Genomic DNA, 72,089 nt, shown 5'->3' with positions numbered 1-72,089 from the left:
CTGTTATCATTGTCCCCAGAGTTTGCATTCCTTCACAGCTCCGGCAAGACCCTTTTGAATTTTGAGGGTATTTATTATTTACTTTGAGGTATAAATTTTATTAGTTTCATGCACACAACATAATGGTTAGCTGTTTGTATATCCAGCAGAATAATTGACACTCTCATGCTTGGTAACATCCATCTGAGGCATCATCCCTGTGTTTTTTGTTTTTTGTTTCTTTCTTCTTCTAAAGGAAAACATGCTTGAGTGAAACCCTAGAGCAGTGCTGAGAAACACAGAGGGCAGGAATCTGCCTGAGGCTGATGGAAAGACAGTGGCAGTACAACTCCAGGAGTAAACTGAACCAGAGATATGGAAGATGTGGTAGGAAGATGCTATTGAAAATGGGGCTGTGAGGGACCTCAGTGAAGGAGATGCAATGAAAACATGCAGGTCATCAGCTGAAGGTCAAGTCCAGCTCCAGGGGGAGGAAGGGCAAGTCAAGACAGGGACACAGGACACAGCTCCTAGCTCAGCAGGGACGGCACTGAGACTCTCAGGGTGACAGGAGCCCAGGGCTGCTGAGTCCTGGTGCTGAGAGCAGTGGGCAGCACACACACTAGCCTTTCCTAGTGCAGCTATAGGAGGGGACATGGGACACTTCGCAGAATGAACAACAGAGTAAATTAGGACTTAATTGCAAGTTATTTAGTCATTATAAGCAAGATTTGCTTTAATTGGCTGGTTTTCTACTTACAAATCCAAATCAGAAAATATAAAATTTAACAAGACTGAGCAATGTAAATGAAAAGCCTAGCCTGAATGAGAACCAGCTTAAAGTCTTCAGCAAAAGAGGCAAAGCCCTGGGACCATCCCCTGTAACAGAGTCCCAATACCACATCCCCAGCCAAGCTCCAGCATCAGCAGACAGTGACAGCCCTTCCCACTCACCTGCGCCTGGCCAGGGAAGCAGGGCTGAGAGCAGGAGGGTGCTGAAGCCCACGCACCAGGGATGCATCTCAGCTCAGGGCTCCTCTCAGTGTGCAGGGTCAGGTGCTCACAGGCCTGGGGGCTTCTCACTCCCTCCACACTCTTCCTGGAGCTCTGGGACCAGGAGTCCTGAGGAGAAAGCTGCCTGGTCAGGACCAGAGTCAGGACTCCCTCTGTGGGTGAGCAGTTATCAAACATGGTGCATCCAACTAGAGTCCACACATCAAATAACAAGATGGATTTTCACACACAGCTATTTGGATAAATTTCACTGGGATTGTACTGCGTGAGGAGTCTGAGGCTCCCGTAACCGAAAATGCCATCAGACAGAAACAATGACTGTACTAATATTGTTTACTCTATGATATACTCACTTAATACTTAAAAAAAAAAACTTGATTTATTGCAGAGATTAAGGCAGACTTGAGACGGAAAGGTGTGACAGAAAAGGGAAAAAGACACCTGCCATACTGCCTCCACATTCACAAAGCTTTCCCACTGCAGGTAAGGACAGGGGACCCAAACTCAGGACCTTACACATTGTAACACTTGCGCTCAACCAGGTACACCAACACTCCACAGTGCACACAGTACTTTAAAGACCAAAATTCGATAAAAGATAAGTGTTTGATATCCGTTAGATGGTAACATCATTTTATGTGTTCAGTAAGGTGAATAGTAACATACAATGATAGAGCAAGGGATATTCTACACATTGGGTATTTCCTGAGTAAATAATGCATTGTAATTGGTGAGTTACTGGAAGGTGAGTGGGATGAGCCTGTGCATCAAAAACTCTCCAGTGAACTTGCTTAATAGACCCACAGAGGGGGTTAGGCGGTGGTACATCTGGTTAAGCGCACACACTACAGTGCACAAGGACCTGACCTAAATCCCCTCATCCCTGCCTGCAGAAGAAAAATTCACAAGTTTTGAAGAATTTTCACTATCTCTATTCCTCTCCCATTTTTCTCTATTTCTCAAATATTAAAATTAAGATAAATTTTTTTTTGTAAAAATGTAGAACATACAGACATCACAGAATCCAATTCCTACAGATTCTCAGTGGAGATAGGGAAATCTCTTCAAATTCTCAAAGACTAAGAAGGGGAGCTGGAAAGTGGTTACTCTGAAGTATCCTTTCTGAAAGGTTTAGAGCCAAGATAAATACTTAGCAAAGCATAACAAAAGGGGTCTACCAACCCCTGAGTGACCTGAAGGAGGGAGGTGGCTCTCTGTCATTAGTACAGTCCCCTGAGCAGTAACTTGTGTCTTTGCACAGTCAGTGACATTACTTACTCCATGTCAGGTCCTGTAGAGGAAGGCAAATGAGTGTCTCATAGGCAGCAGAGCACAGGCACAGAAGCAGGAAGGAGAGGTCCAGCAGGAGGGTCTCTCTGGAGAGCAGAGGCTCAGAGCAGGGCTGTGGGCTCAGCTCAGCTGCAGGGGGCAGAGGCCTGGGTCCCAGCAGGGCTGGCAGCTCTGGTCTCAGCCACTGGCTCAGGGGCTGCAGAGGCAGAAGGCAGGAGTCAGAGAGCATAGAGCTCTGCTGAGCCTCAGATGCCAACCTGAGACCTGGGGCCTGAGAGCCAGTGCAGCCTCTGCCCCTTGCAGAGCAGCGGGGTGTGGACTGGTGCTCGGATAGTGACAGTCTTACATTGGTCACCACCCCAAGCTTCCATATGCTGGGAAAAATTCCAGGGTCCAACAGAATTTAGAAGTTGTAGATAACCACCTGCTGGGTGGGGGGCATGGATACAGAAGGCCCTAATCACTTTGAGCACTCACCACAGGCTCCTTTTTTGCGGTCTTCTTCTATCTTCCGTTCCATGTTCTCAGAAAGAGAGATAATCCCAATGGAGAAGTTTATGCCCTGTGCTCCAACTCAACCCAATTCCTGCCCAACTGCCTCAGCTCAGTACAGGGCATGGGGACAGCAGAGGCTGCACCAGTGCTCACACCAACTTCCCCTTCAGGAGGGGCAACGTTTCGCACAGCTGTGAGTGAGGAGAGGCAGGGAGCCAGGAGCTGATTGTGGGGTGAGCAAGGAGGTCTGAGAGTCCCAGATATTCCAGATTCTCCCAGCTCCTTCTCCCAGTCCATCAAAAGGCAGGGCTTGTGGGATCTGGGGTTGGGAAAGCTGTTACTGTCCTCTAACTACCCTTTCCCCTGCCTCAGGGCCGCAGCAGGTAGTCCAAGACCAGGGATGCTATGGTCATTTCATTTTTTTTTTTTTGTAATTTCCAGTCTTCTAGCACCTCAAGAGTATTTTTTAAAAACCTACAACATTCAGATGCACATATTTTAACTAACTACAGATTATTTCCATAAGATCTGAGAAATTGCACCTTGATTTCACAGCAAATTTGCCTTTTCATTTTAATATAATGTACTAATTCGTTATTCATTATTTTTATTTATTTTGGTTTGTATTACCTTTACTTATTGGATAGAGACAGCCAAAAATTGAGAGTAAGGGGGAATTAGATAGGAAGAGAGACTAAGAAACACCTGCAGCTCTGCTTTATCACTTGTGAAACTTTCACCCTGGAGGCCGGGTACCAGGGGCTTAAACCTGGGTCATTGTGCTTTGTCACCTGTGTTCATAATCAGATGTGCCACCACCTGAGCACAGCATTCATTATTTATTATCAAAATAACCAGAGAATCACTCAGTCACAGTTGACACTGTGGGTGGATTGAACTTCTCACCTCATGCTTTCAAGTCCAGCACTCCAGCCAGTATGTCACCCCACCTGGTTGCTGATTTATTTGTTTTTTCATAAGAGGTAAAGGAAAAATATCAGCTCCTTACACCCTAATTCCTCAGGGACAAAATAGTTCAATGTCTCATTTTATCTTGTTAATTTGAAATACACAATTGACAGAGAAATTGAGAAAACTTACACCCATATTAAAGTCTGAATTCTTACTTTATTAATAACTATCATTGAGGGGCTGGGAGTTGGATGACTACACAGTACACACTATTATACCATACAGCAAAATAAGTTTTAAGTTCCAAGCCACCACTTGATGACACCATGCAAAGAGGAAACTTCACTAGTATTGGAACATTGCTGTGGTGTCTCTCCTCTCTCTGTCTCTAATTTTTATAGGGGAAAAAAGGGAAAAAATAAAAATCAGTTCACTTAGTAGCTGTTTCCAAAAAGGGAGACCCCAAGCCTCATCCACAATATTATTACCTTCATGTTCCTGAGTATATAAAAAAAAATTGCTCTACTTTATATCTTAATGCTTTTTCAGCCACCAAATTGTAGATGCTACCATGACACCAATCTGACTTGCCTGGGTAGATGACTTCACCAATGTGTCCTGGAGCACCGCTAGGGAAATATATAAACAGGTAGGAGTATGGATCCACCTGTTAACGCCCATGTCTAGTAGAGAAGCAATTACAGAAGTCACACTTTCTACCTTCTGCACCCCATAATGATCCTGACTCCATACACCCAGAGGTATAATGAGTAGGATAGCTTCCATTGAAGGGGATGGGATACAGAACTCTGGTGATGTGAATTGTGTGAAATTAACCACTATTATCAGATGGTCTTATTGATCAGTGTTAACAACAAACAAACAAAACAGTTTAACAAGAGCAGTAGAATCATAGTCTTAAGGCCCCAGCATAGGCTTATTTTTAAAAGCCCTTTCTCATTTTTATCTCAGCATATTTCAACTACTCTGACTGTTTTTCTATTCTGAAAGCTATATTTTTGCTTCTTAAAGATGCATTACAATTTTTGTGTTGTATGTTAATATAAGCCAAATAGTAAAAACAGTACAGTTTTCAAATACGTTTGCAGTGCCCAGTCATTCAAAGTTGTAACTGGCATCTGTGTGAAAGAGCATAACACACTGTGTGTGCAGGTCTCCAGTCAGGGCACAGCCACTGGGCAACCTGCTGGCTCCTCATGGTGCCCACTCCTGGTGTAAGTCACACTCATGTGAAGGGCTCTTAGTTCTTTTTTTATTTTATTTAAGAAAGGATTAATTATTTTTTATTTTTTTTTAATTTTTTATTTAAGAAAGGATTAGTGAACAAAAACATAAGGTAGGAGGGGTACAACTCCACACAATTCCCACCACCCAATCCCCATAACCTCCCCCCTCCCATGGTAGCTTTCCCATTCTCTAGCCCTCTGGGAGCATGGACCCAGGGTCATTGAGGGTTGCAGAAGGTAGAAGTTCTGGCTTCTGTAATTGCTTCCCTCTGAACATGGGTGTTGACTGGTCGGTCCATAATCCCAGTCTGCCTCTCTCTTTCCCTAGTAGGGTGTGTCTCTGGGGAAGCTGAGCTCCAGGACATTGGTTGGGTCTTCAATCCGGAGAAGCCTGGCCAGCATCCTGATGGCATCTGTAACCTGGTGACTGAAAAGACAGTTAACATACGAAGCCAAACAGTTTGTTGAGCAATCATGGACCCAAAGCTTAGAATAGTGGAGAGGAAGTGTTAGGGAGGTACTCACTGCAAACTCTAGTGTACTTCTGCTTTCAGGTATATATTTTCCAGTAGTTTATGGATACGTGTGAACACATGCCCTCTCTCACAGAAACTGGTGTATATCTAGGCTTTGGAACTTTGTTAGAAAGTGAACCACCTGAGATGAAATTAGAGTATTCTATGCAAGGAAAGGTCTCACCCGAGTAATGAAGCTGAAGGGTTGTCATTCCATGCGTGAAGTCTCTGGACACACTCTGAAGTAAAGCATGTTGAGGTGGCATATGGAAGGGCATATGCTTCTAGGAATTGTTCCATTTCTTCCAGATTCTCTAGCTCGGTGGCATATAATTCTTTATAGAAGTTTTGCAGGATTCTCTGGATTTCTGTGGTGTCAGTTGTGATATCTCCTCTATCGTTTAAAATTTTATTAATTTGAGTCTTCTCTCTTTTTTGTTTGGTGAGTCTGGCTAGGGATTTGTCAATTTTGTTTAATCTTTCAAAGAACCAACATTTGGCTTCATTGATCTTTTGTATGGTTCTTTTATTTTCGATGTTGTTTATTTCTGCTCTAACTTTCGTGATTTCTGTCCTTCTGGTTGCTTTAGGGTTCCTTTGTTCCTCTTCCTCTAAGTCCTTGAGGTGTGAAGTAAGGTCGTTCACTTGAGCTTCTTCTTGGTGTTTAATATGTGATTGTATGGCTATAAGTTTCCCTCTCAGTACTGCTTTAACTGTGTCCCAAATATTTTGATAGGTTGTGTCTTCATTTTCATTTGTTTCCAAGAACATTTGAATTTCCTGCTTGACTGATTCTCTGACCCAGTGGTTCTTAAGGAGTATGTTGTTTAGTTTCCAAATTCTGTGTCTTTTAATAATTTTCTGTTTGTTGTTAAATGTTAGTTTTACTCCACTGTGGTCTGAGAAGATACTTTGGATGATTTCGATGTTCTTGAATTTATTGATGTTGTCTTTGTGGCCTAACATGTGGTCTATCCTTGAGTATGTGTTATGTGGATTTGAAAAGAAGGTGTATTCCAGTTTTTGAGGGTGAAGGACTCTGAAAATGTCCAAGAGGTCAAGTCTCTCAATCTCTTCATTCAATTCTCTTATATCTTTGTTGGTTCTCTGCTTTGTTGATCTGTCTAAGTGTGAGAGTGGGGTATTGAAGTCTCCCACTATTATTGTATTACTATTTATGTATTTTTGAAATTCTTTCAGTAAGTGCTTGACATATTTAGATGGCCCCTCATTGGGTGAATAGATGTTAATGATTGTTAAGTCTTCTTGGCTGATTGATCGTCTATTCATTATGTAATGTCCTTGCCTATCTTTTATTACTTTATTTATTTTAAAATCTATCGTGTCTGAGATGAGAATGGCTGTCCCTGCCCTTTTTTGTGGTCTGTTAGCCTGTATGATAGTTTTCCATCCTTTCACTTTAAGTCTGTGTTTATCTTGTTGTGACAGATGGGATTCTTGCAAGCAGCATATGGTTGGATTATGTTTTCTGATCCATCCCCCAATTCTGTGCCTTTTGATGGTTGAGTTTAAGCCATTGATATTATGGATTTAATGTATTGTAGTGCCATTGTTCAAAAAAAAATTTTTTTGTTTGCTCTGATATATTGCCAGTATTATAGTAATGTTCTTGTTTATAAGACGTCTTTTCGAACCTTTTTCAGGGCCGGTTTGGTGATGGTTGACTCCTTTAACTGTTGTTTGTCTAAGAAGGTTTTGATCCCTCCATCTAGTTTGAATGAAAGTCTACCAGGGTATATTATCCTTGGTTGAAACCCTTTTTCATTTAGAGCTCCATAGATATCTTGCTATTGGTATGCTTCTAAAAACCCCTTCTGTTTCATTAGTTTAATCCCCCCTGCTTAACACTATTCTATTTACATAACCACTTCATTCTATTTACATAACCTCTGTTAACAAGCACTACCTTCCCTCCAGGGCATTGGTGGTTTAGTGTTAGAAAATAACATCTTGCCATTCTCTTCTGGCTTTTAGAGTTTGAGTGGAGAAGTCTGCAGATAATCTTATGGGTTTTCCCTTGTATGTGACTTTTTGTTTCTCTCTTACAGACTTTAGGATCCTTTCTTTATCCTTACTTCTTCTCATTGTGACTATGATGTGTCTTGGTGTCTTCAGGTCTGGGTTGATTCTGTTTGGTACTCTCTGGGCCTCTTGAATCTTGATGTCCTTTCTGTTATTCAGGTCTGGGAAGTTTTCTTCTATTATTTCCTCTAGAATGTTTGCTTCCCTTTCCTCTCTTTCTTCCTCTGGCAGGCCAATTATACGAATGTTACTTCTTTTGAGATCATCCCATATGTCTCTATTGTTGTTTTCAGTGTCTCTCAATCTCTTTTTAAGCTCTTTGACCTCTTTCTTCGTTTTCTCTAACTCATCCTCTGTCTGACTAATTCTGTTATCTGCTTCTGTTAGTCTGCTTTCCCTTGCCTCAGCTTCTTTCTTCATTATAGCTATTTCAGCTTTTAGCTCTCTAATTGCCTCAAGATAATCAGTATTTTCCTTGGGGGTCTCAACTGTTGTTTCCCTAATACTTCCATTCCTTTCCTCCAATGTTGTTTTCATTTCTGTGATTAATAAGTTTATTATTGCTTGCATACTTTTCTTATCTATGGTTACTTCTGGCTGATTTGTAGTTTCTTCTGGGCTCCTGTCTTCATTCATTGGAGTAGCAGTTTTATTTGTTTTTGATCTACCCATTTTTTTGATTTATGTGTTTCTTTCTTTTATTCTCTGTTGTTCCTCAGCTGTTGTGTCTTGATTAATAGCAACACTGTACTAAATACCTTTATGACAATTGCACCCACCAACCTCAGGTATTACAGTATCAACTGAAGCTAGTATTGAAGCAGTTTAATCGTTACCAGTTAGCCAGTTTCTCCAGTCCATGAAAAAATAGTAACCAAATCCCAGTGAAGAAGAAAGAGAAAAGAAATAAAGGTTAGCAAGAATAGACAGTTATGCAAATCTACTTTCCACTGTATATTCTAGGGTTAACAAGAGGGGAAATGGAACTAGAGCAGAGATACACACATAGACAGTCCAATCTGAGTCATATTTCTTCCTCAAAATAATTCACAAATTCAGAAAAGTAAAGAAGAAGGAGGGAAGAAGTGTATGACAAGATAAAAAAAGAAAAAGAAGAAAGAGACAAGTGAGAGAAAAGGGAAAATATAAGAAAAAGAGCTGTAATTAAAGAGCAGTGAAAGGAAAGTTTTTTTTGATTACTTTATTTTAAATTTAATTTAATTTAATTTTTTTAATTAGCTAGGAGGTGGGGAAAGTCTGTAGAGGAGGTAGGTGTAAGGAGATAGTTTCCTCCAACAATAAATAAGATGCTCACTACCCTAGCAATGAACGATACCCTAAGAGTTAATTATGATCAACCTAAAGGGGGGGAGATATATGCCTTTATATAATATTAATAATAAAATACATCAGAGTAAAAAAAATGAATAAACCTGTCCCAGATTACCTCAAACCTCACGATCAGAGGCAGCTGATTGTTAAGTATGAGAAAAAAAAATCTCAGGACTAGACAAGATAGCTGAAATAGACAGTTATGCAAATCTACTATCCACTGTATATTCTAGGGGTGGCTAAAGGAGGAAAGGAAGTTGAGCAGAGACACTCACAGTGGGAGTCCACACTGAGTCAGAATTCTTCCCCAAAATAATCCCCAAATGTGTATCAGTGAATTCAAAAAAGCACACTGTTTGGTTGTGTGGGGGCTGGGGCCTGTGGCTTTGGAAGCTGTAGGATTAAGGAAGAAAGGATGACAAGAATGAGAAAAAGAATAAAGAGAGAGAGAAAAAAGAAAAAGATAAGAAAAAGAACAGTCATAAAAGAGTGGTGCAAGGAAAGAGTTTTATTTACTTATTTATTTTTAATAATTTAATTAGCTATCCAGGGTGAGGTGGGGGGTGGCTACTTAGAAAGAAAAAAGTACAGAGGTTTCAGAATGGTATAGACTTAAAATGAATGATACTTCCTGGTGGGACAGGAGTTTGGTAAAGACAGAAGCTCAGCAGGGAAGCCTGATAGGAGCTGGTCCCCAGGGACTGGTTATGGGGGAGGGAAGGGGGAGGCGGTGTGCTTAATAATTGAAAGGAAAAAAATTTCCCTTTTTTTCTACTCTATTTCTTAACCCAAATTAAGTTATAGTCACCTCCTTGGTGTCACCACTAGGACCCCTTATTGACTGGCCTACTAAAGGCAGAAAATCCTACCATTTCCAGAAGATGTGGTCAGAGCTCAAGCCACTAGCAGCTTCTCAGTCCGCCATCTTCCGGGAACTCCTGGACTACACTATCTTAAGGAATTTTCAATTTCCATTTTTGTAGTGCTTTGCCTGTGAATGGATGTTAGATTTTGTCAAAGGCTTTCTCTCCCTCTATTGAGATATCATCTTTTTTTTTCTTTGATATGGTGAATTACATTCACTGACTTATGTATATTATATGATTACTTTGATTACTTTCTTGGGATGAATCTCACTTTGTTGTGATGAATAAGCTTTTTAATGTTCTTCTGTATCCAGTTGGGTAGGATTTTGTTTAGTATTTTGGCATCTATGTTCATCAGAGATATTGGTCTGTATTTTTTTTTTTATATTGTTGTGTTCCTATCTGGTTTTGGTATCAGGTGATGTTGGCTTCATAGAAGGTGGAAGGGGGTATTATTATATACTCAATCTTGGAGACTTCTGAAGGTGGGGTTACGGAGCATTAGTTGCTGTGTTTCTCCCCTCTTCTTTCCTGAGTCAACTAGGAATACCAAAGGAGATCATCTGGAACCACAAAAAAGAAGGACTAGAACAACTTCAGGAACCCACTAAATCACTGGTGAGTGCAAATACATGCAGCTCATGGACATAGAGGAGCCTAGGGAGAGATTAAGTGGCTGGTAACAATCTGGCAGTTTACCAATTGAGGCACCACCTCCAGTCTGTTTTACCAACAAAAAGATGACTGAATGGAGGAGAGGACTCCCCAAATACTTGCCAAATGCAACTGTGAGTCTCCATTACTACTGCCCTCAGAGGCTGGAGCAGCGGGGGGGGGGGGGGGGGGCTGTGCTGACACCAGGGAACAAAGAACTGACCAGGAAACTCAGGAGAAGATTTAAACCTTGGTGGCCTAGAGATGCGGTGTGTGGTGGGAGCCTTTCCACGTTGTTCTCCTGATGAGAACATAGTGAATCATTGCCTCAGAACCTACAGACTATAAAGAGAATTTCCTTAGAAACTCACATGGCCCAGCAGTACTGCCCAGATAGGCAGAGAAGCTGAATTGAACCTGGAGCTTTGGATCCATGGGGTGTGAGAGTCTCTTTTCATAACCACTGTGCTATCTTTCTTCCACCCTACTTTATCTATTAAGAGTGAGGGATCAAGCTAAGAAGCCTACTTATAGTTTAAAAGCCCTCAGGCTCCCAGAGCCTACATGAAAGAAAAATAACTAAAGAGGCTTTTAACAGCCTCTGTGCTCCGAGGGATTGAAATAGTATTGAAACAACTGTTAATTTCCACAACTGTGAACCCTTTAAGTACCTTACTTAGACACAAGTCAATCCAGGCAAGAGTGATCAGTAATTTGAAAAGTACTGAGAGAGGGACCTCATAACATACTATATGGAATGATTAAACCAACAAGAAGAAATATTGGAGAAATGAGCTAGGACAAGAGTCCAACAACCCACCCCCCAAAGGTTGATGCACAAAAGAATGAGGTAAATATTCAAATACTAGTTAAGAAAATAATCTTAGGAGTGAGTAAAGAGTTTGAAAGAATTGTCATCAAAAATGCAGAAACAACAAATGAGACTCTGGAAGAAAGCACTAACTATCTCAAGGTTATTAGAGAGCTGAAGTCTGAAATAGCTGAACTAAGAACACAACTAGCTGAACAAGATAAAACAGTATCAGAACAGGGTAACAAAATAGATTAATTCCAGAAAATAGTAGAGGGCAGAGAAAATAGATTCAATGAGGCTGAAGACAGAATTAACAAGATCAAGGACAAATTAGAGATAACTAAAAAAGAAGTAAGATTAAGAGATACTGAAAACAATAACAGAGACTTATGGAATGACTTCAAATGAAACAATATTTAGTTTCATGACTGTTTGTATAGTTCTCTTATTTTTATGTCATTTATTTCTACCCTAATTTTAGTTATTTCAGTCCTTCTGGTTTCTTTAGGGTTACTTTGTTCCTCTTCTAAGTTATTGGCTTACCAGAGGAAGAAAGAGAGGAAGGGAAAGAAAGTATTCTTCAGGATATAGTAGCTGAGAACATCTCTAGTTTAGACAACATCAAAGACATAAAGGTTCAAGAAGTCAAGAGGGTCCCAAACAGAATTAACTCATACTTAGACACCAAGGCCCATCATATTTAGAGTAGAAAGGAATGAGGATAATTAAAGGATCCTGAAGGCAGCAAGAGAAAGAACAAAGACTCACAGAGGAAAACCCATAAGATTAGCTGACTTTTCCACACAAACACTACAGGCCAGATGAGAATGAAAAGGAATCTATCGACTGTTCAATGAGAAAGGCTTTCAACCAAAATTACTGTATCCTTCTAGACCGTCATTCAGAGTAGAGGGAGGCAAAAAAAAAAAATCTCAGACAAGTAACAGTTGAAATAATCAACTATCACCAAGCCTGCCCTGAAAGAAGTTCTGAAAGGTCTCCTAAACAGTCAGATGACCATAAATAGGCCATAGGTCAGAACACTCTAAAAATCTACAAGAATGGAGTTAAAAATATATTCAATCATTGATATCAATAAATGTCAATGGCCTGAATTCACCTATTAAAAGGCACAGAGTAGGAATATGCATCAGAAATACTATATACTTAATATTTAGGAGAGCTTTAAAAGTAGAGGTATTAACTGTTTCCTGAAGATTTTGTAGAATTCATTTTTAAAAAAAATTTCTTTTTTCCTTTAGGGTTATTGCTGGGGCTCTGTGCCTGCACTATGTATCCACTGCTCCTGGAGGCCATTTTTCCCTTTTGTTGCCCTGGTTGCTTATCATTCTAGTTGTTAGATAGGACAGAGAGAAATGGAGAGAGGAGGGGAAGACAGAGAGGGAGAGAGAAAGATAGACACCTGCAGACCTGCTTCACCACACATGAAACGACCTGCCTGTAGGTAGGAAACCAGGGGCTTGAACAAGGATCCTTATGCTGGTCCTTGTACTTCATGCCATATGCGCTTGACTCCTTGCACTATTGCCTGGTTCCCAGAATTCATTTTTAGAGTCATCTCGTCATGACTTTATTGTTAGGAATGTTCCTATAAATGTTTCAATTTTTTTCAGCTATGATTAAACTGTATATATTTTCTAGTTACTCTTTGTTTAATATTGCTTTATTTGTATCTAGGAACTAGTCTATTTCTTTCACATTCTTTAGCATGGTGGAATATAGTTGTCCATAGAATCCTCACATTACACTTTGGATTTCTGTGATGTCTACTGTGATATCTCCCCTAACATTTACAATTATATTTATCTGAGTCTTCTCCATTTTTCTTTTTACTGAGTCTGGCTAAGGGTTTTTCAATTTTGTTTACTTTTTTAGAGAACCAATATTTAGTTTCATGACTGTTTGTATAGTTCTCTTATTTTTATGTCATTTATTTCTACCCTAATTTTAGTTATTTCAGTCCTTCTGGTTTCTTTAGGATTTCTTTGTTCCTCTTCTAAGTATTTAAGGCAAGCAGTTAAGCTTTTTAATTTAGATTTTTCCTGTATATAATTTGTGCTTGTTTGTCTATGAATTTCCCTTTAAGTACTGCTTTACCAGTTTTGCAAATATTTTGATAGCATTTGTCTTCATTTTCTTATTTTTTTAAATTTATTTGGGGATTAATGGTTTTCAGTCAACAGTAATATACAATAGTTTGTACATGCATAATATTTTCAAATATTATATTGTTATTATAATACAAATATTTATTATTTGTATAATAACAATACAACCCCCACTGGGTCCTCCTCTGCCATCATATTACAGGACCTGAATCTGACTCCAGAGTCTTTTACTTTGATGAAATACACCACCTCCAGTCCATGTTCTGATTAGAGTTTCCCTTCTGACATTGTTTTTCAACTTCTGTCTATTAGTGAAATCATCCCATATTCATCCTATTGTTTCTGACTTTACATGATTTCTTCAAGCTCCATCCAAGTTGGGATAAAGAAGGTGAATTAACAATGAGCCTGAAACTTTGAAGCCTCAGGAATAAGAGTCTCTTTGCATAACCATTATACCATTTGCCCCTTTTCACATTTCTCAGTTTTCCACATAACAATTCAACCCCCCTATAGATCCTCTTCTGTAGTTATGTTCCAGGACCTGAAGCCTCTTCCCCTATCCTAGAATCCACTACTTTGGTGCAATACACCAGACCTAGTCCAAATTCTGCTCTGTGTTTATTATTCATTTTTTTGTAATTAGATTTGTTTAATTGAAGATGGCTTTAAAATTTAAATGGAAAAGAGTTCTGCCAATATTTTCCTCTAAGTATTAGATAGTTCCTGGTATAACATCCAAGGGGTGTTTAAATCCCCTACTATCACTGTGTTGCTGTTAGTACATTGCTGTAGCTCTTTCAGTTGATGTTTGGTGTATTTAGATACATCAATTTGTGCTTAGATGTTAATAATCAATGAGACCTACTGATTGACTGATCCTCTGAGCATTATGTAATGTCCATCACTATCTTTTAAAAATTTATTTATTTTAAGATCTTCTGTGTTAGATTGAGCATAGCTGTTCCTGCCCTATTTTGTGGTCCATTGGCTTGTATGGTAATTTTCCATCCTTCAGTTTTGAGTCTGTATTTGTCTTGTTGAGTAAGGTGGGATTCCTGGAGTCAAGATGTGGTTGGGTTGGGTTTCATTATCCATCTTCCTACTATATGCCTTTTAATAGGTGAATTTAGGATATTGACATTTATTGAGATCATAGAGTGAAGATATTCTAATGCCATTATTGTAGATTTTTAGAGTGTCCTGATAGATGGCATGTTTATTGTGATCTGATTGTGTATAGGAACTTCTTTCAGGGCAGGCTTGGTAATAGTTGATTCCTTAAACTGTTGCTTGCTGAGAAGGTTTTTATACCTCCATCTAGTTTGAATGACAGTCTAGCAGGATACAGTAGTCTTTATTGAAAGCCTTTCTCATTGAAAGCTTGATATATATCTTTCCATTCTCTCCTGGTCTTTAGTATTTATGTGGATAAACCTACTGCTTATGGGTTTTCCTCAATTGGTGACTTTTTGTTTTTCTCTTGCAGCCTTCAGAATCCTTTCATCATCCATATTCCTTTTCATTCTAGATATAATGTGTCTGGGTGTCGTTAAGTCTGGGTTAATTCTGTTTGGGACCTTCTGAGAGTCTTTATACTTTCTGTCTTTTATCTTGTTTAGTGTAGGGAAGTTTTCAGCTATTATGTCCTATAGAATGCTTTATTTCCCTCCTATAGCTTTGTTGATCTCACTATCTCTTAATCTCTTCTTGAGATCTTTGAATTTCTTAGTTTTCTTTAATTTATCCTCGATCTTTCTGATTGTGTTTTCTGCCTCACTTATTCTATTTTCTCTTCCCTCTGTTGTTTTCTGTAGGTCAGCTGTTTGATAGTGTATTAGCTTTTTGTTGATGTTATTCATGTTTATAGGAGGCCTTTTAAAACCTCTTTCAGGGCAGACTTAGTGATAGTTGCCTCCATTAACTGTTATTTGTCTGAGAAGACTTTTATTCCTCCACCTAGTCTGAATGACAGCCTAGTAGGATATATTATTCTTGGTTGATACCCTTTTTCATTGAGAGCTTGATAGATATCTTGTTATTCTCTTCTGGCTTTTAGGGTTTGTGTGGAGAAGTATGCTGGTAGTCTTATGGGATTTCCTCTGTATGTGACTTTTTATTTTTCTCTTACTGCCATCAGGATACTTTATTTCTCCTTTCTTCTTCTTCTTTCCATTGTAATTATGATGTGTTTTGATATTTTAGGTCTGGGTTGAATCTGTTTTGGACTCTCTGGGATTCTTAAATCTTTATGTTTCTTCTGTTGTTTAGGGTGGGGAATTTTTAAAATATTATTTCCTCTAGGATACCTTCTTCCCTGTCCTTTCTTTCGTCCTCTGCTATGCCAGTAGTAGGTCGTCACATATGTCCCTGTTGCTGTTTTTCAGTGTCTCTCAATCTCTCTCTCTCTCTCTCTCTTTGCATCCAGGGTTATTTATGGGGCTTGGTCCAGCACTGTGAATAGATTGTTATTGGAGGTCAACATTTCCATTTTTTAAAAAATAGGATAGGGCTGAGAGAAATTGATAGAACAAGGGAAGATAGAGATGGGGAGAGAAAGATAGACACCTACACTGCTTGTGAGGTAATCCTCCCAGCTGGTGGAAATCTGGGGCTCAAGTCAGGATCCTATGTGTGTCCTTGCACTTTATAGTATGTGTGTTTGACCTGTTGTGCTACTAGTTGGTCCCCTCTCAATCTCTTTATTAGCTCTTTCTTTCTTAATTTTTCCCAATTCATCCTTGGTCTAAATCTATTTTCTGCTTCTGTTATTCTACTCTCTCTTTCCTCACTTTCATTCGTTAGTTCAGCTCTTTTTTTTATTAAGCCTTATTCAGTTACAGTATTAGCTTATTCTGTTCTCTGACCTTTTAGGTCAACTATTTCAGCTCTCATTTCTCTGATTACCTCGAGATAGTTTGTGTTTTCTTTCAGGATCTCATTTTTTATTTCCCTATTTCTGATAGTATTTCCCTCAAAAGCTTTCTCACTCCTGTGATCAATGCATCAACTAATGCTTGGATACTTTCCTCATTCTTATTTGCTTCTGGCATGCTTAGAATTTTTTCTGGACTCCTGTCCTGGTTCATTGTTGTAGTAGATCTTTTTGACTTGACTATAATTTTTGGTGTTTTTTGTAGTTTGTGTTCTGCTATTGCTGTTTGGGTCTGGTGTGGGGTGACCTCTAGTCTGTATGTTCATAGAAAAATGAATCCAGTCACCTTGTGCTTTGAGTTAGGAGCTGTTCTTCTTCTTCTTCTCCTTCTTCTCCTTATCCTTCTCTTCCTCCTCCTCCTCCTTCTTCTTTATAATAACAGATTAGCTTTATCTAAAATAGCCTAAATCAAAATGTAATCAAAATGTAAACAAAAATAGACAAATGAATTGATATATATTTAATTATCTAAAAAGAAAAACTTGACCAAATTAAGACAGATTGATTTTAATGTCTGGTAAGTGAAAGATACTAGACACAATAGATATATACAGCCAGAATTGTCATCATGATGTGTAGTTGGGGGAGGAGGGACTAAAATGCTATTGAAGAGGTGTCACTATGAGTGAAGTAGGTTCAATATAGGACATCTTATAACAACAAAATAAATAAATAAATAAATGGAAGCTTGTAAGTGGAAGAACCATATATTGAACATATATTAAACTATATATTGTGCAGAATTATATGCACACAGAGACACACATAGTCTGAAAGAGCAGGCTAACTGGAAAGGACAATGAAGGAGTCACTGGGGATATACAGACATGTAAAATGATTGATTTTCACTCACATTACTATATTTTATTATGCATACCATATACTATTATGCCACTTTTTTTGGAGGGTCTGAAATAAACAGTAATTGAAAACAAAGGAAATGAGTAGAATACACATTCATCATCCACCTTTACTTTTGAAAACCCAGCCCAAATAAGGAAAATAACTAATTTTCTTTCTCTTAGGGACAAAGACCCCAATCACAATGCTTAAAACAATGCCTACACACACAATCAAAATTCTTTTTTTTTTCAAAATTCTTAAATTGTTCTCATCGGATGCCATTTTGCTAATGAGCCAGGTTTCTCACTAATCTAAGTGCCTATCAAACAAATGTCCACTGGCCAATAAGTAAGGTTGCAGTAATTGTCTTTCTTATGGGTAATACCTGGAGCTGTTGTTTTAATGTAATACCCCTGGATAATGTGATGAAGTGTCTTTTTGGAAAATGTGATGAAGTGTTTCTTATGCTCAAATAGAAGTGGGAAAGATACGACTAAAACTGTTAACCCCTCAACAAAAAAGAAAAGAAAAAAGAAATCAATACCAAGCCAAACCAAACTCTTTCCACAAAAGCAAACACAGTTAATAACCAGCATCCAACAAACAACAACAAAATCAAATTTTGATAAATCCAGAAAGAAAGGGGGAAAAGAGGGGAGAGGTGGTGGTGCACAAATGTTACAGTGCACAAGGACCCATGTTTGAGACCCCAGTGCCCACATGCAGGGGGAATGCTTTACAAGTGGTGAAGCAGTGTTGCAGGTGTTTCTCTGTTGCTTCTTCTCTATCACCTCCTTCCCTCTCAATTTTTGCCTGTCTCTATCCAGTAAATAAAATAAAAAATATAATAAAAATTTTTAATAAAAGAAAGGGGAAAAAGAAAAAAGGCCCTAACAAAAAGCTTGTCATTCAAATCCAACAAGCAACGACCCCCCAAAAAAATTTAAAAAAACTAAAAGCAATTACATTAATCAACTATCAAACATAAATTAAGGAGATGAGGGGGGAGGAGAAAGAAAGAAAAAGACAAAGAAAGAAAGATCACACCAAATCAAATTCCCCCCACATAATCATAAATACAAGTGAAGACAACAACAACAACAACATAAGCAATGATTATTCAAGCCAGAGAGGAAGAAAGACAAAAAAAAAATTCTCCCACAAGAAAAAATACAACCAGTCACCAGTCAGTACAACAACAGCTACAAAAACAAATCTTAATCAAACCAGAGAGAAGGGAAAACAAACAAACAAAAATCCCTAATAGCCTGCACATCAAACTATACCAAACCAACTACACAAAAACTCCCCCTGTTGAAACAAATCAAAAAGAAAAAGAAACTATACACTCAAGAGATAGAGGGAAGAAAAAAAATGAATGAAGTAAAATAATAAAGCAAAAGCACACCAAACTCCCACTATACAAGAAATAACATACAACCATCAGCGTATACAATAAAGACAAAAAGCAGTGTAAGTGCATGTGCGTGTGCATATGCGTGTGTGTGTGTGTGTGTGTGTGTGTGTGTGTTTTGGATGGAGATAAAGAGAAATTAAGAGAGGAATGGGGGATAGAAAGAGATAAAGAGATAGACCTGCAGTACTGCATCATCAATTTGAAGCTCCTTTCTACCTGTGGTACTGGAGCCCTGAATCTTGGTCCTTGCACGTGTAAAGAATCACTCAACTAGTTTAGCCACTACCTGGACCCTATTTGCACTTTGAAGAAACTAGTTAATTAGTTTTAGACTGTTAACTGACACCTAGGAAAGAATTTTTTTTCGTAGATGTTTGCATTTTTCCTAAAGCCAAAAAAGCAAAGTAAAGCACATTCTGGGAGAATAGGTTGGAAATGTGGGCAGCACAGAATGGTGGTGCAAGGGGTCAGTCACTCTGAGTTTCCCCAAAGGTTGGAGGAGTCTGGTCCTGAAGCAGATCCTGGCTCCCCTGACTTCAGTCTCCTGAGTGGGGTGTCTGATGCTCTCAAGGTCCATGAGGACACCCCTGTGGTGTCTCAGCTGTGTCCCCGCAATGATGAAAGGATTTGTCACTGACACCTGGGGAGGTGGAGATCCCTCGTATTTCCCTGAGTAAAAGGTCCAGGGTAGAAATAAGGCTTCAGGGGTTTGGTGAAGGTGCTTTTGAAAGTATAAAGAAGGCTATAATCTGTCACATTGTAGAAAGAGATGATTCCTTTCTTAAACTGCAGGAAAATACCCACAGTTTGAGGTCGATTTGGGACAATGAGAATGGAATGGGGAGTGGAAAGAGCCTTGTACTCATCATTCTCCAGGGAAAGTGCCCAGAACCCATTTTCAGGAGAAACAAAGATGTCTCCTTTCCGATTAACTGAGCTTACACACAGTCCTATTGTCCACCTGTCCTTCCCTACTACTTCCACTTCCCAGTAGTGGTCACCAGCAGAGAAGGAGTTCACCCCCAGAACAGCCATGTGAGTATCAAATCGCTTAGGACTGTAAGGAACAGTTTGTTTTTCCATTAGAGATTTCACAGATTTTCTGTTCTCTGACACCTTAAGGTAAGGGTGAGCAGTGTCCTCATCCAGGATTATGTCAGCTGCAGAAGAAAGAGTAGATCAATTAATTTTAAAACTAAAAATAGTCCTATCATAGGCTTCAGAGGCTTTAGATAAAGATCTTAGTAACCTATATGACATCTTGTTTAGGAATAGGATGAAACAGAGGTGAGAAACACATCAGGGATGAGAGAGAGAGAGAGAGAGAGAGAGAGAGAGAGAGAGAGCAAACTCACTGGGTAGGGTAATTCCTTGACAGGCACTTGGCCCAGGTCCCACCCTCAACCCCACTGGGGAGGTGCTATGTCACCAAGAAAATAAAAAAAGCAGAAAACTGAGGGGGCTTCCCCATCTCACCTTTGAGTGTCTACTTAAATTACAAACAAGAAATAAGTGGCCAGAAATCTTGCATGTCTGAGACTGTCGCAGAAAAAAAAAAAAAAAAGACTGATGGAAATTTGAATGCTCCTGGAGACTTCTCAAAAACTCAGAGATCAAAGCAAGTCTCATTCCACATCATTGCCCACAAACCATTTGATCTCCAAATATGAAAAGAGTTTTGGAGAAATCAGTAAACCATCTCATCTGTGAAAGGGACACATTACATCAGAGGGTCTAGAGGGAATACTGATAATGGTAGAATGACATGTCACCACCAGCTCCTGAAAGGTCTCAACCAATGTCCAAATCTTGGAACCTCTCTCTCTCTCTCTCTCTCTCTCTCTCTCTCTCTCTCTCCCTCTCAGCACAAGTATTGTTGGAAATCAGTGACTGTTATTGTTAGAAATCAGTGCTTGTGCTATGAATTCACCATTGCAATAAAACTTTTTTTTTTAATTTATAGAGACATAAATTGAAAGGGAAACGGAGGGAAGTAAAAGAAACACCTGAAGCACTGCTTCTCCCTGCAGTTGTGGGGTGGAGGCTTGAACCCAAGTTTTTGCACATGGTAACCCATGCACTCAACCACATGCTCCACAGAGAGATTCATCTAAGTTGTGTCCTTCCCCCAAATAAAGTAATCTAAAAAAAAGAATACAGTAATGGCTTACTTCCCACTCGTCTACAATTATATTTTAAGAAAAACTCTTGATTTTTTTCTTTGAAATGATTTTGCATTCATTTAGAGAAGTTTTTATAATGAAACAAGACTTTTATATTTAGTGCCTTGGTTCTTATGCCATTCAAAGAACATTTCTTTAGAATCAAAGAACTTTCAGAGGTCACATATCTGGATAAAGACTTTTCTGTGAAAGACATCCAGAAAGTTTAACTGGTAATCCTGAATTACACTTAATACACATTATAAAATGAATACTTACCCACAAATTTATGAATGACATTAAGTCCTACAAAAACACAAGAACATTCAAGGTTAGCTGAGTCGATATCAGGGCAGGAAGTGTGGTAGGTAATGACATGGAAAAAATTCTCAAAGTGGAGAATTCAGACTTCACTCACCCTCTTGTCCTAGTGCTTTACTTTGAGCTGCAATGAGAGAGACAGACAGAGAGAGAGAGAGAGAGAGAGAGATATCAGTGTTTTAAGGGGACTGTCTGTGATTTCAATTTAGTGTGAGGCAAGGAGAGACAGGACTTACCAAGTTCCCTACTGAGTGAAGCTGAAAAAAAAAGCCAAATATTAATATTTCCATTCTAAGAAACTGGATGCCGGGTTTTGGCTCTTCATAAACTCAACTTTATCAATGATTATCTGTGTCAGACTCTGTCATGTGAGGCTCACAGGTTGACAGGACCACGTGGCCCAGACACTGAGCTGGTCCAGCAGCAGCCTGTGCAGACACACTGCAGGGCTGTCAGGGACAGGCTGCTGCTTCCTGTTCTCACAGCAGCTCTCTGCCTGCTTTTCAGCAACTGCTGTCTTGCATCAGTCTCCAAGGACAATCTGATTCTCCTTTGATCCCCAATTAGTCAGGAGATAAATAAAAGAGATAAAAAAAATTCTGGCATGGGAGATAAAGACATGCAAAGTAAAGAGTGACAGAATATTAGAAAATCACTTATAATAAACATTGTTGAGCAGTAAGAGTCATAATCAAAACCAAAATTAAAGACAGAGAATAGATGAATACATTCACTCTGTGCAGAGGAAACTATATGTATAGTGAATTTCAAGTGCTAAACCTGTAGGGATAATCAAAACTCTTGAGACTGCCTGTGTGGAGGTCCAGTTAGATAGCTCAGCAGGCTGAGCCTGTGACCTCATATGTGAGATGTCTTGCTTCCACCTAGAGCAAAGGATGGAACACTGGGGGCTCCTTGGATAGAGGAAGTTGCTGGGTACCTTTTCTCTGTCTGTCTCCCCAGAGTCTTCTCTGCCCCATCTCGTATAATAAATGAGAATTTGATCCACTAAGCATGTTTAGAGAAGTTCTGCACATGTATAATGCCCCCAAATGCATGAAGAAGACAAGCCGTTGCGGTGGCCATGTTTAATTAGCTCTTCACCATGCAAAGTGCCATTAATATTAATATTTATTATCACCTAATATAACAGCAATGGAGAAAATGATATAAAGTCTAAATGTATGTGCTGATTTGTATCTTAAAGACATATTTAGAAATCATGTACAAATATTCAAATATTTTAAATAATGTTATGATTTTTAAAATGTCTATAAGAAAATGCTTAGTAACTTTGTAAGGGTTTTTTTTAACATACCAGACACACTTAAAAATTCCCAGGCAATTTATAATTCAAAATACTACAGTTTGTAACATTTCTGCTTTTTTGTTAAATATTTACATGCAAAAATCAAGATGATTATCCCACTGCATAATGACTGGTTAGAATACTTTAATCAAGTGCATATTTCTTTGCTACTTGCACTTCTACAGGGTACATAAATAATACTCACAAATATCTTCATTAAATATCCCTGTAACAAAATGACAAACAATGAGTACAAAGCCACTATCATCAGTGTTTATCTGATTTATAAAGATTATTGGGCATTTAGCTTCTGGATTATCCAGTTTCTCTTCCTTTAGGGTCAAAGCTATGTTTATAAGCTTGTAGAAGTTTTAGAGAAATGACCCTACAAAATGCAGGGAGACTATCCCAAGACAGGTCCAGAGAGGAAATTGACAGTAACAGCAGAATAGAAAAGCAGCTGGATTGAACTTTGCGTATTTATGCAGACATTCTCATTATTTGGTGATAGGGTTAACTTTGGAAAGTCCCTTTGATAGGGTTTGGGGTATAGTACCCAGCATCTTGTATATAGCTGTGCTATCGGTTGCTTCTGTTCTCCCTGGTCTAGGCTTTTGGGAGAGAACATATCAAAGACAACCTATGTATTAAAAAGACTCAGTCTGTGTTTTAAGAAGTTCTAGACATATCATCAGTTTTTCGCCTCTCATATTGATTAAATAGTGGTTTATATAATGTTTACACTTTAGTAGGATTGTACATAAACACCATTCCCATCACCAAAAGACTGTGTCCCATCCCCACCACCCCCCACTCCCCCACCCTCCATTGTGCCGGGAAGCCCAATGGCCACCCTCCCCTTCACCACAGTTTTTTACATTGGTGCCCTTCTCTCGATTTAATCAGATCCTGCTTTTAGTTTCCCTTTCTGTTCTTCTTTCTCAACTTCTGTTGATGAGTGGGGACATCCCATACTCATCTTTATCTTTCTGACTTAGCTGACTTAACATAATTCTTTCTAGCTCTGTCCAAGATGGGTCAGATAAGGTGGGCTCATTGTTCTTAATAGCTGCATAGTATTCCATTGTGTATATGTACCACAGCTTTCTCAGCCACTCATCTGCTGTTGGGCACCTGGGTTCCTTCCAGGTTTTAGGTATTATGAATTGTGCTGCTATGAACATAGATGTACACACCTCTTTTTGGTTGGGCATTATGGAATCCTTGGGGTATATCCCCAGGAGAGGAATTACTGGGTCATATGGAAGGTCTATGTCTAGCCTTGTGAGAATTCTCCAGACTGCTGTCCAGAGAGGCTGGATCAATTCTCAATTATGAAAGTTCTACTTTAAATTTCTATTTTAATTATCTGGGGAGGCAAAGAAGTGACCTTACACATTATTTTCCTGTAAGATCTAGTGAGATTTTTCCAGTATAGATTTTCAGAGAAAATATAAAGTAAAAACACAGGGGTAAAATCCATGAAATAGAATGAACAAGGTCAGTCAAGTAGAGTAAGATCTTTGAACACAGTGTCCATAGCAATAAGAGAAGAAAAACTGACCTCCCATTTTAATATGTGTAAGTTGGCCTTCAAAAGTGGGGATTCACATTCTAGTGAATTTTTCATTCAGATATAAGGAGAGAGGGATATAAACAAAAGAGTGAAACAGACAGGAGAAATCAGAGCACAGAAGATTCTTCAGTTGCTATAGCAACTCCCTGTGCAGCCAGGGTTCTGATCTAAATCCTTCACCAATGCAGGAAACCTACCTGGAGAGCTGGCTCTCTGATACTGAGAATATTTTCTATGTGGATTGTTAATTCATTTTAATACACTAGGCACACAATTCAATGTCGCTATGTCTCTCATGGATCAACAATGGTAGAGAATGTTCTGTCCTCTGAAGGGAGGCTGGAAAACATACTCTATGTTCCACTGAGGAAGATGGTCCCTGAAATTGGGGCAGCTTGAAATGTTCCTACTCATGTCCACAGAATATGAACTCAGATCTACAGGGATGCAGAGGTTACGTAGGCTCATAAGCTGAATATGGGACCCAGATCAGATCAAATTGATGGGGTCTATAGTTAACAATATTTATACACCTTTACCATATTTGGGAGCTACCTGATTCAGCCTTCTGGTCCTTTTTCCAGCCATGAAATCATCTCCCAAGACAATAATATGGACCCACCTTCATATGAGATGTCAGGCTCAGAAAAAAAGGAACAAAAAACTAGTATAGTCATGGGCCCTTTGGAATATAACTAAAATAGGCCTACTAAATAACTACAAAATGGAGACCTCCAAATCTTCATCTGCACTATTCCAACCTTGACATTCATGTTTAGTCAACAATTTCTTTGGCTTTATATGTTAACTCTCTTTTCAGACACCAGGTTCCAGATACTACCATGATGCCAAACAGACTTCCTTGGGCAGATGACCCCACCAATGTGTCCTGGAGCCCCAATTCCCCAGGGCCCCACCCCACTAGGGAACTAGAGAGACAGGCTGGGTGTATGGATCGACCTGCCAACACCCATGTTCAGCAGAGGAGCAATTACAGAAGCCAGACCTCTACCTTCTGCACCCCATAATGACCCTGGGTCCATACTCGCAGAGAGATAAAGAATAGGGAAGCTATGAGGTGAGGGGATGGGATGCAGAGTTCTCGTGGTGGGAATTGTGTGGAGTTGTACCCCTCTAATCCTGTGGTTTTTGCCAGTGTTTCCTTTCTATAAGTAAAATTTAAAAAAATAAACAATGGGAACAATAACAGAAAAAAAGATTATGACTCACCATTTTCTTTCTTTAAACGACCTATAAATATCAAGAAAAATGGCAAATATAAAACAAAGAAGTAGTATTGGTCAATTCATTCAAGCTTTTATTCAATCAACTGTTTGAAGGAAGTGAATATGAGGGATGGTTTTGCTTGTAGACAAAGTAGGATTTGTCTTTCAGAATATACCTGGATTGTCTGAGACACTGCTTTCAAACTCCATTAGCAGAACTGTTATTACCTCAAGGGCAAAGTCATCCCTCAGATCTTTCTTAGAACTCTCTGGCTCTCTCCTCAGATACTGAGCACTGAGACTAAAGAAAATGGCCACTGAGACCTTAGTCAAGGGTGGGGATTTGAAAGTCAATTTGGAGTCTCTGGAAACATCTAAGGAGCATTCATGACCCAGACATAGAGACCCAGAGCATTGTTGAGATTATAAGTTTCTGCTGAACTCTTTAATGAGAGCATGGCTCTAATGTAAAACCAACACCAGTTAATACCCTGGAGATTTATGTGTACCAACTGGCAGGAATGTGATGGGTGTGTGGGGGGGGGCCCAGAGAGCACTCAGATTTTCCTGTCATCTGGTGAGATCTCACCAGGCTCTCACCAATTAATCCTGGCTAATCAGGAGACAGTAAAACAGGTAAGAGCTTCTGGAGTTGGAGATAATTCAGTGCAAAGCCACAGGGGGAAACTATACAAGACAAACACTTATTTAAAAAAAAAATTCTTTTAAAAATATTTATTTATTTTCCATTTTGTTGCCCTTGTTGTTTTTTATTATTGCTGTAGTTGTTGTTGTTATTGATGTCATTGTTATTAGATAGAACAGAGAGTAATGGAGAGAGGAGGGTAAGACAGAAGGGGGAAAGAGAAAGAGACACCTGCAGACCTGCAGACTTCCCTTGCAGGTAGGGAGCTGGGAGCTCAAATTGGGATCCTTAAGCCAGTCCTTGGTTTCATACCACATGCACTTAACCTGCTGCGTTACTGCCTGACCTCAACAATTACTTCTTAATAAACACTGTTGAGCACTAATAATCATAATCCAAAGGAAAGATGCAGATGGGAATTTATTAAAGTACATTTACAGTGTAGAGGGAAAAGTCTATGCATGAAGTAGATATAGTGCTGATCCTGCAGGAATATTCAAAATGTTTGGGAGGACCTGTGTGAAGGTCCAGTGACAGCTTATTAGGCTGAGCCTGTGCCCTCCTGTGTGAGATGCCCTGAATCCACCTGGAGCAAATAATGACACATTGGGGGCTCTGTGGATGGAGGAGGGGAGCTGAGTGCCTTTACTTTTACTGTCTGCCACCCTTCTCCTCCTTCTCCTTCTCCTTCTTCTTCTCGCTCTATCTTTCCTTCTCTCTTTCTTGCTGTTTCTGTAAAATATAGAATAATAGAACCATGTAGAACATTTAGAGAAGCTCTGCACATGTCTGAGGTCCCCAAATGCTTGAAGAAGCATTTGAAGTAGCACCCCAAAGGTCGGGGTGGCCATATTTTATTAGCACCTCATCATGTAAAGCACCATTAGCATCATCACCTAACAACATAGCACTGAAGCAAATAATATAAAGTCTAAATTTGTGTGATGATTTCTATCTCAAAGAAATATTTAGAACATCATCAAAATTAAATACTACCCATAGCCATCTACAAATTTAATGCTATCCCTATCAAGAAACCAACCACATTTTTCAGTAGAATATAACAAATACTACAAATGTTTATCTTGAACCAGAAAATACCTAGAATTGCCAAAACAATGTTGAGAAGAACATAACTGAAGGCATCACACTCCCACATCTTAAATTGTACTATAGGACTGTTGTCATCAAAACTGCTTGGTACTGGAACATGAATAAACACACTGACCAGTGGAATAGAATTGAGAGCCCACAAGTAAGCCCCCACACATATGGACATATAATATTTGACAAAGGTGCCCAGACTATTAAATGGGGAGTGGAGAGTCTCTTCAACAAATGGTATTGGAAAAAATGGGATGAAACATGCAAAAGAATGAAAGTGAACCACTATATTTCACCAAACACAAAAGTAAATTCCAAGTGGATCAAGGACTTGGATGTCAGACCAGAACCTATAGAATATTTAGAGGAAAATATTGGCAGAACTCTTTACCACATACATTTTAAAGACATCTTCAGTGAAACGAATCCAATTACAAAGAAGACTAAGGCAAGCATAAACCTCTGGGACTACATCAAATTAAAAAGCTTCAGCATAGCAAAAGACACCACTACCAAACCAAGAGACCCCTCACAGAATAAGAGAAGATCTTTACATGCCATAAATCAGACAACAGGCTAATAACCAGAATATATAAAGAGCTTGCCAAACTCAACAACAAAAAAACAAAACCCCATACAAAAAAAATAGGGAGAGGACATGAACAGAATATTCACCACAGAAGAGATCCAAAAGGTTGAGAAACACATAAAAAAATGCTCCAAGTCTTTGACTGTCAGAAAATGCAAATAAAAACAACAATGAGATGCCACTTCACTCCTTTGAGAACATCATACATCAGAGAAGGTAATAGCAGCAAATGCTAGAGAGGTCATGGGGTCAAAGGAACCCTCCTGCACTGCTGGTGGGAATGTCATTTGGTCCAAGCTCTGTAAACAACAGTCTGGAGAACTCCCAGAAGAGTAGAAATGGACCTACCCTATGCTTTTGCAATTCCTCTCCTGGGGATATATCCTAAGGAACCCAACAAATCCATCCCAAAAGATCTGTGTATACCTATTGTCGGTATGCATGAGACTCCTTCTGTTTCATTTGGTTTAAATCCCCCCTGCTTAACACTATTCTATTTACATAACCACTTCATTCTATTTACATAACCACTGTTAACAAGTACCACCCTCCCTCCAGGGCATTGGTGGTTCAGTGATAGGATTCTCACCTGCTCCGCCCCCTCCTTGTCACACCCTGATCCCCTCCTTGTCACACTCTGATTTTCACCAGTCACTTTTCTCTCTACCCTCTCTATGTCACATCCTGTTTCCACCCTACTTGGCAAGTATATATAAAGACAGCATTGTGAGTTTTACTTTACTTTGAGTTTAACTTAGCTCGTCTTAGATTGTGTTGCGTCCTGCATGAATAAAGAGATACTGCGTACAACCCAGCCATGAGTCCCTGGTCGTCTGTTACCTGCCCATGAAGCCAGCCCGGCGAAAACAACATAACCCGTCGAAAACAACAACCTATGTTCATAACATCATAATTTGTATTAGCCCAAACTTGGAAGGAACCCAGGTGTCCAACAACAGATGAGTGGCTGGGCAAGTTGTGGTCTATATACATAATGGAATACTACTCAGATACTAAACATGGTGACTTCTCCATTTTCAGCCTATCTTAGATGGACCTTGAAAAATTCATTTTAAGTGAAAAAAGTCAGAAACAGAAGGATGAATATTGGATGATCTCACTCTCAGGCAGAAGTTGAAAAACAAGATCAGAAGAGAAAACACAAGTAGAACCTGAACTGGAATTGGAGTATTGCACCAGAGTAAAAGACTCTAGAGTGGTTGGGGGGTACAGGTCCAAAAAGGATGACAGAGCACCTAGTGGGGGTTGTATTGTTATATGGGAAACTGGGAAATATGCATGTACAAACTATTATATTTACTATCGAATGTAAAACATCAATTCCCCAATAAAGAAATAAAAAAGTACAAGGTTCTGCGTTCTATCCCTGTGGTGCTTTGGTTCTCCTCTCTTAAATAAATAAATAAATAAAAATATTTAGAAAGAGTGTAGAGGTATCTAAATATTATACGTACTGTTCAAAGTGAAAACGTGTCTATATGAGAATCTTCACTAATTTTAGAAAGGGATTTTTTCAATATACTAGTGATACAATTAAAATAAAAATTCCCAGACAATTTATAACTCAAAATAATACAATTTGTAACATTTTCCATTTTTGTTAAATATTTACATGTGAAATAAAGATTGCCCTTCAGTGAAAGGGTACAGTGAATAGTTAGGACACCAAGTACAGTGTTCTTTGCTATTTGTGTCTCTACAGTAAAAATAAAATCTACTCACAGTTATCTTCATTCAACTTCTCTGAAAAAAAAAAGGAGGAAAGAATGAATACAGAGCCACTAACATTAAGGTCTATCTGAACTGATAATGATTAATCATGAATCCAATCTTTGAAGCTATCACTCAATAAGATCTGAACATAGTAGATAACAATGAGAGATGTCATTGGACAGAAAGACAGTAATTCATTCTTATTGACTCAGCTGATAGTTTATTTATTTTTATTATTAACTTTATGTATTTATTGGATAGAGATAGAAATTGAGAGGAGGGGGAGAGAGACAGAGAGACATCTGCAGCCCTGCTTCACAGCTCATGAAGAGTTCCCCTTTCAGGTGGAGAACAAAGGTTTGAAGCCAGTCCTTTCGCATAGTAGCATGTTTTTTCAACCAGGTGTGCCAACATTTGGCTTCCAGTTGGTTTATCACAGCCTCCAAATAATCTCCAATCAGGGAAAGTCATCACTCCAAGGGCTGTCCCAAGACAGGACAAGAGAGGGAATTGACAGTAACAGCAGAAGACAAAACCCAGCTATGTTGACATTTGTTTATTTATGCAGACATTTGTGTTATTATGCTCTGCATTATATTGACCACTTGGTACTTTTAATTTTTTTCTTGAACTTAGGAAGGAAAGGAGTGACTTTAAACCTTATTTTCCAATCACCCTTAACCAAATGGATTCTCTGTGCACAATAGAATATCATGCAATGTATAAGGATGGGGTGCCCGGTTGTGGAGGCCAACCTATCCCCTCTGAACCAGTGATATTATGCAGACTTTCCAAGGATAATGTACAATTTCAAGGAAAATAAAAAAAATGAAAATGCATGAAATTGAATGGGCAAGAAAAGTCAGCCAAGTACAGTGAAATCTCTGTGAGCATAATGCCCCTGGCAACAATAAGAAAAGAAAAACTGTCCTTCCATTTTTTCAGTATGAAAGTTGGACTTTCATCTGTGAGAATTCACATTCCGGTCAATTTTTTTTTCATTCAGATAGAAGGACAGAGAGAGAAAGAGTGAGCTACACTGAGGGGGAAACCCAGAGCACAGAAGCTTTCTCATTTGTATTAGCACCTCTCTGTGCTGCCAAAGATACAAGGAGAGAGTGTGAGTAAGAGAGGAGAGAGAGAGAGAGAGAGAGAGAGAGAGGGAGAGAGAGAGAGAGAGAGAAATAGAGAGAGAAGACAGGTGGACAGGTGGGGATGCAGGAACCAGAGCACAGAATCTTCCTCAGTTGCCAGGGCTCTGACCTGAGTCCCTCAGGAGTGCAGGAGACCTACCTGGAGAGCTGGCTCTCTGTCCCTGAACATCTTTTTTATGTCAGTTGTTATTATATTTTGATACATGAAGCATAGTATTCAATGACATTGTGCTTATAAAATAGAAAGAGGTGTGACTCACCATTTTCTTCCTTTAAATGACCTGTAAATATCAAGAAAAATAATAAAGATGAATCTATAATTATCAATTTTAAGATGGGGATTTTCAAATTAGGTATCTTGGTTAACTTATTCAAGCTTTTACCTGATCAAATTTATTCAAGGAAGTGAACATGGGGGATGGAGTTGCTAGTAGGCAAAGTAGGAATATATCTAGATGGTTGAGACACTCCTATCAAACTCTATTAACTGGAGTGTCTTCATCCCAAGTGCAAAGTCAGGCCCTCAGATTTTTCCAAGAGTTGTTTGGAGTTCACCTCAAGATGAATTAAAAGCAATGATGCATACTTGTTCTGTACAGGGACTGAGCACTGAGATAGAGAATGGTCACTGAGACCTTAGTCAGGGGTGGGGATTGAAAAGAGAATTTGGAGTCTCTGGAAACATCTAAGGAGCATTCATTACCCCAGACATAAAGACCCAGGGCATTGATATGATAGTGAGGAAGAGAGACAGAGAGACACCTGCAGCACTGCATCACCACTCACAAAATGTTCCTCTTGAGGGTGGGGATGGGGGAGGGCATGGTCTTGAACCTTGCTCTTTGCACAATGTAACATGTGTGTTCAACCATATGCTCTACCACCCGGCTACAAAAAACACTTCTTTTTTTTTTAGCTTTTTAAATTTTATTTTATTATTTTTAATTCCCTTATTGGGGAATTACTGTTTTACATTCAACAGTAAATACGATAGTTCGTACATGCATAACATTTCCCAGTCGAAGAACTCTTCTTAATAACCCTGTTGAGCAATAAGAATAATAATCAAGGGAGTCACGTGGTAGCACAACGGGTTAAGTGCAGGTGGCGCAAAGCGCAAGGACTGGCTTAAGGATCTGGGTTCAAGCTCCCTGCTCCCCACCTGCAGGGGAGTTGCTTCACAGGCTGTGAAGCAGGTCTGTAGGTGTCTATCTTTCTCGCCCCCTCTCTGTCTTCCTCTCCTCTCTCCATTTCTGTTCTGTCCAATAACGAACGACACCACAAACAACAATAACCACAACAACAAGGGCAACAAAAGGGGAAAATAAGGCCTTCATGGTGCAGGCACTGAGCCTCAGCAATAACCCTGGAGGCAAAAAAACTAATGATAATAATCAAAACCAAAGAGATAGAAACTTACTAAAGTGCCTTTACTGTCTGGGTCAGGGGGAAGTCTATGCTAATGATGTTAAAGTGCTGGTCCTGTAGAAATATTCAAATCTCTTGAGCCAGCCTATGTCGGGGTCCAGTCATGAATCATCAGCTGAGCCTGTGCCCTTGTGTGTAAGATGACTGGGAGCAAAGCATGGGACTTGGGGGGGGGGGTCAATGAATGGAGGAGAGGTGCTGGGTGCCTTTTCTCTTACTGTCTGTCTCACCTCCGCACCCCCCTTACCTCTCTCGCTGTAAAATGAAGAATAAGAATTTGACCCACAGAAGATGTTCAGAGGAGCTCTGAACATTTATGAGGTCCCCAAATGCATGAAGAAGGCCAATGGTAGGAGTGGCCACATTTGGTTAGCACCTCATCATATAAAGTACCATTAATATTGATTATCACCTAATAACAGAGCACTGTTTCAAATGATATAAGGTCTAAGGATGTGTGCTGATTTCCATATCTAAGAGATATTTAGAAAATATGTAGGGATATCCAAATATTCTAAATAGCCTTTAAAATCAGTGGTCTGGGAAGTGGCACAGTGGATGAGGCACTGGACTGTCAAGCATGAGGTTCTGAGTTCAATCCCTGATAGCACATGTACCAGGGTGATGTCTGGTTCTTTCTCTCTCCTCCTACCTTCCTAATAAATAAAATATTAAATAAAATCAAAACATTTCCCTCCCTAGTAGTCTACAGTAGTTCTGTTTTTTTGTTTGTTTGTTTTAGGAAAGTTTTACAGTCATGTGTGGTGTGGGACATTCTGAGTTATGTTCATTTGGCTTCCTTAATGCTTATATTTTCAGCATTTCCCAGGTGTGTAAAAGTTTTCCTCTATGACTTATTCAAATATCAAGTCTGATCCCTCTCCTTCTCTTGATCTCTAGAATTCCAGTTATTCTTTTGTTATTTTTTTTCTGATAAGAGTCTGCTATTTCACATAGAATTGCTCCATTTTTTCAGCAATCCTTCCTATTTAACAACTTCAGACTCAGAGAATGTGGTGGTTTTACCTCCTAGCCCAGTTACTCAGTCCAAGAGCTGTATTATTCTACTCACAAGCCTCTAGTACTAGCTCTAAATCTCTCTCAAGCCTCCTTAACTTCATGAATTTCCATTTGAAGTTTTCTTTGTGAATTTTGTAGTTTTTTGGTGAAATGGAATTTAATATGTGAATTTGTGTCTGTGAGTTATGGCTGGAGTCTTGAATTGCCATCATTAGAAATTTTCTGAAGTCAAACTCTAACAATTGGTCTTACTGTTTTTCAGCTTTCATAGTGTGGTATCGGCTTATCAGCCAGCAGGTAGCGCTGTGTCTTCTTTTCAACTTTATTTTTATTATTTTTAATTTTTTATAAACTCTTAAGTCTGTATATAAATTGTCACTAATTACATAAGAGAATTTTTCAACATACCAGTGATACTATTAAGACAAAAGTTCCCAGACAATTTATAATTCAATATATGAGAAGCTATAATATTTCACCTGTTTTTTAAATACTTAAATGCAAAACTAAGATTAGCCTTCCACAGCAAAGTGAATAGTTAGGATAGCAAGTGCATTTTACTTTTGAACTTGTGGGTCTACAGTAAAAAAAAAAAAAAAAAAGATACTCACCGCAGTCTTCACTCAATTGCTCTGTAAAAAAAAAAAAAAAAGCCAATGAATGCAAAATTCTATTATGATGGCTTATGAGAATTTATAATGGTGAGTTTTGAATCAAATCTTTGAAGCTATCATTCCAACATGTGAACCCAATAGATAACAATGAGGGCTGTCACTGAAAAAAGAGATCAAGAATTCAATCTCATTGATTCAGTTGATGGTTTCTCACAGCCTCCAGATAATCTCCAGTGGGGGAGAGTCATCATCTCAAGGCCAGAGCCTGCTCCAGCAGGTTGTGATGGTATCTAGAGATCTCTATAGGATGTTCCAGAAATAATGTGGGTCAGGTAAAGGCTGAGACTGACTGACTACTTGACTGAGCATACATGGAATGGACCCTCCTGACACCAACTCTGTCAATCTACATTCCTCCTAAGCAATAACAGAGAAGTTGAGAAAACAAAAAGTAGAATGAAAATATATTCAGGTTAATTACAGTGTGTATTTCCCAAGGGTCAGGATCAGAGCCAGTAAGTTTTTACTTACAAAAGGTGTTTAAGGAATTAGGAGTAGCCTATGATAATCACTTAAATTTGCAAAACCCAAGAACATATTTTGGGCAAAGAAAGAGAGAGGCTTCCCCTGAAATCTTTCATAAACAGATTGTATTTAACAATATAGAAAGCCAATGTGTAACCCTAGAAAGCATAGGTAAGGATTCAAAAGTATGAAAGTTCCTGGTTTTTTAGAAGAATCCTTCCTTCTTTGGTGATATCTGCAGATGCAGAGGTGAACAAAGTCCTAAAAGTATATTTTACAGATTTTCTGTTTCCATTCTGAATGATGGTAATAAATGAAAAAATTGATGGTGCTATAAGTAATACATTAATGGAGCATGTGGTGGCGGAGCAGATGATGTCCCCCGATTTAAAACAACAGCACCAGAAGCCTTTCCTGATGTTCTGATGTCACTTATTGGGCATTTAGCTGCTTGATTGTACAGTTCCTCTTCCTTTAGGACCAAAGGTATGTTTACAAGCTTGGAGGAGTTTTAGAGAAATGACCCTACAAAATTCAGGAAGATGATCCCAAGACAGGACAGGAGAGGAAATTGACAGTAACAGTAGAAGACAAAACCCAGAAATGTTGGCATTCTTTTATTTATGTAGACATTTGTGTTACTATGCTCTGCTTTATATTGACCCTTTAATAATATGATCTTTCTCTTCGATGTAGGAGGGAAAAGTGACTTTAAACCTTGCTTTCCTGTCACCCTTAACTAAGTGGATTCTCCTTGTGCACAAGAGAACATCATACAATGTATAAGGATGGGGTGCCTGGTTGTAGGGCCAAGACCAACTTATCCTTTCTGACCTAGTAAGATTTCTGCAGAATTTCCAAAGGCAATGCATAAACTCGAGGAAAAAAAAAAAACTGGGGGGAAGGGGGGAGTCGGGTGGTAGCCCAGCAGGTTAAGTCACATGGCACAGAGCACAAGGTTACAGCCCCTGGGTCCCCACCTGCAGGGGAGCTGCTTCACATGCAGTGAAGCCAGTCTGCAGGTTTCTATCTTTCTCTCCCCACTCTGTCTTCCCCTCCTCTCTCCATTTCTCTCTCTCCTATCCAACAAAAATGACATCAACAACAACAACAATAATAACCACAAAAATGATAAAATACAATAAAGGCAACAAAAGGGGAAAAAATAGCCTCTAGGAGCAGTGGATTCATGGTGCAGGCACCAAGCTCCAGCAGTAACCCTGGAGGCAAAAAACAAGAACAACAAGAAAAACAAATAAAAAAAAAACTGGGGGAAAATGCTTGAAATTGAATGAGTAAGAAAAATCAAGTACAGTGAAATCTGCTAGCATAGCGTTCCTGACAACAATAAGAAAAGAAAGCTGCCCCCCCCCCCAATTTTTTATTATGAAAGCTGGACTTTCAACTGAGGATTCACATTCTAGACAATTTTTCATTCTGATACAAGGAGAAAAAATTGACAGAGTGAGCCAGACCGAGGGGAAAACCCACAGCACAAAAGCTTCTTCAGTTGCCACAGCCGCCTCCCTGTGCTGCCAGGGCTCAGACCTGAGTCCCTCTTCAATGCAGAAAATTTACCTGGGGACCTGTCTCTCTGGTCCTCAATATCTTTTTTTATGTGAATTGTTATTCTATTTTAATAGATTAAGCATACTATTCAATGACATTTGTCTCAAAAATAGAAAGAGTTATGACTCACCAATTTCTTTCGTTAAGTTACCTGTAAATATCAAGAAAAATAATAAAGATTAATCTATAATTATCCATTTTAAGATGGATTTTCAAAGTGAACGTCTTGGTCAACTCACTCAAGCTTTTATTTGAAAAGCATTACCCAAAGAAGTGAACATGGGGGATGGAGTTGCATTACCCAAGGAAGTGAACATGGGGGATGGAGTTGCATTACCCAAGGAAGTGAACATGGGGGATGGAGTTGCTCGTGGTCAAAGTAGGATTTGTCTTTCAGAATATACCTGGATGGTCTAAGACACTCCTATCAAACTCTATTAACTGGAGTGTCATCATCCCAAGTGCAAAAGTCAACCCCTCAGATTCTTCTGAGAGTTTTTTTTAGCTCTCCCCTAGGTGAATTAAAAACGACAGAACCATGGGGCCGGGTGGTGGCGCACCTGGTTGAGCGCACATGTTACATTGCTCAAGGACCCAGGTTCAAGCCCCCGATCCACACCTGCAAGGGGAAAGCTTTGCAAGTGGTGAAGCAAGGCTGCAGATGTCTCTCTCTGTCTCTCTTCCTTCCTATCACCCCCTTCCCTCTCAATTTCTGTCTCTCTCTATCCAACAAATAAATAAAGATTTTAAAAAAACAATAGAAACTTGTTCTGGTCAGGGAGTGAGCACTAAGACTAGAGAGAATGGCCACTGAGACCTTAGTCAGGGGACGGGGATTGAAAAGAGAATTTGGAGTCTCTGGAAATGTGTAAGGAGCATTCATGACCCAGGCATAGAGACCCAGGATATATATTTTTTTCATTCCCAACATTTTTATTAGTGATTTAATAATGAATGTCAAGACTGTGGGACTAAAGGGGTGTAATTTCATACAATTCAATTCCCACCATCAGAGTTCCATACCCCCCTATATTAGCTGTTTCCCTACTCTTTATCCCTCTGGGAGCATGGACCTAAATCTTTATGGGTTACAATAGGTGGAAGGTCGAGCTTCTGTAATTGCTTCCTTGCAGGACATGGACCTTGGCAGGTTGATCCATACCACCAGCCTGTTTCTATCTTTCCCTAGTTGGGTAGTTTCCGGGGAAGATGTTCCAGGACATATTTGTGAGGTCATCTGCCCAGGTAAGTCAGGTTGGCGTCATGGTAGCCTGTGCAAATTGGTGGCTGAAAAGCATTAAGATGTAAAGCAGAACGAACTGTTTAATAATCAGGAATCGAAAGGAAGAGTATGGGAGATGAAATTCGGGACTTCATGTTGGAAGAAGTTAGGAAGTCTATTTTAGGTGTATTCCCAAGGGCCCATGACTGTTGGGACTATGTGTACGCTTGATAGAGTTTAGGGAGAACTATCCCCATCCTTGGATGGAGGTCTGAGAAGATACCCTCTTAGTTATAGTCTCTCTCTCAACCGAGGTGAGCAAAGGGGAGAAGCTCAGACTTAATTCTTTCCTTCTGACTCTCAAGCCCACAGAAACCCCAATACTTCTCCCCATTAACTGAAGGGCACATGGCTGCCTACTTGAAGATTCACTTACTCAAAGTCACCTTACCTTCTGATCACAGAAGAACACATCTTATCACACACTACATCATACACCTCAGACCCCAGACAAGAGAAATTCCAAACTATATGGCCTTTTGATATCCATCTTCTCTCTGTCTCACCCTACTGGTTTAACCCCTATGCTTCTCTCAAATACCTTTGGATAATTAAGTTGCTTGTGTCATGGAGAATAACTGTCTTGTATTTCATCAATTCCTGTCATACCAGCTCCCTACCATAAGGGCAAGCTGACCTTTAAGAAACCTGTAATTTCTGACATATTTTAATAATTGCCTTTGTTTTGTTTTCTATTTAATTCATGTCCACCTGCTAGTAAAAGAGATCTGAGCACGCTGCAGGTCTCCCCGGTGTCTTTTACTTTGTGTCATCCCCTGTCGCAAGTGAGAAAGAACCGGTCTGTTACCTTTCCCCTGGAGATCACCCTGCCAGAGACCCGACACATGATTTTACTTTAAATAAATAAATAGGTGGTCAAGATATGTAACTCAAAAGGAATACAAGACAATCATTCTGGAAACAAGAGATGTTTTTTTACTAAACTATAGAAGATATTCATATGGGCTAGGTATTGAGGCACTTGGCAGAGAACACATTTTAGCAAGATAATGTTAAGACAGATGCCTTTCACTGGACTATATTTTGAGAGATGACTCTATTATAAAATCAATACCAACTAATGCCCTGGAAATTGATGTGTAGCATCTGTCAATGATATGAGTGGGTTGGTGCACAATTGTGCACTGGCCTACTCAGGACCCCAGTTGGCAGTTTCACTTCCTCATTCCCAAGCTAGCTATACCACTCACCCAAGGGTTACTGGAAGGCCCCTTAATACTTCCCTGTCCCCTGCTGTCTTGACTATATAAGTTATAAACAAGTTGCTTCTTCCTACCACCCTTTAAAAACCCCTGCCTGTTTCCCACAACAGTGTCCTGAGTGATCTCTGATTCAGTCCATGCCATGGCTTCCTTGAGAAAGAGCTCAGCATACTCATCCCTGTTGCCTCTGGTCTGACTCCCGCTGGCACTGGCTCCTAGTGGCCAACAGGTTGGTCTTGCCAAGGGAACTAGATCAGAGAAAGGGTTCCTCCAAGACTCCCCTGCACCTGAAACCCTACAGCCTCAGACAAGAAAGTCTTTTGCATAACAATAGTTCTACCTCCTACCTACTGGCTCTGTATCAAAAAAAATGTGAGGGGGGAGACTAAAGAAGATGTAAAATAAAGGATCTGTATTCTGCAGTTTGCTTTGAGTGTGTGTGTGTGTGTGTGTGTATGTTTCCAAGGATTCTTATTATTAAAACAAATCCATTATCAAATAACCAGCATTTTTTCTGAAAATCAACTGCTGGATAGTTTCAATCATATGTGTACATACTATATAAAGAATAACATAAACAGGGACCAGGTAGTGGTGTACCTGGTTGAGCACACATGTTATAGTGCACAAGGATTCCAGGTTCAAGTCCCTGGTCCCCACCTGCAGGGGGGAAACTTCATGAGTGGTGAAACAGGGCTGCATGTATCTCTCTGTCTATTTCCCTCTCTATCTCCCCCCTCCCCTCTCGATTTCTGGCTGCCTCTATCAAATAAATAAAGTCAATATTTTTTTTTTAAAAAAAGAATAACATGAATGTATTTTTTAAAAGAAAGTATCAAACTGTGACTAAGACTTTGTGAGAACTATAGAGGTTATTGGGGGCGTGCAGGGACAGGGTATGGAAATGTGAGGGTTAGTAAAATGTGGAAGTATATCCCAAATTTTATGATCTTATAAACCATAGCTACATCATATATACATATATATGAAAGATAATCCCTATAGTTCTACTAAACACTATTGGACATAATAAGCAAAACATTGTAAACAGTGTAGTACCAGATGCCAAATTAAAATAAAACCGACTTCATTTCTATGCTACAAAGTAAGCCATGTTTCAGTAATAAATTCTTTCACAAATATACACTCCATTTTCTTTCATTCTATTGACTTTTTTTTTCATTGAAATCTCTAGATCCTAGAGCATGAGCATTTCTCCCTCTTGTCCAATACTAGAGTCAGCACAGAAGCCCAGCTTCCCCCCTGGCTTTAGTACCCCCATGGCTGCTCTGGTGTTCAAACCTGGGCTGGGAACATGGAAAAGCAGATGCATACCCAGGTGAGCTATCTCAACAACCCCAGGAAGACCACACTACACAGCCTTCCTCAACCTGGGGACCTGGTTTTTCAGCTTCAGCAACATCTGAAAACTTCTATAAATGCCAGTGCACAGGCCCAGCTGTGAACAACTGGGCCAGCAATCTGTGCAGTAACATGCTTTCCAGGTGATTCTGATCAAGCTCATATTTGAGGAGAAAGATCACTTGGGTCTTTAACTTCCTCACTGAGCAGAATCCTATGGAGTGACTGCCCAAATCTCTGACACTGACAGAACACAGATGTTCCTCAGGGAATTTTTAGAACTGTACACATGTACAAGAAATGGGAAGGCTACTAGCTCTTATTCAGTTTTCACCCTAGTCTCTATCATGCAGAGAAGGATAGTTCTATGAGAACTTTTAAACCCACAAAGTCTCTGCAGTCTTTTCTACTTGATTCATGGGTGTGAAGCATAACTGGAATATAAATTATGCTAAATTAGAAAAGTGAGATTCTGGGGCCAGGTGGTGGCACACTTGGTTAAGCGCACACCCTACAGTGCGCAAGGACTCGGGATCAAGTCCCTGGTCCCCACCTGCAGGGGGAAAGCTTCATGAGTGGTGAAGCAGGACTGCAGGTGTCTCTCTGTCTCTCTCCATCTCTATCTCCTCTTCCCCTCAATTTCTCTCTGTCTCTATATAATAAAAATAAATAAATAAAATATTTTTAAAAAGAAAAGTGAGATTCTAGGCTGCACTCATTTCAGGACCATCTTCCTTGAGTATTAGAGTATGTTGGCTCACCTCCCTTCACAAATGGGGCAGTCCCTACCATTGTTGAGCTTCACAGAGGACTATGTTCTATAGGGGCCCAGAAAGGGATCCACTATATTGTTCCTGATGGAGATGAACAATGACTATGGAGAAAGGGACCTTTTAGAGTTCTAGGCCTATAATGTCCATGTGGGAATCCCAGGATTCCCTAACTAGGGCCCCTGGGTGATGGGGTGTCATGGTAGTAACCAAAAGAGCCATCATTAAAGTATGCCAGTCTCTTGCCCTTATCCAGCTTTTGTAGTTCTTACTTTGTCTAGAATGTTCCTAGCTATGATAATAGAAGGGGAGCTCAGATCTATAAGGGTGTAGAACTTACATAGTTACATATTGCAGATCAAATCAACAGGGTTTATAGTTAACAACATTTATATACTTTTCCCACATCTAGCAGCTACTCTTTTCCCTGAACCAACTTTCTAGTCCTAATTCCAACTCTGAAACAATCTCTCCAAACAATGCCTTTGGCCCACCTGCATTTTGGCTGTTGGGCCCAAGTAAAAATTAGTAAAGTCATGGGCCCCTTGGTATACAGCTAAAACAGACCTATTAGCTTTTTCCAAAATAGAGACCCCAAATATCACCTGTTATATTCTTGCCTTTATGTTCCTGATTATTAAAAAATTTGGTCTGCTTTGTATCTTAATGCTTTTTCAGCTACCAAGTTGTAAATGCTACCATGACATCAACCTGACTTCCTTGGGCAGATGACTTCACCAATATGTCCTAGAATCCCACCTCTCCACATCCTTGCCCCACTAGGTAACTGGAGAGACAGGCTGAGAGTATGGATTGACCTGCTAATAACTGTGTTCGGCACAAAATCAATTGTGGAAGCCAGACCTTCTACCTTCTGCACCCCATAATTATCCTGGGTCCATGCTCCCAGAGAGTTAAAGGATAGGAAAGCTTCAAGTGCATGGGGATGGGATACAGAGCTTTAGTGATGGGAATTGTGTAGAACTGTACACCTTTTATCCTATGTTTTTGTCAATAATTCCATTGTATAAATAAAGTAAAAAATAAAAAGTGAGATTCTCATATCTAATGTAACTCACCATGGTCTCTGGAGACTGAACCTGAAAAAATGAAAAGAAAAAAAATTCATTATTAGGGATTCAGGCTCTGACTGAGCTGCTACTCATCTCATAAGAGATGTTCTATTAATGCTGTGAGACAGACTCACAGATCCCAGAGACCCCCTTCTGTCTGATGTGAGAGGGGTTCTGAAATGACTCTGCTCCCTAATATAGATCCCAATCTAGAGGCAACCCAACTAAGGAGGGATGATATGGAGGGAAAGGTAATTCTACAAGTTAGAATTCGAATCAGTAGACTGAAGCAAAGGATTCTGAATTCAGTGCACCCATCACAGATGAGCTGTGAAGAACATTTATGGTGAAAGCTATTAGCCTTTATCATGTGGACAAGGACTGATATCAACTCCAAACTTACCTAGTTTTCTTTTAGTTTGTACAAAGAGAACACAGAAGATTGTGCCAGAAACCAGGAGACACAGGAGCACAGCAAACACCACCATCCAGAACCAGATCTTGAGGGATAAGGCAACTGAAAAATAGTAATTAACATATAAAGCCAAACAAAATTTTGACTAGTCATGAACCTAAGGCTAGAATATTGCAGGTGAAGATTTGGGGGTCTCCATTTTATAGATAGCTAGTAGGCCTACTTTAGTTATATTCTAAGGGCCCATGACAATACTTTTTTTTTTTCCTGATCCTGACATCTGATATGCAGGTGGACTAAGTTATTGTCTAGGGAGATGATGACATGGCTGGAAAAAGGGCTAGAAAGCTGCATCAGGGGAGAGAGTAGTTCCCTAATAGGGGAAAGGTGTATAAATATTGTTGACTGTAACCCCCATCGATTTGATCTGACCTGGAGCCCATATTCAGGTTATGAGCCTATGTGACCTCTGCATTCCTGTAGATCTGAGCTTACTTGTCACCAGGTTCCAGATGCTACAATGATGTCAACTTAACTTCCTTGGGTAGACGACCCCACCAATATGTCCTAGAGCCCCGATTCCCCAGAGTCTCACCCCACTAGGGAAAGAGAGAGACAGGCTGGGATTATGGACCAGCCTGTCAATGCTCATGTTCAATGGGGAAGCAATTACAGAAGCCAGACCTTTCACTTTCTGTACCCCTTAATGACCCTGAGTTCATACTCCCAGAGGGATAAAGAATAGGAAAGCTATCAGGGGAGGGGATGGGATACAGAGTTCTGGTGGTGGGAATTGTGTGGATTTGTACCCCTCTTATCCTATGGTTTTTGTCAATGTTTCCTTTTTATAAATAAAATTAGAAAATGAAAAGGAAAAATAAATAAATATATATATTTATATATATATTTTTCTTATATATATATAAGAAAAATAGAAATAGTCTTCCTTGAGATAGAGCTTGACATCAGTAACCAGGCTTCTAAGAACAATCCCCTAGAATATTCTCCTATGAGACACTGTGTAAAAGGACAGAGATTCTAAGCTTCACTTTGTCTCCCTGCAATTCAAAGAAATCCAGGAATCTTGAAGAGGCTGGTGTTCATATCTACTCCTGGAGTTCTACTTCCCCAGAGACCCACCTTACTAGGGAAAGAGAGAGACAGGCTGTGAGTATGGATTGACCAGTCAACACCCATCCTCAGTGAGGAAGCAATTACAGAAGCCAGACTTTCCACCTTCTGCACCCCACAATGACCCTGGGTCCATACTCCCAGAGGGATGTATGGGAAATGGGAAAGCTATCAGGGGAGGGCATGGGATACGGAGATCTGGTGGTGGGTATTGTGTGGAGTTGTACCCCTCCTATGGTTTTGTTAATATCTCCTTTTAAAATAAATATATAAATAAATAAATAGAAAGAAACTTAAAGAATGTTGACAGTGATAATATTTTAACATACCCAAAATGTAGAAATAATGCATCAGAAACCAGTGTTCTCTCAGTCTGGAATGGCAAGGCTGGATATATGAACACTTTCAACTCTAATTCTTTTCTAATAAAGTACTACAAATGCCACAACAGATTTCTTTATGCCCAACTCTCCTACCTCCCATTACAAATTCCTCGACTGTACTTTGTCATTTTACTTTCTGTGAAGTTACCCACTACACACCTGTATGTGAGCCTGACAAGCCATCAACAAGCAGGACAGTCTAAGACTCAGTGAGATTCTGTGAGATTGAGGACAGTCAGCAAAATGGGCTTTAAAGCCTAGGTCAGAGGAAAGTCAGTAGTTGCACCAGGGCACAGAGCTGGTAGGTGAGACTGACTGACCACAGTGATTTAATTTGATATCTGGGAAACAGTACCAAATGGTCAAATGGATGATTTACTTAGGCAGGAATGAGAGAGATTTGGAAAGAACTTTTTTTAATATTTATTTTATTTATTTATTCCCTTTTGTTGTCCTTGTTGTTTTATTGTTGTAGTTATTATTATTGTTGTCGTTGTTGGATAGGACAGAGAGAAATGGAGAGAGGGAGGGGAAGACAGAGGAGGAGAGAAAGATAGACACCTGCAGACCTGCTTCACCGCCTGTGAAGCGACTCCCCTGCAGGTGGGGAGCCAGGGTTCGAACCGGGATCCTTATGCCAGTCCTTGTGCTTTGCGCCACCTGCGCTTAACCCACTGCGCTACAGCCCGACTCCCTGGAAAGAACTTTAACAGATTCCTCAAAGTAGTTAACCATCCTTGGATACCTTGTGCAACCATGAAAACATTGGAATAAAGAAATAAAGAAACACAATCACATCCTCTGTCACAAAGAAATACAAAACAAACAAAAGATAGACTTTCATAAACTCCCCATATAAGAACTACAGTGGATGGGGTAGAGCATCCTTCAGGCCCTTCACCCTCAGGTCTTGGATGCTGCCCCCTCCTTGCACAGCAGCGATCTCTCAGGATTCTGACACTGGAGGGCACTGACCTGCTATAGAAACGTGTGCTTCCTTCTCCTCCCTGCGGACTGGGTTCCTTATGACACAGGACACATCTAATGAGTTGGCATCTGTAGTGACAGATGTTTCCACATGAAACAGGCCATCTCTTGCTGCTGTCTTGGTCTCAGAGGCTGCTGTCAAACGTTGCTGTCCTTGAAGGTCCCTCCAATGCACCTCAGGCTCTGGATACCAGCCCCTGGATGTGCAGGTCAGCTTCACCCCGCTAATGCCTCCAGGCTCAATGTGAATCTGAGGAGCTGTGCCTGAGGCTGTGAAGGAGGAGGGATGGGGAGAGACAGAGACAGAGACAGAGAGAGAGAGCGCCTGAAAAAAGAGTTCTTCAAAAGGTTTATTGCCACTTTACTTTGGCTGCAAACTGTGCTTCCTAAATGATCTCTATAATATTTAACTCTCTTATTTATAAAAGTGCATGTTAAAAAACACTGACCACATTAGTTGGTAACACAGACTTTTGGTGTTGGGTATGGTGAGGAACAATACAGTGTCATCTTACAATCTATAACCTAATATTAGTCACAAACAAAAATATTCAATGTTTCTTAATTTTATATTTTGTAAATCAATATTAAATTACTATTAACAAATAAAAATAGTTAATATTATTTATATAATTTCCTCACATTTGGCAGCTACTCTCTGCCCTAATTCAGCTTTCTAGTCCTATTCTCAACTCTGACACCATCTTCACAGACAATAATTCTAGTTCACCTGCATGTTAGCTATCAAGCTCAAGCAACAATTACTAAAGCCATGAGGCCCTTGGACCATTAAAAGTAGACTTCCTAGGTTCTTTCCACATGAATAGCCCTTATTTCATCTGCTCTATTCCGACCTTTGAGTTCCTTTTTATTAGACAATCTGCCCTGATTTATATCTTACTGTCTTTCAGCCACCAGGTTGCAGACACTACTACTATGATTCCATCCTGACTTCTGTTCCTGTTCAGAATATACTACAAACTCTGTTCTCTCTTTTCTTTAAGCATTTATATTGATAAAGAGGGAGACAGATTTCTCCTACAGCCTGAAGAGTCAGGGTAGACTGCTTGGATAAACATTATTTAACATCCTGGACTCAGATGGACATATTTTCACTGTCCAGTCACCAGTATCCAGTTTCTATTCCAACACTGAGATTGCTAACTGGAGCCAAAACAGTATAAAAAATCCTAGAAAGTAAATCTGAGAGTTTTCATTTCAGAGACGCACCTGTGACCAATACTGTAAATTGTGCTTTATCTTCAAATGTGGAGCTTGCAAAGTTACACCTGTACTCTCCATTATCTGGAGGGAGGATGGGACGGATCCTCAGGGCCACCTGCCCTGTGGTGATGTTCTCCTTTAGGAACTCTGTCCTCCCTTGGTACTCTGCACTCTGATTCTTCAGATGATCCTGGGAAGCAGCATAATGATGCACGAGAGCTGGAGGATCCACTCGGGACCAGGTCACCACCATGCCACCAGCATCTGTCACTGGGCTGAGGTGACAGGGCAGCACAGCTTCTTTCCCGACTGGGGCAATGACAGGTGCTCCTGGGCCTTGCACTCGGAATTTACCTGGAAGCAATGAAGAAAATGGTGAACCTATTCTCTATTCTGAGGATCCTTTCAAAGAATATGTATTAAATTACAAATCAATAAACCATGTGATATTTTAAAAGGCAGCCGTTTCTAGAGTACACTGCAGATTGATTAGTTAAATTTTTTTCCTTGGGAGGGAGTTTGGCTGTGGAGCCCAGGACCTGAGTTCATGGAGCCTTGGGGAAGAGCCTGACACAGCACAGGCTGAGCAGAGCTCTTCTCTCTCTCTCTCTCTCTCTCTCTCTCTCCTGCAATTCACTCTCATCAAATAGAGAATTACATCCTTAAATATGTATTCCATCATTGATGGTAAAATTATGTATTTACCTAGAAAGTAAGATATTAACTGGCATTCTCAAATAACTGAACTAGCCCATCACTTGAATGTCAGTGTCTTAACCATGAGAACTCTGCCTGGTTCTTTGTTGTGGTTCTAGACCTTCCTTTCTCACTTTTTCCAGCCCAGAGTGATTAAATGAGTTACCAGAAAAGACTTTAATGATTAGTTAGTTTAGTACTTATTTATAACCACCAAATTATTCTTTAGGATACCATTAATCAAACTTATTTATTATTACTACTGTTATTTTTTGTTGCCAGGGCTTCACTGGGGCTGTGTCCCTGCATTATTCCACAGCTCCTGGAGACCACTTTGCAATTTTGAGGGAGATATTAGCTCATGCTTTATCTTTTTTTTATCCTCCTCCTCCTCCTCCTCCTCCTCCTTCTTCTTCTTATCATTGCAAAACAAACTGATTAGATATTTGCATAAACAGCAAAATGAAAACACAGAAGCAGTGCTGTAAGTTTCAGTGACATTGATTTTATTTGTCATGGAACTAAATATCACCTGTTAAATTCATTTGTCAACATGGAAGGAAAAGTGAGAAAGAAGAAAAATCTCCCAAATGGACTTACAAGCAGAATTTTAACCAATAAACCACAAGAGATTATTTCCAAAGTTAAAATAATACCTTGAGCTATTACCATTTTGGTTACATAAGATGTGTATATTGAATCAAGACTATCTCAGGAGCTAGCTGTCACCACCCCGTGCTTGATGTCCTGGGGTTGAACTCCCTTTAGGAGTATGTGTTTTGGCAAAAACACTAAGATATTTCACATGAGGGCTTCTGGGGGTGAGTTGATGTTATCCCTCAATGAGATGATTATATGGATACAGAGAAATCAGCCTTTGGAGGGCTATAGCCTCCAGTGTATTTGGGGTCAATACATTCACTAGAGTGTAATTGAAAATAATAAATGAGGGGACTGGGCAGTGGCATACCCTGTGAAGTATGTTGGTCTGCTTCTAATTGTGCTTCTAAGACCCCTACTGTTTTGATCATCATGTTAGGTTCGCTTGCATTGCTTAACACTGTGGTCTATTTACATAACCACTGCTTTACCTGAGACCCACCTGCCTACAGGGCGTTGGTTTAATCCCACTGGTTCACACTCTCTTTTCACTCTGCCTCCTCTCCTAGTCACAACCTGTTTTCCACTGTTTAATCCCCACTGGTTCTTACTCTTTTTCCACTCCACCCCCTATCCTACGTATTTCCTATTCCTGACACTTCCATCTCAGGAGATATATAGGTCAGGATAATAATGAAGAGAGATTGATTGATTGCACTGCATCCCCGCTGATCAATAATAATTGAACTGTATCCCAGCTCAGCCATGAGTCCCTGGTCATCTCTCTGTGGCCCATGAAGCTAGCCCAGCATCTGGTGCCTGAACAGGGGTTGGCAGAAGTACACATATTATTATACACAAAACCCTGGTTTGAGTCCCCACTCTCCACCTGCAGAGGGGGATGGTTCAGAAGCAGTGAAATAGGTCTGTAGGTGTCTGTCTTTCTTCTCTTCTCTCTACCTTCCACTCACTTCTTAATTTTGTTTTTTCTTATTAAATAAAATAGATTAAAAAAAGGGAAAAATGACCTGTAAGAGCAGTGATTTCTTAGTGTTGGCTCTGAGGCCCAGGAATAATACTGGAGGCAAATAATAATAATAATGACAATAGTAATAATAAGTAATAAGTAAGTATTTATAATTACAGCTAAAGTTTTTACTATCCCTTTGAGTTGTTTAAAGGAAAACATGCTTGAGAGAAACCCTAGAGAAGTGCTGAGAAATACACAGAGGGCAGTGAATCTGCCTCAGGCTGATGGAAAGGCAGTAGAAGTTCAGCTCCAGGAATAAACTGAACCAGAGATGTGGAAGACATGGTGGAAAGATGTTATTAAAAATGGGGCTGAGGGGAGACTGCAGTGAAGGAGATGCAATGAAAACATGCAGCTGAGAAGCTGATGGTCAAGTCCAACTCCAGGGGGAGGAAGGGAAAGACAAGACAGGGACACAGGACACAACTCATAGCTCAGCAGTGATGGCACTGAGACTCTCTGGGTGACAGGGGCCCAGGGCTTCTGGGTCCAGGTACTGAGAGCAGTGGGCAGCACACACACTGGCCTTTCCTAGTGCAGCTGTAGGAAGGGACATGGGACACTCAGCAGACTAAAAACAAAGTAAGTTATGGCTTTACTTTCAGGATATTTAGAGATTACAAAGAATTGCATTTATTGTATTCTTTTAAATTTACCCATCAAAGCAGAAAATTTTAAATAACAAAAAGACTCTGAAATGCTAAAAGAAAAGCACAGGCTGCCTAAGGCATCCATCTTAGCTTGACAGAACTACATTATCTTGGTGCAGGAATTCCCTAAACTACCCCAGTGTGTATTATTCTTATCTTACAACATTTCCTTTTACTTGCTTGCTGGTTTGTTTTTCTGTTATACCAAAGGTGAACGTTGTGTCTTCATTTATTGATCCTTTGATAGCTTTGCCCAGCACACAGTAAGCCAATTACTCAGTACATGACTACTGGGAGGCATATATCAAGTCGACTAAATGCTATGAAGATACTTTGGACATCACAAAGCATAGACAAGAAGTAAAACTCTGTGATTCCTATTTCATAAGCTAGAAAGTTTCACATTTTGATGGCATTACAGTCAACAATATTTATACATTTTTCCCATATTTGGGAGCTACTCTCTTTCCTGATCCAGTTTTCTGTTCCTTTTTCCAGCCAAGACATCATCTTTCCAGACAATAACTTGGGTCCATCTGCATATAAAATGTCAGGCTCAGGCAAAAACTAGTAGGGTCATGCGCCCCTTGAATATAAGTAAAATAGACCTGCTTTTTTCAAAATGGAGACCCCAAATCTTCATGTGCAATATTCCAGCCTTAAGGTTGATGATGAGTCAACAATTTATTCTGCATTATATCTTAAGTCTTTTTTCAGCTACTAGGTTCCAGATGCTATCATGATGCTAACCTGACTTGCCTGGGCAGATGACCCCACCAATGTGTCCTGGAGCCCTGCTTTCCCAGACCCTCACCCCACTAGGGAAATAGAGACAGACTGGGGGTATGGATAGACCTGTAAACACCAATGTTAAGAGGAGAAGCAATTACAGAAGCCAGACCTTCCACCTTCTGCAACTCATAATGACCCTGGGTCCATGCTCCCAGAGGGTTAAAGAATAGGAAAGCTATCAGGGGGAAGGCTGGGATATGGAGTTCTGGTGGTAGGAATTGTGTGGAATTGTACCCTTCTTATCCTGTGGTCTTGTCAGTGTTTCTGTTTGATAAGTAAAAACTAAAAAAAAAAAAAAAAAAAAAGAAAGAAAGAAAGAAAGAAAATCACAGGCTGAAGAAGCAGTCTAAAATCTTCAGAAAAAGAGTCAAAGCCATGGGACTATCCCATATAACAGAGGTGCCACCCCATCACCACCACCACACCCAGGCCCCAGTGTGAGCAAACAGTGACAGCCCTTCTCACTCACCTGCACCTGGCCAGGGAAGCAGGGCTGAGAACAGGAGGGTGCTGATGCCCACATACCAGGGATGCATCTCAGCTCAGGGCTCCTCTCAGTGTGCAGAGTCAGGTGCTCACAGACCTGGCGGCTGCTCACTCCCTCCACACTCTTCCTGGAGCACTGGGACCAGGAGTCCTGAGGAGAAAGTTGCTTGGTCAGGACCAGAGTCAGGACCCTCTCAGTGTATGAGCAGTTAACAAACTTGATGTATCCAACTAGAGTCCACACATCAGCTTCCAGAATGGAATTATACACAGAACAATTTGAATGGATTTCAAGTGACTATACTGTGAAAAGAGGCACACAGCTCCTGTTAGTTAGTCAATCCTCTATTAGGAACACATCATTTGTCAAGTGTTGCAAACCACACAGTCTATAAATATGAATCACTAAATAGAAAAATTAGAGATAATGGGGAAGTATTTATCTATTAAACACTGGTCCAGCTAACTCTCCATGGTGCCCTGGGTGAGACATGGTAGCACACTGTGTGGTCTAGTAGGGAGTTCTTATGAGAAGGAGCAGCTAAGAGAATTGTGTGCAAACCTAACCTCTATATTTTTAACTGAGGTTATTATACAAATTTAAATATGTAAGAAAATGTCATAAAACTACATATAGACATATATAAAACTAGAGCACATGACATAAAACTGAATAAAATCTTAACACTCTCTGTTGATGGCACTTAATTCAGTTTTTGGTTGTTAAATTGTGTTGGGATGATACAAATTACTATCAATGAAGTTATTTGAAAATCATAAAACACTATTTTTTTAGAAACTTTTTTTAGAATGCATTTATTTATTCATGAGAAAGATAGGAAAAGAGAAAGAACCAGCCCTCACTCTGGTACATGTGCTCCTGGGGATCAAACTTAGGACCTCATGCTTGAGAATCTAGTGCCTTAGCCACTGTGCCACCTCCAGGACCACAATTAGAAAACATTCTTCAGGAAAACCAAAGAAGAACACCTAGGACTGAAACAAGACAGGACTAGAACGACTTCAGGAACCCACCAAATCACCGGTGAGTGCAAACACATGTGGCTCAAGGACAGAGAGGAGCCTAGGGTGAGATTAAGTGGCTGGTAACAGTCCAGGAGTTTACCAGTTGAGACGCCACCTCCAGTCTGTTTTACCAACAAGGGGACAGCTGAGGGGAGGAGAGGACTCCCCTGAGACTCACCAAACGCAACTGTGAGTCTCCATTTCCACTGCCCTTACAATCTGGAGCAGCGGCAGGGAGGCCCTGTGCTGACACCAGGGGACAGAGAACTAACCAGGAATCTCAGGAGAAGATTTATACCTCAGTGGTCTAGCAGGAGGGCTGTGAAAGTCTGTTTGCATAACCACTGGATTATTTCTGTGAAGCCTTTCTTTATATCTTGGCCAGGAGTCAGTGATTAAGCTAAGAAGCCTACTTATAGTTCAAAAGCTCTCAGGCTCCCATAGCCTAAAGGGAAGAAAAATTAACAAAAGAGGGTTTTAAGCCACTGTGCTCAAAATCAGGGGTTAAAATACTATTGAAACCACTGTCAATTTCTACAACTGTGAACCCTTTAATTACCTTACTTAGACACAAGTCAATCCAGGCAAGAGTGATGAATAATTTGAAAATTACTGAGAGAGGGACCTCATAACATACTATATAAAATGGTTAAACCAACAAGAAGAAATGTTGGAGAAATGAACCAGGATAAGAGTATGGCACCCCATCAAGAATGCCAGGGATCCAGACACAGTCATCTCCTCTGGACCTGCATTCAGACTTCAAGGAAGCTGAACAGGAAAGGACGAGAGTGGGATGACACATCCTCCCCCCATTATTGTTACAAATAATTATACTCTCACAATTAATTAATAGCATTTTGGCAGTGCCTGGTGGGAATGGAGATTCAGAAGCACCCCCTCACCCTTACACAGGAGCATATTTGAAAGTTACATTATGAAAGTGAGGAAGGTGGGTTAACATAGATGGACAAAAGAAGTCATGTTATGACTCGCCCCTCAAAGAAAGAATGCAGAGATTAAGGCCTCCCAGGTGCAAGTTGACGTATAGAAACAAAGAAAGATTAATAGTTAAACTTTACCAGATCTAGATGAGCAGTGGCCCATGACTAGGCAAAGATCCGTATGCCCCCCATAGAAGATTAATGATAGAAATAGCTCTCAGCAAAAGTCAAAAACCATTCTGGGTATGACCTCCCCTGAGAACAGGGCGACATTAAGAATTGTACCATTCTTTACAGTAACAAGGGGAGTAACATGTAGCCAGCCAAAGTCACAAGACTATGATGCTTATTGCTACTTCCTTATGAGCTAGATGTTTATATAACCTGAATGTAACCTAAAAAAGTATAAAAGCTAATGCAGTTTCACTATTAAAATGAGTCCAGATTCACCCTACAATAGAGTGTGGTGTCTATCTGTTCTCCTGACCCACCAGGGAGGTCACCTTCTGAGACCCCTGACTCTCCTGCTGCTCATCCGCTGTGGTGGTCCGCGGCAGGTGGCACGCAAACAACGATGTGAAGGAAGACCACCCAGGTAAGATAACACTCTGAACTATTAGAAATCTCGGTCAGGATAAGGACCCTGCAGGTTAAGGGGACTGCAGCCCTGCCGCTGGAAGTAGCGGTCTCATAGGAAGCGGGAAGGTAACATGGGGCAGGAGGGCTCAAAGAATGAAGGGCTCTTCCTCTTGGTCCTCCAGCAGATGCTGCTAGGACGAGAAATAAAGGTACCCCACATACAGCTGAAGCAATTCCTAGCATTTATTAAGAAAAACAGTCCATGGTTCCCAGAAGAAGGAACACTATCACTAGAGGTGGAAAAGAGTAGGAGATGCAATACAAAATTACTATGACCTTTTAAGACCGACAAAAGTCCCTGTTACAACCTCTTCTTATTGGAATCTTATAAATGAAGTAATTGGAGTTAGGCCCCAACCCCGCGAGTTTACCAAACTTATTCATAAGGCAGAAGTCCTTCTTTCTAAAGATCTGCCAGCTAAAGATATGGGCTTACCTCCTACTCCTTCACAGGGAGCCAAGGGAGGTGTCCATAAGATCTGAGTCAAACAGACATTAAAATGGACCTAAGCATAGTCTTAAAACTGCTATTTCCTGCCTAAAAATAAAATCCCATAAGATCCAAGCTTTAAGCTGCAGCCAGAGCTCTCACAAAGTGTTAAGCCAATTCTGAGCGAGATCTTATCTGGTTAGCAAGCTACTCTTTAAAGAAAGAAAGAAATCAATCAAACAAAACATTCTCTAACTTAAAAGCTATTAATCATAGAACCAGCATGCACTTTTGATAGAAATTTAATGATTTGTTTCTTTAAAATCTAAAATGTACCTTAGCTCAGAAAAGAACTTCCAAAGATTGTTCTCCATGCGCGGCGGTTAACTAAGCCCACTGTCCCATCCGCACAGCCAATCACATCATAGAACTACTGCTCCACAGATTGGCAAAGACTTCTGTCAATCATTCCCTAGCCACAAAACGCCCCTCCTGGGGGTGGGTGGGTGGGTTGGCTGTGAGTTAGGAATTCAAAAACCAAAGCGGTTTTTCAAAGGGAAATATTTCTTTTCACCAAGAATGTCTGTTTTAAGTCTGTGTGCTAACCTTGTTTTCATTAATGTGTGTTAACCCCTAAGTAACTAAAGTTTGTTTTAAGTTTTAAATAATATTTAGTTAAGCTAAATGTGGTTTTAAAGATCCCGACTCATAGAGTTGGCACACCTTTACCAGACTAAAATATAAGACAGTTTCGTCCTTCTGATAGGTAATATCAGCATCAATTCATTAGTTAAAGATTTTCTGAGATCTCTAAGCATGGTAAGACACCTCTGCAGTCTCTCTCACTCTTGTGAGAATTCTAAATCTTACCAGCACCCCAATACCAACTGCCACTCTTTTTTAACAAATTCCACGTTTGGACTGACTTTCTGATAACCCAGTCTGGGTAGAGCAGTGGCCTTGCCAGGAAAAAAGGGTTAAACATGGTATTCCTGGCCTGATAAAAAAAAATTATTTGGCAGGTGTGATTCAACAAAGTTGCTTAGTCTAATATTGTCATCTAAAAGTAATGTAACTGTTAAAAATTTATTTTTGAACATTTAAGCTATAAGGCTTATCTTAGCCTTTTAAGTAAAAGATCAATTAAATTGTGTACCCACCCTTGTTCATAGCTACCCTAAGGGTGTGATAAGCTTTATGCTAAACAAAGATCCTAACAAACTAAGTTTGACATTTTACTTAAAATTGTTTAAGTGATGCAAAAAAAAGGGGGATTTAATTAGTTTTTTTAAGTTTCTCTCTGGTGTGACTCAGGTTTCCCTGAGAAAGAACTTTATATACTGAAATATGGGGGAGACTAGGTAAAAAAATTAAGAGAGTTTTATGTCTGATATAGACCAAAAAATGTTCTGGTTGAAACCTTTTTACTTTAAAACTTGTTAAGAGATTTTTTAGACCTTACTCATAAGTTACTTTCACTTTCACAGTGACGTGCTACTTCCCATATAGTTGTTTCTGGGATAACCCCCTATTTAAAAAGACTACAAAAATTATTATCAAATAATTGGCTTTTGAGAGCACAAATTCTACTTGTCAAACTTTAATTAGTTCTTTTGGAGAGTTAGGCTCACATACCTTGGCCGCTGGCACTGCCTTCTCAACCACATCCCCATGAGAGAGAAAAAAAAGAAAAAAAAAGCGACAAAAATTCCTTTCCAGCCTTTGCTTCAGTTTCTCATCACTGGGGCCAAAAAATCACCGCAAAAAAACCCCTGGTTAAATAGAAAGGTTTGCTGATAGACAAATAGAAAAGATCAGATCCTCTACTAACATTGGGACAAAGGTTTGCTTGTCTTTACACAGAAAGATTCTCCCATTTAAATTCCCATCTCTGCCACAAAATTACTCTCTTGTTTAAAAAAGTGTCAGCTAGACAAAAAGATGTTTATGTACCTTTGTCTAAATTTATAGATCAGGTTTTAAAAATCATGCCACAAAAAGAAGAAACACAGATAATTATCAAACAATTGACTCCTGACTTGTCAGACCTTAATTTTCCCTTTAAGAAAAACGGGCTCCTTAAGTGATTATATATGAACCTGTTCAGAGGTTATTCCACCCTTCCTAAAAGATATAACTATAGCTACTGCCCTACAGAAAGAAACTTGTACTTAATTCTTAAATAAACTAAATAAGAAAGCAAATGGTGCCACCAAGAAAACTGACAGATATTTTTCCTATAGACAACAGGTAAATAATAATATATTAATAATTATTATTTAATAATGATATATTAATTATAATTATTTAATAATAATTAAATTTAATAATGATAAACATTAAATAGTAACAAAAATAATAAAAATTACTAAATAATAATAAAATTATTATTTATATACATGTTTGTATGTGTGTTTTGAATTTGTCTTTATGGCCTGAGAAACATTAATTTTAAGGTTGAAAAGTGTAAATAATCTTAGAGCCACAAAAGAGGGTTTACATCACAGTTCTTATGTGGTAATCTAAAAATGAAAATTATTTTGCTCAGGCAAATAAATATTTAAAGTAAAAGCCTAAGTATTTATATTGAATAACTTCTCAAAGGTGTCAACATGACAATTCTTCATCTCCAAATTAAAATACAAATTATATGTATGTTTTTAAGTAGGAGAGGTTCCGGGACATTATGGAGGGCCCCCATAATGCCCTGTGAATGGCATGCTTATTTTCACAGATAGATCCTCCAAGGGAAAGTCAGCAGTCCATGCACCTGGATATCCCCCTATAGTAAAAATAAATCAGGGGATATCTGCACAACAGGCTGAAATAATTGCAGTCATCGAAGCTCTAAAACATTTTCTCCAGCCCCTTCATCTTTTACAGACTCTGCATATATGGCTGGGTTATTTCCAGCCATGGAGACAACAATGATTTCTGGAACTTCCTCTATCCACTCTCTGCTTAGACAACTGCAACAACAGATACATAAGAGGAAGCATAAGCTAGCAGTGACTCAAGTTAAAAGCCACACGGCCCTTCCCAGGGCCATTTCTAAAGTTAATCAGATCGCAGCCTTGCTCACTCAAGATATTGTGGCTCTGACAGCTGTAAAAGAAGCTCAGCTGAGCCATGAGATACACCATCAGAATGCTTTAACTTTAAAAAGGCTTTTTGATATAACTAGAAAACAGGCTAGACACATTGTAAAAACATGTAGTCAATGCCCAGATATGTCGCACCTGTCCAAAATGGGAGTTAATCCTCAGGGCTTGCGACCCAATGATCTGTGACAAATGGATTTTACTCATTTTCCCCAATTTAGAAGATTATCCTTCGTAAATGTCACTGTGGACACCTTCTCTCATGTTATTCTGGCCTCAGCCAGAACTGGAGAGGCCGTAAAAGATGTTATTCAACACCTGGCCTTTTGCTTTCAAACAATTGGCATGCCCAAATATATTAAGACTGACAACTGACCTGCTTATACTAGCAAAGCTTTTCAACAGTTTTGTAATCAGATGCATATCTCCCATTCCACTGGTATTCCTTATAATCCCCAGGGTCAGGCTATTATAGAACATGCCCATCAAACCTGTTTGTAGGGAGCAACCTACTATTATCCTCATCATATGCTTAACCATGCTCTTTGTGTTAACCATGCTCTTTTTTTGAATTTTCTGAACACAGACCCTGAAGGGTGCACACCTATGCTAAGGCATTATGAGAAATGCCCTATTAGAGACCACGTTAAACCTCTGGTAATGTGGAAGAATTTATTGACTAATCAATGGAAAGGTCCCGATGCTTTGATAGCGTCAGGGAGACGATATGTCTGTGTCTTTCCGCAGGATGCAGAATCACCAATCTGGATCCCGATTGACTCATCCGTCTCATGGAAATGCCAGACCCACAGTAGAAGGGGTGACACAGGCGGTGAGGAAGCTGCGCCTCCAGGACCAAATGGCAAAAACCACTGGTGATGCCCCACTACCATCGTGAGGCCAAGTGAAGAAACTCACATCAGAAGCTAATAAAATCCTTTCTGTTACAGGGCAGCGGCGCTCCCCTGAAACACTGTTCTTGGCTATTCTTTCCTTGCTTACAATCCAAGGAACTCAGGATGTTCCTTATTGGGCCTACTATCCTGACCCTCCTTTTCTGCAGATTTTATCTTGGGCCTCACCACATCACCTTAAGGTTTACACTAACAGGAGTGACCTCTTGGGGGGCCTGGGAGAAATTCCTCAAGAACATAAAGTCTCCCAGGCTATTAATTTTACGGGGCTTTCAGATCATGCCCCTTTGTGCTTTCACACTGGCAATTCATTATTTCCACAATGTGCACAACTGATGTATAGATCCCTTCTTACTGATGGCCCTTGGTCCAGTTCAGATTCTCAGAATCGAAATATGTGGCAACCGACCCTTATAATTATTGCTTTCTCTGCAGATACTATGCAGATAGTCTCTGTAAACTCTTCTCTCTTTCTGCGATTGCTTACTTATGTATCCTAGTACACAACCTGATATTCTGTGAAGTACTATTGATCAGACTAAGGAATTTCCTCCACGGATTGTGGGTTCCTCAAGCAAATACTGCGCTTTGAACCCTCTAGCTCTGGGACATTAATCTATCATTTTTCAGTCTCCTCCCCTCTACATGATTATTCTTCATACTTAAAAGAGACCAAACAAGAAGAACATTTCAATTACAAATTCACATCCGCACTAGTGGTCCTATATCTACATGGTACACCCCTGGGTTTGTGGCACCTACCTATCATGCACTCTCCCTAATTACTCAAAAATCTGCCTGGTATCCTGGGCTTTTCTGCCTTTTTACATCCACCTACTCGGTTCTCCTAAAGAGACTGGGATCCTCTACCACTGAGGCCATCCTTGTTAAAGCTTGTGTTAATTATCCTTATGCATTGTTGGTGGGAGAATCCACCTTGGTTACCATTTCACCTGTCAGCAAAGTTTTAACATATCCTCTATCAACTGCTACTTGACTAACTGTATCCACAGTGGCTGGCCAAAATCTTATGATCTTGGTTTTATTGTACAGAGACCCTCTTAAGTGATGATTCCTGTTAATCTTGTGGAGCCCTGGTTTGATAACCCCACTTTACAAACCCTTAAGGACTTAAGACAATTGTTACTCCCTAAAAGAATTATTGCTACACTAATCTTAGGCATCTCAGCACTTATTGCTATTGTTACCTCAGTCACTGTTTCTTCTGTGGCTCTAGCTAGCCAAGTCCATACTGCTCACTATGTCAATCAGCTTTCTCAAGACATCTTATATTCCCTGGCAGTACAGCATGGTATTGACAAAAAACTGGATACAAAGTTAAGCGCCCTAGAAGACTTGGTCTTGTCATTAGGTCAGGAATTACAAAATCTAAAGTATCAACTCTCCACTCACTGCCATAGTAGTTATAGAGCACTATGTGTTACTCCTTTGCCTTATAATTCCTCCACTCCCTGGAATCAGACTAGGAACCACCTTATGGGCATTTGGCAACACAATGATATTTCCCATGACATTGATACCCTTCAGGCCCAGATTAGGGCCATAAGCGCTTCCTCCCCAGATACCCCTGATGTTTGGGAATTTGCCCAATCTCTAAAAGAGGGCTTAACATCTCTCAACCCTATTAATTGGCTACATATTCTCATATCACTGGGAGGCATTGTTTTCGTACTAGTAATTGTTCTGCTTATTCTTCCAGTCCTCTTCAAGCTCCTCTCCAGATCCATCAGACAGCTCCAAACCAAATTCCATCACTTTAAAATAAATGAAAAAGAGGGAAATTTGGCGCCCCATTAAGAATGCCAGGGATTCAGACACGGTCATCTCCTCTGGACCTACATTCAGACTTCAAGGAAGCTGGGCAGGAAAGGACGAGAGTGGGATGACACATTCTCCCCCCATTATTGTTACAAATAATTATACTCTCACAATTAATTAATAGCATTTTGGCAGTGCCTGGTGGAAATGGAGATTCAGAAGCACCCCCTCACCCTTACACAGGAGCATATTTGAAAGTTACATTATGAAAGTGGGGAAGGTGGGTTAACATAGATGGACAAAAGAAGTCATGTTATGACTCGCCCCCCAAAGAAAGAATGCAGAGATTAAGGCCTCCCAGGTGCAAGTTGACGTATAGAAACAAAGAAAGATTAATAGTTAAACTTTACCAGATCTAGATGAGCAGTGGCCCATGACTAGGCAAAGATCCGTATGCCCCCTATAGAAGATTAATGATAGAAATAGCTCTCAGCAAAAGTCAAAAACAATTCTGAGAATGACCACTCCTGAGAACAGTTGTACCATTCTTTACAGTAACAAGGGGAGTAACATGTAGCCAGCCAAAGTCACAAGACTATGATGTTTATTGCTACTTCCTTATGAGCTAGATGTATATATAACCTGAATGTAACCTTAAAACGTATAAAAGCTAATGCAGTTTCACTATTGAGTCCAGATTCACCCTCCAATAGAGTGTGGTGTCTATCTGTTCTCCCTTGTGCCGACTCCTGACCCACCAGGGAGGTCACCTTCTGAGACCCCTGACTTTCCTGCTGTTCATCTGCTGTGGCGGTTGTGCACAAGAGTACAGCTAAAATCCCCCAAAAGCTGAAGCACAAAATAATGAGGTCAACATCTAAACACTAGTTAAGAAAATAATAGCAGTAATGAGTAAAGAGTTGGAAAGAATTGTCATCAGATGCTGAAACAGCAAATAAGAATCTGTAAGAAAACACTACTTATCTCAATGTCATTACAGACATGAAAGGTGACATATCTGAACTAAGAACACAACTAGCTGAATAAGCTAAAACAGTATCACAACAGGGTAACAAAATAGATGAACTCCAGAAAACAGTAGAGGGAAAAGAGAATAGAATCAATGAGACTGAAGACAAAATAAGCAAGATCCACAACAAATTAGAGACAACAAAAAAAGAAGTAAGAGATCTCAAAAAAAGATTAAAGATACTGAAAAAAACATCAAAGACCTATGGAATAAGTCAAAAGAAATAATATATGCATTATTGGCTGACCAGAGGAAGAAAGAGAGGGAGTAAAGGAAAGTATTCTTCACGATATAATAGCTGAGGACATCTTTAATCTAGACAACATCAAAGAAATAAAGGTTCAAGAAGTCAAGAGGGTCCCAAATAGAATTAACCTGTACTTAGACACCAAGACACATCGTATTTAGAATGGAAAGGAATAAGGATAAAGAAAGGACCCTGAAGGTTTCAAGAGAAAAATAAAGAATCACCTACATAGGAAAACCCATAAGATTAGCAGCAGACCTCTCAACACAAACACTACAGGTCAGAAGAGAATGGCAATATATCTGTCGAGTGCTCAATGTAAAAGGCTTTCATCCAAGAATACTGTACCCTGCTATACTGTCATTCAGACTAGATGGAGGTACAAAAACCTTCTTAGACAAGCAACAGTTGTAAAAATCAACTATCATCAAGCCTGCCCTGAAAGAAGTTCTGAAAGGTCTCCTATAAATAGTCAGATCAACATATATAGGTCATCTACCAGAATACTCTAAAACTCTATAAGAATGGCTTTATAAACTATCTTCAATCTTTGAAATCAGTAAATGTCAATGACCTGAATTCGCCTTTTAAAAGACACAGAGTAGGAAGATGGACCAGAAAACACAACTCAACAATATGCTGTCTACAGGAAACCCACCTAACTCAACAAGACAAACACAGACTCTAAGTGAAAGGGTGAAAAACTATCATACAGGCCAATGGCTCACAAAAAAGGGCAGGAATAGCTATTCTCGTATCTGACACAATAGGCTTTAAAACAGATAAAATCAAAAAAAGATAGAGATGGACACTACTTAATTCTCAGAGGGTCAGTCAATCAAGAGGACTTAACAATTATTAACATTTATGCACCCAATGAGAAATCATGTAGATACATCAAACATCTACTGAAAGAGCTACAGCAATATATTAACAGGAACACAGTCTTAGTAGGGGACTTCAACACCCCACTCTCAATTTGACAGCTCATCCTGTCAGAAAATCAATAAAGACATGAGGGAGCTAAATGAGGAGATAGATAAACTAGAACTATTGGACATTTTTCAGATTCATTCATCCCAAGAAACTGAAATACACATTTTACTCAAGTCCACATGGGTCATTCTCAATGATAGACCATATGTTACTCCACAAAGACAGCATCAGCAAATTCAAGAGCATTGGAATAATCCCAAGCATGTTCTCAGTCCACAGTGGAATTAAACTAACACTTAACAATCAACAAAACATTACTAATAGTCCCAAAATGTGGAATCTCAACAGTATAGTCCTTAACAACTAGTGGGTCAAAGAGGAAATAAAGGAAGAAATCAAAATGTTTCAAGACTTCAATGAAAATGATGACACAAGCTATCAAAATATTTGGGACACAGCTGAGAGGGAAGTTTATAACCATACAAGCACACATTAGGAAATAAGAAAAAGCACAAATAAATAGCCTGATTGCACATCTTAAAGACCTCAAAAAAGAAGAACAAAGGAGCCCTAAAGAAGTCAGAAGGACAGAAATCACTAAAGTTAGGGCAAAAATGAATAACTTTGAAAATAAGAAAACCTTACAAACAATCAATGAAAGTACATGTTGGTACCTCGAAAGAGTGAAAAAAATCGACAAACCCTTAGTCAGACTCACAAAACAAAAAAGGTAGAAGACCCAAATAAATTGGATCATAAATGAAAGAGGAGAAATAACAACAGACATCACAGAAATTCAGCATTTCATGTGAGACATCTATGAACAACTATATGCCACCAAGTAGAGAACCTGGAAGAAATGGATGATTTCCTAAGTAGCTACAAACTTCCAAAATAAAATAAAGAGGAACTAGATAATATGAACAGGCCCATCAGAGCCAACGAAATTGAAACAGTTATAAAAAGCCTTCCTAAGACTAAAAGTCCTGGACCAGATAGTTTTACAAATGAATTCTACAAAACCTCAAGGAAGATTTAATACCTCTCCTTTTGAAAATCTTCCAGAAGATTTAAGACAAAGGAATCCTCCCTTCCAGTTTCTATGAAGCCAACATCACTCTGATACCAAAAGCAGACTGGGACACTACCAAAAAACAAACAAACAAACAAACAAAAAACCACTACAGACCAATATCTCTGATGAACATACATGCTAAAATATTGAACAAAATCTAGCCAACTGGATACAGCAGTATATTAAAAATATTGTTCATCAAGACCAACTGGCCTTTATCCCAGGGATGCAAGGTTGGTTTAATATACATAAATCAATCAACATGATCCACCATGTCAATAAAAGCAAGATCAAAAACCATATGGTCATATCAATAGATTCAGAGAAAGCCATTGACAAAATACAACATCCCTTTATGATCAAAACACTATAAAAATAGGAATAGATGGAAAATTCCTGAAGATAGTGGAGTCTATATATAGCAAACCTACAGCCAATGTCATACTCAATGGTGAAAAACTGGAAGTATTTTTCCTCAGATCAAGTACTAGACAGGGCTGCCTATGATCACCATTACTATTTAACATAGTGTTGGAAGTTCTTGCCATAGCAATCAGGCAGGAGCAAGGAATTAAAGGTATACAGATTGGAAGAGAAGAAGTCAAACTCTCCCTCTTTTAAGATGACATGATAGTAAGCATAAAAACCTAAGGAATCCAGCAAGAAGTTTTTGGAAATCCTCAGGCAATATGGTAAGGTGTCAGGCTACAAAATTAACATTCAAAAGTTAGTGGCATTCCTCTATGCTAACACTAATAGTCCATGTTCATGGGTTGGAAAAATTAACATCATCAAAATGAATATACTACCCAGAGGCACAGACAAATTTAATGCTATCCTCATCAAGATCCCAACCCCATTTTTAGGAGAATAGAGCAAATGCTACAATTGTTTATCTGTAACCAGAAAAGACCTAGAATTGCCAAAAAAAAAAAAAAAAAAAAAAAAAAAAACCTTGAAAAGAAAGAACTGGAGACAACATACTCCCACATCTCAAATTGTGTTATAAGGCTGTTGTCACAAAAACTGCTTGGTACCTGAACATAAAAAGACACACTGACCAGTGGACTAGAATTGAGAGCCCACAAGTAAGCCCCCACACCTATGAATATCTAATCTTTGACTAAGATGCCCAGGCTATTAAGTGGGGAAAGCAGAGTCTCTTCAACAAACAGTGTTGGAAAAAATGGGTTGAAACATGCAGCAGAATGAAAATGAACGACTACATTTCACCAAATACAAAAGTAAATTCCATGTCAATCAAGGATTTTGGATGTTAGATAGAAACTATCAAATACTTAGAGGAAAATATTGGAAGAACTTTATTCTGCATACATTTTAAAGACATCTTCAATGAGACGAATCCAATTACAAAGAAGACTAAGGCAAGCACAAAACTGTGGGACTACATAGAATTAAAAAGATTCTGCACAGCTAAAGAAACTACTACGCAAACCAAGAAACCCCTCAAGGAATGGGAAAAGATCTTTACATGTTATACAGCAGACTAGAGGCTAATAACAAGAATATATAAAAAAAAGAGCTTGCCAAACTCAAGTACAAGAAAACAACCCCATCCAAAAATGTGTGTAGGACATGGACAGAATATTCACCATAGAAGAGACCCAAAATGATGAGAAACGCATGAAAAAAGCGCCAAGTCTTTGATTGTCAGAGAAATGCAAATAAAGAGAACATTGAGATGCCACCTTACTCCTTTGAGAATGTCATACATCAGGAAAGGTAACAGCAGCAAATGCTGGAAAGGTTGTGGGGTCAAAGGAAACCTTCTACACTGCTTGTGGGAATGTCAATTGGTCCAATCTCTGTGGAGAACAGTCTGGAGAACTGCCAAAAGGCTAGAAATGAACCTACCCTATGTTCTTGCAATTCCTCTCCTGGGGATATATCCTAAGGAACCCAACAAATCCATCCCAAAAGATCTGTGTATACATATGTTCTTAGAAGCACAATTTGTAATAGCCAAAATCTGGAAGCAACCCAGTTGGTCAACAACAGACGAGTGGCTGAGCAAGTTGTGGTGTGTGTATACAGTGAAATACTACTCAGCTATTAAAAATGGTGACTTCACAATTTTCAGCCGATCTTGGATGGAGCTTGAAAAATTCATGATAAGTGAAATAAGTCAGAAACAGAAGGATGAATATGGGATGATCTCACTCTCAGGCAGAAGTTGAAAAACAAGATCAGAAGAGAAAACACAAGTAGAACCTGAACTGGAATTGGTGTATTGCACCAAAATAAAAGACTATGGGGTTGGGGGTGGGGAGAATACTGGTCCAAGAAGAATGACAGAGGACCTAGTGGGGGTTTTATTGTTATATGGAAAACTGAGAAATCTCATGCATGTACAAACTATTTGTATTTACTGTGGAATATAAAACATTAATTCTCCAGTAAAGAAATTACAATACTACTACTACTAATAATGATTCATCTGAGCTATTAAAAAAAGAAAGAAAATTAGAAAACATTCTAAATCAGTGTGTTTCGGTTTCCTAATCTCTAAGCCACACTAATGTGAAATAAATAAATAAATTAATAAATAAATAAATACTGGCTGGGGAGACAGCACAATGTGTAGGCAAGTCTTTCATGCTTAAAGATCTGTGCTCAGGTGTTCAATCCCCAGGACCACCATAATAAGCCAGAAAAAGACTGATGCACTTTCTTGACTGTTACTTTAAGAGCCTTTTAAGATTTTCACAGAACAAGATGGAGAAGAATCTCATAAACCAGTCGGTGGAGGGAAAAAAAAAATTGTCCCTTAGGAAAGACTGAGCCCTGGCAAAAAATTAACAAAGTTTAGCAAAAGGGGGATGTAGCAACTTCTAAATCAACATGAATAGAAGGGACCCCCATCCACCCTCACCCCCCACTTTAGGAGCACAGTCCTCTGAGCAGCAACCTGTTTGTTTCTACTTGTCAGGTCCCCTAGATGAATGCAAATGAGTGACTCACAGGCAGCAGAGCACAGGCACAAAAGCCGGAGTGAAAGATCCAGCAGGAGGCTCAGAGCAGGGCTGTGGGCTCAGCTCAGCTGCAGGGGGCAGAGGCCTGGGTCCTAGCAGGACTGGCAGCTCTGGTCTCAGCCACTGGCTCAGGGGCTGCAGAGGCAGAAGGCAGGAGCCAGAGAGCACAGAGTCCTGCTGGGCCTCAGATGCCAGCCTGAGACCTGGGGCCTGAGAGCCACTGCAGCCTCTGCCCCTTGGAGAGCAGTGGACTGGTGCTCTGATAGTGATAGTTTACCACCAGTAAGCCTTCTTCTCCTGGGCAAAAGTCCAGGTTTCTAAAAGACATTTCAGATAACCACCTGGAGGGTGGAGGGTTTGAGCACAGGAGGTCCTAATCAGTTTGAGAACTCACCACAGGCTCTATTTTGGGTGGTATTTTTATTTTTATTTTTATACTTTCACTACCATGTTCTCACAAAGACAGGTTCTTCCAATGGAGGGGTGTCTGCTCTGTGCTCCATCTCACTCCCCTTCCAGCCCAGCTGTCTCCCCTCAGCACAGGTCAGGGGGACAGCAGAGGCTGGAGCAGTGCTCACACCAACCTCCCCTTCAGGAGGGGCCACCTCTCATACAGCTGGGAGTGGGGAGAGGCAGGGAGCCAGGAGCTGAGTTTGGGGTGATCAAGGAGGGGTGAGAGCACCCAGATCCTCCTGCCTCTCCCAGTTCCTTCTCCCAGTCCATCAACAGGCAGGGCCTGTGGGACCTGGGGATGGGGAAGCCCTTCCTTTGTCTTGTAACCAGTCCCCTCCCTTGCCCCAGGGCCACAACAGAAATTCCAAACCAGTACTGCTATGGCCATTGCATTTTTGTTTTGTAACATTCAATCTTCTAGAAGCCTCAAGAGTTCTTTCTTTCTTTCTTTCTTTTTTTTTTTTAGTGGTTTAGCATTGTTTTACAAAATTGATAGATAAGGTTTTTTTGTTTTTTTTTTTTTACTGCAACAAAATCACAGATTTACCAGGTACAAGGACAGGGGTTGGAGCTCTAGCTTGCCAGCTGCAGGGCAGAAGCCTCACAGAAGTAAAGCAGTTACTACAGGTGTCTGTCTCTCTCTTTACCCTCTAGTTAATAGAATAAAATTTGAAAAAGCTCTTTTTGTTGTATCTTATGCTTAATGTGAAGCTTGCTGTTTTCACTGAGTATCTTCATGTGAGCTCCATCTGTGGTGCTAGAGGTGTATGTTGCTATGTGCTCTTGTGTATATTGTAAAAGTGGTTTAAGGGCATTGATAGTTGCCCATTATGGAAATGTGTAGTTAAAAATCCACAGTGGAGCATATTCTTAATTATTACTTGATTTCTTCATGACTATTATCTTACCGTCAGGTTAGGGGTAAAGCTACTTTTGATCACGTCCTGTGATTTTACTTTCTGCTTCACTCTGCTTCACTCTGACACTTTAGATACAATCCTTTTGAGACCACGTGCTCAAATATACATATTTCCCAAGATATCAACACATTAATATATTTGATCCATAAATCTAAATTATGTCAATTTGGCTAGGTTTTTAAAAAACTGTAATACATGTGCTTGTTTTTTGTTTTTTTTTAAATCTCACAGATTCTAGGCATGTAACTTTTTGACTGCACTTTTCCTAATCTGAATGGAAATTTATGGTGGCTTCTTAATGATGAATTCAAATTTTAGTATTTTGTGTGGATTTGAGCCAAATAGGAATAGCAATACAACTTTCAAGTATCCTTGCAGTGCTCACTCACTCACAGTGGGAGCTGGCCTCTGTGTGAGTGAGCTCCATGATCTATGAGTGCAGGTCCCCTGTCAGGGCACAGCCACTGGGGACTGTGCTGGCTACTCCAAACACCCAGTCACAGGGCAGCTCCCTGTCCTGTGGGAGACTCTTCTTTTTTTTTTGTCATTCAATACTGATTTACAAGATTCTGATATAACAGAGGTATGCTTCTACAACACTTACAGCACCAAATTCTGTCCTTCTAACCCATCCCACAAAAGTAACTATTATAGTTCTCTTTGAAGTTCATAGACTTGTGACTTTTTATTTTTAAGTATGTGTTTCAATTCTCTGTATCACCTATCTGAATAAAACCATCTGGTTGTTGTCCTATACATTCTTCATTACTGCACTAAGCATAATATCCTCTAACTCCACCTATGTTGTCCCCAAGGACACAAAATAATGTTTTTAAATTTCATTAAATTAACTAGTACTCTACTGAGTTATATACCCCACAACTTCTTTTGTTGTATTTATGAGTCAATGAGAGATTTAGCTTCTATTCTTAAAGGCTTATTTTTTTTACCTCCTTCTTATTCTATCAAAGTATTCCTCATAGTGTTTCTTTTCTAAGATATTTTTAACTTGTAATTGGAAAATTAAAATAGCATACACCAGAAAAGCATGTGGGACCTTTGGGCAAAGATGGCTGACCCTGAGTAGAAGCAGATTGTTAGAGGCAGTAACTATATAATAGTTATAAGTATAATCGCTTTTGAGTTTTAAGAATAGTTTAAATATAGTTGCTTTTTGCCCTCCTGCCCAGTGAGGTGGGAAATTCCTTGCCCTTTTCCCCTCAACAGAACTTAAAAGGCCATCAATTACTTTAACAGACCCTGCAGTGAACAGACCTCCTCATGACCTTTGCATAGGGATACTGTCACCAGGTAGTTCAAACAGATGGCCTGATGAATTACAAACAGATGGCCAGGTGGTCCCAACAAAGAGCAAAGGAATGTGGTGACCCCCTCCCACTTAGGTGGGGACCTATTGGTCTGGTGTGATGTTTAGAACTAGCCCATGCTTTATTCTGAATGGATCAGGCTATTGATAAGTTTGAAATGATTGGATATAGGCTAATAAGGTGATGTGTTCCCCCCTCCCTGAGTGGAGTCTGAATTCCTATAAATTGTGTGGCTTGAGCCTTGTTCAGAGTCGAGCTTGGTAGACTAACACCAGTCACCATCTCGGCCCGGATTGCAATTCGTGAATAAACATCTTTTGCTTCCTTGCAGTGGATGGTGGTTTGATTTTGCTCGCTAACACAGATAACCATTTTTATTCAATTCTAAGGCCCTTTCTTCAGTTCCTTACAAAGTCACTCATACACCTACTTCAACTTCTGGGGGTCCACTCTTTTCCTTCTTCTCCATCAGGTAACAGACACAGCACTTGACTTTGCCCAAGTAGTCTCCAGATTCTGGTCCCATTCAGTGATGGGGCAAAAAGAAAGGTTGCTGGTCACAAAGAACTGGGTCCCAGAGTGAGCAGGGAGCAGGGCCCTCTGGGCATCTTTCCTTGAGAGTTCCTCTTCTGGGAGTTTGGATTTTATTTGGGGTGCAGAAGGAAGGAGATCTGTAAATGCTACTCCATTGGACATGGATTTTGCCTGATGGATACATACCCCCAACCAGAGATGAAGCTTCTTATATTCATGACTTTATGCCTGTACTCAGTGTTTTGGGGGGTTACATTTTATCATTATGTGAGTCCATAAAGTATTTTTCCTTCATTTGAACTTATTACTTTAGGTATTATTCCTTTATTTTTATGAGTATGTTATTATTATGACCTTCAGTTTTCAACTCAGCACTCATTTTCAAAAATTAACTTCAGTACTATTGAGTGATAACACTAGAATAAAGTAGAATCTCTTAAACAGAAATTTTTATTTACAACAATTTATATATACAGTGATGATTCACTCAGTTTCATGCAAGAAACATTACTAAATCTTAGTACTTTGAACCAGCACTGATCATGACTGTGAGTGCTTTTCCAGGGTATCTGTAGTTGGAGCATCAAAGCTGGGTCACATGACTGTTTCTTTCCTTTCATGAAGTTGTAGGTCAAGTTGATTACACTGGGCTTGAGGATGCACTTCAAGGAGACTTCTCCATAAGATTTTTGGCAGGTAGTCTCAGATTCTGTTCCCTAGAACTTTCCACAGGTAAACTGAGTGTCCTCATGTCCTGAAGGCTGACTTCCCCCAGAGTGAGTGACTATTGAGGTAGAGGGAAAGCCATCAGGACCTGACTGTGCTGGTGACGCAGGCAGTTATTTAGTGAGGAGGTGTCTACAAAGGGCATCAGTAATTGGAAGCAAGGACATGAGGCCAGCTTAGAGAATGTTAGTCACCAGTGAAATATAAAAGCCTGAAGTGTACAAACAGTGTGCTTTGGCCAATGCATGTATCCCTGGAACACTTGTACCTACCTAACATATGACACTGTTATCACTGAAGAAAGCTTACTTCTCTGTCCAGGAGGTGTCATGGTGGATAAGGCCTTGGACTGACTGTCAAGTATGAGGGCACGAGTTTGATCCCATCATTACCTACGCTAGCTTATCTTTCTCTGTTCTCTCTCTTTCTTTTTCTCTCATCTTCCTTTATCTCATAACTCAATATGTAAAAAATCAGTAAACACACAAATAAGAAATATAATTACTGCATTTTTCAAAGGAAAGCACCCTATAGCAATAAATTATCCGTTTGTTGAATCACTGCCTTGTTTCTTCAAAGTCCTCATAAATAATATTAAACATGACATGCTGTTTCTTATTGATTGGTTTATGAAAAAGAGGATGAGGGAGAACTCTGGCATATGTGATGCTGGAAATAGGAATCAGGACCTCATGCTTTAGAGTTTAAGATTTTACCTACTGTGCCAACTCCCAGCTGCGATACTGTATTTCTAAGTCTGTTTTCTTAATTAAGAATCTCATGTTTGAAAATTATTCATGTATAAGTAACATACAGTATTTATTATATGCTGGAATATGTATTAGTATTTAGCATACATTGCAATAGTCTATATACCGTGTAGTAATACATACATATATAATTTTAATATAAAACATACTCATTTTTTCTTGTGAAATACTATTCCACTATCAGAACATATTAAAGTCTATACTAAGAGCTATCTAACTTAACCAGGAGACTAAGGACTCCTGTGAATAAGGCCAGGCACAATGGCAGAAGCAGAATAGAAGCATGGATCCTTCAGAGTATGAGTCAGGATGGTCAATGGGGATTCAATTATACTTACTGCAGACAGATCTACCAATTTAGTGCTGAGCTTAAGGCATTGACTTTGACACAAAGGAGGTCACAGAAATGTACAGCACATGCTCTCTACCCTTGAAGAGCCCACAGCTTTTGATGAAGCAGAAACAGAGTCATTCTGGCATAATGCCTGCTGAGAAAAGTCAGAATGTGAATTTTTAATTATATATATGGGATAGCAATAAATTATAAAGGGAGATTAGAGGAGGGAGGGAGAGAGTGAGAGAGAGAGGGAGAGAGAGAGAGATTTGCAGCCCTACTTCCATGCTCATGATGATTCCTTCCTGCAGCTGGCACTCAGGGGTTTGAACCCAGGTCAGTGCAAACTATAACATGTGTGCTCAACCAGACACACCACGGTTGCCATGGTTGTATTTTGAAAAAAGTAGCTAAGGTGTCAGAATCTCAACCTAACATTTGAGAAGGATATTTGTAGAGAGTTTTGTATTTTTCCTAAAGCCAAAGCAGTAAGGAAATTGCATTCTGGGTGTTGGGGTGTGGATGTGGGCAGCACAGAATGGAAAGCACAAGGGGTCACTCTGACTTTCTCCAAAGGCTGAAGGAATCTGGGCCTGAGGCAAATCCTAGTTGCCCTGACTGCAGCCTCCTGGGTGGGGTGTCTGATGCTCTCATGGCCCATGAGGATGTCCTGTGTTGTCTCAGCAGTGTCCCCACAGAGATGAGAGGATCTCTCACTGACAGCTGGGGAGGTGGAGGCCCTCCACGTTTCCATAAGTACGAAGTCCAGTGTAGAATACGGCTTCAGTGGTTTGGTGAAGGTGCTTTTGAAAGTATAAACAAGGCTAAAATCTGTCACATTGTAGAAAGAGATCAATCCTTTCTCATACTGCAGAAAAATACCCACCACTATGGGGGGCTCTGGGACATTAAGAATGGAAGGGGGAGTGGAAAGTGCCTTGTACTCATTGTTCTCCAAGGAAAGTGTCCAGAAGCCATTTTCAGGACAAACAGAGACATCTTCTTTCCGCTTGACTGAGTCCACACACAGTCCTATTTCCCACCTGTTTTTCCATTCCACATCTACCTCCCAGTAATGGTCACCAACAGAGAAGCTGTTCTTCCCCAGAACAGCCATGTGAGTGTCAAACTGCTGAGGATTGTCAGGAACATCTTGTTTTTCCTCAACATATCTCACATATTTTATGTCCCTTGATACTTGGAGGAGAGGGTGAGCAGTGTCCTCATCCAGTGTTATGTCATCTGAAGGAAGAAGAGCAGACCAGTTAATTGTAAGATTGAAGTTAAGTCCTACTGTAGGCATCAGAGGCTTTAGATAACTGTCTTAGATATTACCTAATATGCCCTGTATTAGGGGGTGAAATCAGGGTGAGAAATATTTAAATTAGGGGCCAGAGATAGTTCACTGGCAATGCTTCGTCAGTCCTCTGGCCCAGGCTCCAGCATTGTTGGGAAATTGTGAGGAAGTGCTTGAGTTTGGTAGGGCTTGACTTGTGGGGACACCCATCCTGTCAGTCTCTCTCTCTCTATCTCAGAGGTTGAGCAAGGAGGGACAAAACCCTCCAAGGACTGCCTTGTCTTATCAGACTCCCTACCTCACATAGCACCCTACATTCCTGATACTATGGCCTGCTCCCTTATTATCTGCATAATCATTGTTTTGCCTGAAAGATCCCCACCCATTCCATTCCTTTGATCTATCTTCTTTCTAAGCTCAAGACCCTCCCTGCCTCCAGGGTATTATTAATCCTACTAGTTAAAACCCACACAACAGTTGCTGAGGAAGTTCCTACCATTCTCAGCTCCCTTTTGTCTTTCTATGCCCTTTTCCAAACCATGCTAAGCCATTTCCCTTTCGAATTTGCCACTTCCAGGTTGGACTCTTAAAAGACTTTGGTTCTCTGATCAATAAAGAATTGAATTGCATCGCCACCATGAGCTCTGTTCATGAGTCACCTCCCTTGCATCACTGAGTGAGTATTATCCCAGGCTGGCTCTGGTCACATTCTCTCCAACCCAGAGAGAATGCGCCTGGGAAGAGGCACCTGCATGCTACCCTGGCACAGCCCCAGCCCCAGACCCACAGGGGAGGTGCTTTCACACCAGGAGAAGCATGGAGATGAGGTGGCTTTCTCTCTTTCCCCATCTCTTCCTGAGTATCTTACTGAAATAAATAAATTTATTTATTTATTGATACTTGGAGGTAAATAACTAATTAATTAGGTAAATAACTAATTAAAAGGAAAGAAATAGGTGGCCAAAGGGCAGTGAAATCTTGCATGTGTGAGAACCTGTTTCTGAAAAGAAAGATAGGAAAAAGGAAGGGGAGGGGACAGGCAGTGTT

At 39.9% G+C, this 72,089-nt stretch overlaps 1 protein-coding gene across 2 annotated transcripts; it reads right to left on the bottom strand.

Annotated features, from left to right (window-relative positions):
• Window positions 1-18,802: 18,802 nt before the first annotated feature.
• LOC103123444 (butyrophilin subfamily 2 member A2-like) lies at window positions 18,803-49,715 on the bottom strand. 2 transcript variants are annotated; one of them, XM_060197447.1, is made up of 15 exons: window positions 49,550-49,715; window positions 45,319-45,666; window positions 44,077-44,358; window positions 41,576-41,689; window positions 41,179-41,199; window positions 35,593-35,613; window positions 33,366-33,386; window positions 30,567-30,587; window positions 29,162-29,182; window positions 25,084-25,104; window positions 22,483-22,503; window positions 21,205-21,225; window positions 21,066-21,092; window positions 20,927-20,953; window positions 18,803-19,645 (listed from the first exon to the last, which is right to left on the bottom strand). In XM_060197447.1, the coding sequence occupies exons 1-15, from the start codon at window positions 49,614-49,616 to the stop codon at window positions 19,116-19,118; spliced, it is 1,563 nt and encodes a 520-aa protein (XP_060053430.1). In that variant the 5' UTR covers window positions 49,617-49,715; the 3' UTR covers window positions 18,803-19,115. The 2 variants fall into 2 exon arrangements, with proteins under 2 accessions (XP_060053430.1, XP_060053429.1); XM_060197446.1 differs by lacking the exon at window positions 41,179-41,199 and having other exon boundaries at window positions 41,555-41,689.
• Between the last annotated feature and the right edge of the window lie 22,374 nt (window positions 49,716-72,089).

The sequence above is a fragment of the Erinaceus europaeus genome, chromosome 9 (assembly GCF_950295315.1).
Source record: "Erinaceus europaeus chromosome 9, mEriEur2.1, whole genome shotgun sequence".
In the NCBI taxonomy this organism is placed as follows: Eukaryota; Metazoa; Chordata; class Mammalia; order Eulipotyphla; family Erinaceidae; genus Erinaceus; species Erinaceus europaeus.
This window is presented reverse-complemented; position numbering and strand designations above follow the sequence as displayed.

Excerpts from the sequence above, each read along its gene's own strand:
- LOC103123444 (XM_060197446.1), bottom strand. The coding sequence starts at position 49,616 with ATGCATCCCTGGTATGTGGGCATCAGCACCCTCCTGTTCTCAGCCCTG. Across the intron at positions 30,588-33,365 it reads GCAATTGAGTGAAGACTGCG|GTCATTTAAAGGAAGAAAAT; the intron begins GTGAGTATCTTT and ends TGATATTTACAG. Across the intron at positions 29,183-30,566 it reads TCATTTAAAGGAAGAAAATG|AGAAGTTGAATGAAGATAAC; the intron begins GTGAGTCACACC and ends TTTTTTTTTCAG.